General features: G+C 44.8%; 2 protein-coding genes across 2 annotated transcripts; one reads left to right on the forward strand and one right to left on the reverse strand.

Annotated features, from left to right (window-relative positions):
* Nucleotides 1–15520: 15520 nt before the first annotated feature.
* On the reverse strand, nucleotides 15521–18864 carry CLDN23 (claudin 23). Its single transcript, XM_075604292.1, has one exon. It carries the CDS (start codon nucleotides 18000–18002, stop codon nucleotides 17121–17123), a length of 882 nt encoding a protein of 293 aa, XP_075460407.1. The 5' UTR covers nucleotides 18003–18864; the 3' UTR covers nucleotides 15521–17120.
* On the forward strand, nucleotides 18080–47038 carry LOC142496291 (uncharacterized). Its single transcript, XM_075603015.1, has 11 exons — nucleotides 18080–18167; nucleotides 26028–26047; nucleotides 26387–26430; nucleotides 26902–27031; nucleotides 27388–27556; nucleotides 27848–27960; nucleotides 29291–29415; nucleotides 30379–30619; nucleotides 32162–32243; nucleotides 45478–45555; nucleotides 45921–47038. The coding sequence occupies exons 1-11, from the start codon at nucleotides 18080–18082 to the stop codon at nucleotides 47036–47038; spliced, it is 2208 nt and encodes a 735-aa protein (XP_075459130.1).
* The last annotated feature ends 25051 nt before the right edge of the window (nucleotides 47039–72089 follow it).

Genomic DNA, 72089 nt, shown 5'->3' on the forward strand with positions numbered 1-72089 from the left:
GTGGATGGAGCCGAGGTGTTCTAGAACCCTTTTTCTCAATTCCCGCTTTGTTTTCCCCACATATTTCAGGCCACAGGAGCAGTTGATTAAATAAATAACTCCTGTGGTTTTACAATTGATGAAGGTTTTAATGGGGTATGTTTTAGTGTTTTGGGTGTTACTAAAGGTGGATCCTTCTCTCATTGATTCACAGGCCTTGCACTGATAGCATTTGAAAAAACCTTTCATAGACAGCCATGTTTTCTGTTTTTTGTTCCTAGTGAAATGGCTATGCACCAAATGATCCCTTATGTTCCTGGATCTTCTCCACACAACTGACGGATGTGCTTTCAGAATTTTTTTCAAGTCTTCGTCGCTGGTAAGTATTGATCAATGTTTCTGCAATATTCTGTTAATATCAGACCATTGGCCATTGTATGTGCTGATGCCTCGTACTTCTTTGGTATTTTCGACTTTGTCTTTGTCTAAGAGAAGGTTTTCTCTCGGTGTGTTCAGGGCTCTGTGATAAGCCTTTTTTAATTGATTGTTGGAATATCCGCGGGCCATAAAGTTGCTCTTCATTTCTACTCCTCCTGCTTATAACGCCATACTTAATCCAACTGCACTTGAACCAAACTGCAATTCAGTTGCACAGCTCAGTGCATGCAGGTACAGGTTTTTTCGCATACAAATGGCATTATAGATATTTATACATATTGTAAGGCAAAATGTAGACATGTATAGTAAGTGCAACCCGCTGTGATCAAAAGACAATGGCAGAGCAGAGGGAGGCAGAGGGAACGCCAAGAGACCTTGTGCGGCTGTGCTCCAGATATTACTTAAACATTGTTTTGTCTTTGAGACCATGTGAGTGCATTCCTACCACTTTTAATAGTAAAAATTATTTTATATACACAAGTACACACTATGTTGGGTCCTTTACTTATACAGCTGAAGTGACCAGACCTGGGGGGCTCAAGAGATCACCTGAGACAGACTATTCAGATTCCACCAATTACCACTGTTGTGAAAACGCCTATAAAGAATGAGTAATTTGTAAGTACACATCTCATAGGATACAGAGACTGAATAATCACACTATTGTTTATACATATTGCCAGTCCAGACTTACTGTCGCCAGGTAGAGGGGCTGGGTCTCATATGCTAAGAAGCAAAGGTGCTACGTTCGTCCATGCCCTTAGCAGAATGAGAAGCCCCCTCTGCCAGGTGTCTGAAGTATTGGTAACTCTGGGATAGGTGGGAAAAGTTATTCCCACGGAGAGATTGGCTGCCCTGGTTAGGTATAGGGTTTTGAACCTTATAAAAAAAAAACCTGCAGCCCATCGGGAATCAGATTCACCTAAGATTCATCTTAAGATTCATCAAGCTTCATAAGTTTCATCAAGATTCCAAGTGCTATTACAGCAGCGGCAGATTTGAGAATGGACCAAGGCTTTCACGAGTAATTCCTGCTCCTGGGAAATTACTCCTAAAGACTTTATTTTGCAAGATTTCGTTCTGGAAACAAATTATTTCATTTGCCCCCGTCCCAGTTAGTGTATTTTGACTGTAATTGTGGAACCGTGTGTGTATGTCTTTTCTTGAAATAAATTACAATTTATTTTACCTCCTTGCTTTGCTCAATCATATGATCCCAGTATAAATGTGTTAATATATATACACAATAAATTAGAGGGGCAGCTGGCACTCCCATCAAAGTGAAATTGTATGGTGCCTGTCCTATAGAAATAAACAGAGAAAGCAGTCATCCCTAGCAAGGGAAGACAAAGGACAGCACTCAAGGATAAATGGCAACAAAAAAACCTGTATTCAGATTGTACAGCACAAACAAGACCAACGTTTCAGTCCTTATAGGACCTTCCTCAGGGTTGTGCTATAGGGTCCTATAAGGACCGAAACGTTGGTCTTGTTTATGCTGTACCATCTGAATACAGGTTTTTTTTTTTTGCCATTTATCCTTGAGTGCTGTCCTTTGTCTTCCCTTGCTGAGGATGTGTCTCTCTTTGTGTCTCTCTCTCTCTCTGTGTCTCTCTGTGTCTCTCTCTCTGTGTGTCTCTCTCTCTCTCTCTCTCTCTCTCTCTCTCTCTCTGTGTCAATCTCTCTCTCTCTCTCTGTGTCTCTCTCTGTGTGTGTGTGTGTCTCTCTCTCTCTGTGTGTGTGTCTCTCTCTCTCTGTCTCTCTCTCTCTGTGTGTCTCTCTCTCTCTCTGTGTGTCTCTCTCTCTCCACACACATTATTTATTTATTTATATATATATATATATATATATATATATATAGTGCTTGCCAAATCACACAATTTGTGTCCTTTTCAATACAAACAACTTGTGATCAACTTACCTGAGTGCTGTCCCTTGATGCCGTGCTTCAACCGGTATCGTATGGTCTAATATTGTGTTATGGGATAAGCACCAAACTTTGTTTACTTTCAAGTGGAGTGCCAGCTGTTTTTGGATTTTATATATATATAATAAAATGGTTGGTACCGGAACATATAGTGAATGAGGTGAACTGAATGCAAAAAAGTGCTAGTAGGCAAAATGCCTGAACTGTATCCAAAATGGAACAATGAGCGTAAGCACTATAAATCCAGAAAGCAATGAACCTATGCCTATGGTATAAGGCAATAGGGGCTAACTCTGGTGTGTGATGTCACTAGAACGCTATATATAATATATACACTCACATGGGGCACTAAAGTGTGTATAGGCACATAATCACTGTAAATCAGTCTCTTTTGTCCTCTAAAATAGTAAAAAATAAGATGATAAATCAGAATATAACACTATAAGTCAGAAACCTGCAAGTAAAGCAACTAGAGAAAATATCTAGATGCTGGATGATGTAACACATAAAATGACAGGCAAAAATAAATACTGGCATGGGGAAAATGTGCAAGACAATCAGCAGAAACCTAAATGGCTAAGATAAAAATAATGAATAACATATACAAAGCCACAAAGGTATGATGAAAGGACCCTGTGAGATGCTGAGATGCATGAATAAGTCCTGATACTAGTGAGGCACTACGAGCATATAGTAGGCAGGATAGGGAGGAGGTCCAAATAAAGCACAATGTGCAATGGATACAGACCGCCATCGTTCCAGACCCACAGTGGAGTAATAGCCAAACGCCAGCATCGGACGCCCCAGCATCAGTTAGGATGTAAAGTGGAAGTAGGCACAGGCATACTATATATATATATATATATATATATATATATATATATATATATATATATAATATCTATATATATATATATATATATATATATATATATATACAGTGCTCGACAAACCCGGTCGCCAACTCGCCAGCTGCGATCGGATATTGGCTCGTGGCCAGTAACCTTTCCCCTGCTGTGTAAAAAAAAAAAATCCCCTGCTCGAAAAAAAAAAAAAATCGGAAAAAAAAAATCGGAGCTGATTGGCTGTGACGCGGGATGGATTTGCCAGGACTTCAAACCGCCCTTTCTGCACGGGTAAGTAATATGTAGGGGGGGGGGGGGGCGGGGGGGCGGGGGGGAGTGTGTGCCTCCTCGTGCGTGTTTCCTCCTCCTCCATAGTATCCTCTTGTATAATTGTGTCAGCTCCTGCACTGATCCGGTCATGGAGGAGTTTGGACAGATGCTTGAGGTGGGGGGAATACACTTTAAATATTTATATATACACTGATACATCTTCCCCCCTCTCTCCGGTGCTCCCGCTGCCCGCGCGGGACGTAACATACTGTAGTAGTCAGGGTGTTTCTCTCTCCCCCCCCCCCCTCCCTCCGGTGTTAACGCTGCCCGCGCGGGTCTGAGGATGTTACAGTAGCCGGTGTCTCTCCCCACCCCCCTCCCTCCGGTGTTAACGCTGCCCGCGCGGGTCTGAGGATGTTACAGTAGCCGGTGTCTCTCCCCACCCCCCTCCCTCCGGTGCTAACGCTGCCCGCGCGGGTCTGAGGATGTTACAGTAGCCGGTGTCTCTCCCCACCCCCCTCCCTCCGGTGCTAACGCTGCCCGCGCGGGTCTGAGGATGTTACAGTAGCCGGTGTCTCTCCCCACCCCCCTCCCTCCGGTGCTACCGCTGCCCGCGCGGGTCTGAGGATGTTACAGTAGCCGGTGTCTCTCCCCACCCCCCTCCCTCCGGTGCTAACGCTGCCCGCGCGGGTCTGAGGATGTTACAGTAGCCGGTGTCTCTCCCCACCCCCCTCCCTCCGGTGCTAACGCTGCCCGCGCGGGTCTGAGGATGTTACAGTAGCCGGTGTCTCTCCCCACCCCCCTCCCTCCGGTGCTACCGCTGTCCCGCGCGGGGTCTGAGGATGTTACAGTAGCCGGTGTCTCTCCCCACCCCCCCTCCCTCCGGTGCTAACGCTGCCCGCGCGGGTCTGAGGATGTTACAGTAGCCGGTGTCTCTCCCCACCCCCCTCCCTCCGGTGCTAACGCTGCCCGCGCGGGTCTGAGGGATGTTACAGTAGCCGGTGTCTCTCTCCCCCCCCCCCTCCCCTCCCTCCGGTGCTAACGCTGCCCGCGCGGGTCTGAGGATATTGCAGTAGTCGGTGTTTCTCTCCCCTCGGTGCTCCCGCCCCGGGCGGCAGGAAGTAGCAGGGTGTTTCTCCTCTCTCCCCTCCGCCGCACGTCCCTTCCGGTGTGGGTGTGAGATTGTGTGTGTGTGTGTGTGTGTGTGTGTGTGTGTGTGTGTGTGTAGGAGAGAGAGAATGTGTGTGTGCAGGACACCAGAGGTAACCACCCAGTCAGTCAAGTCAGTCACCCCCCCACCCACCCAGTCAGTCACCCCCCCAGTCAGGTCACCCCCCCACCCACCCAGTCAGTCACGTCAGTCACCCCCCCACCCACCCAGTCAGTCAGTCAAGTCAGTCACCCACCCACCCAGTCACCCAGTCAGTCACCCCACCCCCCCACCCAGTCACCCAGTCAGTCACCGCACCCCCCCACCCAGTCACCCAGTCAGTCACCCCCCACCCAGTCAGTCACCCCACCCCCCCAGTCAGTCACGCCACCCCCCCACCCAGTCACCCAGTCAGTCACCCCCACCCCCCCACCCAGTCACCCAGTCAGTCACCCCACCCCCCCCACCCAGTCACCCAGTCAGTCACCCCCACCCCCCCACCCCAGTCACCCAGTCAGTCATCCCACCCCCACACAGTCACCCAGTCAGTTAAAGTCACCCAGTCAGTTATCCCACCCCCCCACCCAGTCACCCAGTCAGTTATCCCACCCCCCCACCCAGTCACCCAGTCAGTTATCCCACCCCCCCACCCAGTCACCCAGTCAGTTAATAGTCACCCAGTCAGTTATCCCACCCCCCCACCCAGTCACCAGTCAGTTATCCCACCCCCCCACCCAGTCACCCAGTCAGTTATCCCACCCCCCCACCCAGTCACCCAGTCAGTTATCCCATCCCCCCACCCAGTCAGTTAAAGTCACCCAGTCAGTTATCCCACCCCCCCACCCAGTCACCCAGTCAGTTAATAGTCACCCAGTCAGTTATCCCACCCCCCCCACCCTGTCACCCAGTCTGTTATCCACCCCCCACCCAGTCACCCAGTCAGTTATCCCACCCCCCCACCCAGTCACCCAGTCAGTTATCCCACCCCCCCACCCCAGTCACCCAGTCAGTTATCCCACCCCCCCACCCAGTCACCCAGTCAGTTATCCCACCCCCCCACCCAGTCACCCAGTCAGTTATCCCACCCCCCACCCAGTCAGTTATCCCACCCCCCACCCAGTCAGTTATCCCACCCCCCACCCAGTCAGTTATCCCACCCCCCACCCAGTCAGTTACACCCCCCCCCAGTCAATCAGTTACCCCCGTCTCTCTCCTCTCTGTCTCTTCCCCTCTCTGTCTCTGCCCCCCTTCTCTGTCTCTCCCCCCCTTCTCTGTCTCCCCCCCCTTCTCTGTCTCTCCCCCCCTTCTCTGTCTCTCCCCCCCTCTCTGTCTCTCCCCCCCCTCTGTCTCCCCCCCCCCTCTTTGTCTCCCCCCCTCTCTGTCTCTCCCCCTCTCTCTGTCTCTCCCCGTCTCTCTCCCCCCTCTCTCTGTCTCTCTCCCCTCTCTGTCTCTCTCCCCTCTCTGTCTCTCTCCCCTCTGTCTCTGTCTCTCTCCCCTCTCTGTCCTCTCTCGCCTCTCTGTCACTCTCCCCTCTCTGTCTCTGTCGCTCTCCCCTCTCTGTCTCTCTCCCCTCTGTCTCTGTCTCTCTCCCCTCTCTGTCTCTCTCCCCTCTCTGTCGCTCTCCCCTCTCTGTCTCTGTCGCTCTCCCCCTCTCTGTCTCCGTCGCTCTCCCCTCTCTGTCGCTCTCCCCTCTCTGTCGCTCTCTGTCTCTCTCTCACTCTCTGTCTCTCTCTCACTCTCTGTCTCTCACCCACACTCTCTCTGTCTCACACTCTGGACCTGGATATTTTATTTACCCTATATATCTTATACTACACCGAAATAACATACTGCTTTCTTCCAGATCTGACTCAAGCTTCACACGGGAGACATCGGAATCCCCCCTAACCCAGAAGACAGGTAGGGAACACATCCCCTCCAATGTATAACATTGCGGGAATGAGGGTACCTGGACATTGAGGGACTGCGGATCAGGTAAGATCCCAGGTGGGATTGCTGCTTTAAATATTGTGAAGCGGGGGCGTCCAGACAATGGTTAAGGGGTACAGGAAACTAGTCACACACACACACGTAACAAGGACTAATTGTAGTATAATGTAATACAATAAATAAACTTATGTCAAAAACGAATGTTCTTACTAGGAATTTACTCAATTTATTTTATTTATGTATTTTTTTAAAGCGGGGGCGGGACTAGGGGCGGGGTTGGGGGCGGGACTAGGGGCGGGATTGGGGGCGGGATTAGGTGGCGAGTAGATTTTTTGGTTCGGCGAGTAGATTTTTGGGTGATTTGTCAAGCACTGTATATATATATATATATATATATATATATATATATATATATATATACACAGACACACACACACAAATACAGTGCTTGACAAATCACCAAAAAATCTACTCACCACCTAGCCCCGCCCCCAGCCCCACCCCACTTTTTTTTGTAAAGAAAGAAATTGAACTAATAAGAATTAATACCAACATTCGTTTTTGAAATAAGTTTATTTATTGTATTACATTTATATTTTACTACAATTAGTCCTTGTTATGTGTGAGTGAGAGAGCGAGAGAGTGAGAGAGTCTGTAAATGTCGGATCTAGAAAAAAAAGCCAGATGTGAATGACTAGTTTACTGAACCCCTTAACCAGTGTCTGGATGCCCCCGCTTCACAATATCTAAAGCAGCAATCCCACCTGGGATCTTACCTGATCCGCAGTCTCTCAATGTCCAGGTACCCTCATTCCCGAAATGTTATATATTGGAGGGGAGGTGTTCCCTACCTGTCTTCTGGGTTAGGGAAGATTCCGATGTCTCCTGTGTGAAGCTTGAGAGTCAGATCTGGAAGAAAGCAGAATAGGTTATTTCGGTGTAGGTATAGGGCAGTTAAGATATATAGGGTAAATAAGATATCCAGATCCAGAGTGTGAGACAGAGAGAGTGTGTGACAGAGAGAGAGAGAGAGACAGAAACACACAGAGAGAGAGACACACACAGAGAGAGTGACAGAGAGGGTGACAGAGAGAGTGTGTGACAGAGAGACAGAGACAGAGACAGAGAGAGAGAGACAAATAGAGTGTGTGACAGAGAGAGAGACACACACACACACAGAGAGAGAGAGTTTGAGAGAGAGAGTGTGTGTAACAGGGAGAGAGAGTTTGACAGAGAGCGAATGTGACGGAGAGACAAGTTTGACAGAGAGGGGTGACTGGATTTGTCGAACACTGTGTGTGTGTGTGTGTGTGTGTGTGTGTGTGTGTGTGTGTGTGTGTGTGTGTGTGTGTGTGTGTGTGTATATATATATACTTAGTAAGTTATGCTGTGGAGGGTTTTTGTCACTTTTTTCCTCACCATAACTTAACTAAGTATGGTAAAACCCATACTTATTGCTTCATTTTTGCATAGCCAGTGTAACCAACCCCACACTGATGAGACCCATTAAGGTCAAAACGGCTGTCTGTGGGTGGGTTTACTGGCTATGCATCTTAACCCTGGCTGTGCTTAAAACTGTGACCATGCAGCAAGCTTAAGCCTATAGAGAACCATGTTTAAAATGGTTTTGAAGCAAAAAGTGGCACTGTGTGCTCAATTGCATGTCATTTCCCAGAATCCCTTGCTGCAGTGGAAGTGCTGTGTGCTGGGTGATAATGGTGAAAGGTGGGGTTGCAGACCTGTCTAAGACATGCAAATGAGCATACAGTAATATTTCCATTTGCTATATACTGTATTTGTATTTATTTAATTTTTTAATTATTATTATTATTAATTTAGATTTTAAAATTCTCATTATTTTCTACTTTACAGAAATAGGATGATTGAAATGATACATGATGGACACTCCTAAAAATGGCCACCATTGTAAATAGCTAAAACTCCTTATTAAAGTCTAACCTAATCAACACAATTTTTTTGAAATGCTGCAGTTTTCTTTCCTCAGGTGTGACCTTATCTCCTTTAGGAAATAATACATATTGTACGTTCTGTGATAGTTGTTGTTTTGATGTTCAACGGCTGTTTAAACCAAAATTTGGAGAAAAAGTACAGTGGTGGAAAAGCAGAGAGGTCAATCAACAATACAAAAGCAAAAGAAGATCTGAGGAACAGTGCTGATGTGTGCAATGAATGCACAGGGAATTCCCATACCCCTATTTATAAAATCTACAAAACAAAAAAATATATGCATGTATATCATACTTTTCTGAAGCTCACTTTACTTCCAAATTATAGTTACATTCTTATATGAAGCTTAGCGTACTTAAGTAATAATCCTCGAAAAACAGGGCATTACTGGCCAACAATGCCCTGGCTGGAAGAGTTGAAGGCTTGAGGCTAGGCCGTGGGACTTTAAGCCCTACAGGGCATTATTAGCCAGTAATGCCCTGTTCTGAAAGGATTATTACTATTATAGGCTAAATGTAGGCTTATTTCATAAAATAATAGACACTTTTGTATAGATATAGAGGTGAAGAGAGGTAAGGGGGGGGGAGAAGAGAGATGTGAGGCAGTGGGGGAGGGGGGAGAGAGAGAGGGGAGAGGGGGGATTGAGAGGGGAGGAAGGGAGTGGGGAAAGGGGCATAGAGAGGGGGAGAGAGGGAGGAGAGAGTGAGGGGAGGAGGAGAGAGAGATGAGGAGGGGGGAGACCCCGCCAGGGCTTTATTGGCCAGTAATGCCCTGTTCTGACGGGATTATTACTATTATAGGCTAAATGTAGGCTTTTTTCATAAAATAATAGACACTTTTGTATAGATATATCAATCAGAACTACGCTGACGCACCTGTGTAGGAAAAAGATGTAAAGTAGCAAATGAGAGGGGAGAGTGGTGAGGGGGGGGGAGAAGAGAGAGAGGTGAGGGGGAAGGAGAGAGAGAGAGGTGAGGGGGGAAGGAGTGAGAGAGGTGAGGGGGAGGAGAGAGAGAGGTGAGGGGAGGAGAGAGGGGAGGAGGAGAGTTGAGGGGGGGGAGAGAGTTGAGGGGGGGGAGAGAGCTGAGGGGGGGGAGTGGGTGATGTGGACGGGGAGAGGTGTATGGGGAGATGAGGGAGAGAAGTGGAGGAACAGTGATAAACTACAACTAAATAAAAAGGAAAAACAAATTACCTTAGCACAAGCTATAGAAGTGGGGAGAAATATTACTTTGTTGCAAGTAACAAAGTTACCAGTTTGGACACTGCAGCTTCTGACAGAACTAGCAGCTGTGAGAGAGGGAGAGACAGCATATGCTGCTGAGCTGAGAAGAGGAGCAGAGGTGCTGCCGGAGCTTAGGAAGGGTCGTGAAAGGCGGTGCAGCTGCCTTGGAAAAAACGTGGGACCAGAAATGCAAACAAATCTAGGTACAAAAATTTATTGGCACATAAAAAATCAGCAAAAAAAGCACTCTTATGCGTTTCGCGCGGACTCCCACGCTTTATCAAAGCCGGAGCTTAGAGCAGGAGAGGTACTTACTGTTAAGTTTTAAAATTAGCGTTTTTTCTCAGCGCACTATCCCTGCATCTCTGAAAGGTGAATTAGATTGTGAGCTCTTTGGGGCATGAAATTCTCTTCTACCATGTTACTTTTATGTCTGAAGCACTTATTCCCATGATCTGTTATTTATATGGATGTCACGTGTATTACTGCTGTGAAGCGCTATGTACATTAAATAAAGACATACATACATACATAGTCTAGTTGCCAAAAATTCCGGGCATTACTGAATGAATAATGCCTGGAATTCTAACCAATCAGAGAGCAGGGATTTCAATAATGCCCGGAATGTTACTGGTTTAGCCTATAATTACATGTAGCCCTGTTTCCCCTACCCTAAGTGAGATTGGGGTGGGTATGCCTTCTCCAGCTACTTCTAGGTGTTGGGCTGTGTACCTGTTGGTGAACAGGAGGGCCGAGTGCTCCGCAGTGGTGTGGGGAGAGCCAGAACAGGGGTGCAGGTTACCTTATTTCTCAGTGGTACAGCGCTTCCAGTCAACACAGGTCCTCTACAGGGACAGGGGATGGTCCATGCTGACATCTTGATCTTCATTCACAGCAGGCAGCAGACAGTAATGACAATGATGCTGGGTACAACTAGCTTTATTGCAGATAGGTGATATCAGACAGCAACACAGATGCATTCCTTTCCTCTCCTTGTTCCCATCTTCTGGTCAGAGCCTGACTCAGGCCTTTAGCCCCTTTTCAGGCCTGTTACCCCTCCCTCCCATCCCCTGGTGGGATGGAGGAAGAGACTCACTCCTAGAACTTGAACTCCTTCTCTTCCAGAACTAATTGAATTTAGGAGAATGTCAGGATTTATAACCTGAGATAGGGGTTGGAACCCTGTCCCATAACAGCACAGGTTCAATACTGATTGGTTCATCTAAAACCAGTGATCACCAATCAGTATCCATCTCTCAGGCTGACACTCTCTGTGGTTGATAGGCCTGTCCTTGGATACCAGCATTGTGTCAAAGGCTGTAATACACATACATAGCCTACAGAAGGAATTAACCTTTCCACTGCCTGCACCTAACAGGACTGACACTGGAAAGGCCCAGGAAAAAGAAGTAGCGGCCGGGAGGCTAGGCTATATACATATATATCCTAACCACAGACTTGTTTTAGATGGCATATTTTGTACAAGCAACTGGCCCTTCTTCAGATGTTTAAACCCCTACCCTAAGTCTGTGACCCGATAAACTTTTAGTTGCGCATACAAACAGACACACATCCTACAAATGCAATACATTCATTTTATAGGGTTTACGTTTTTGCTTTGGAGAAAGGGGGGGAAAAAAGACGATTTAATGCTTTTTATACCCACTCAATTGAAACGATACTCACACTTTGCTCATGAAAAACAGTAAAATAAGAATAAAAGGAAAACTTCAGATTTATACAACCACAACCTGATACAATTCTTAGCAAGAATTCTACACCTGTCACGAATGCCACACAGTGTGCACGTGACTTGTGTATGTGAAAATGGTGAAGACATCCAGCTGACTCACTTACCTCCCTGCAGGGCACTAAAAATTAGCACATTCTCTCCAGAAACCGTCACACTACACCTCAAATACGCTGCTGCGGCCACCGCCACCAAGAATAATTGGTCTTACCCTCAGGAATCCTTGTGGTCCATTTACTAGATAAAAGACATTATTAACATCAAAAGCCCAATGTAGCAAAATGTGTCTGAAAATGTGGTTAATCTCTTCAAAAAAGGTACTAGGTTCAATTCAAGTCTAAAGACAGCACTTATTAAATTGTAGCTTTAATATACCAAAAGTGTACAGTGCTTATTTATAGAAAAGGAATGTTACAAAAACATAAAATATGTAAATACAGACCGTTTCATAAAACATGACATAAAACAAAGCCTATTATGTTACAACATAGACTCCTCAAGAGGTGGTGAAATTGAAATATGAGAATTCGCATGTTTTTTGGTATAACACCCATCTCTGAATTGTGCCTTTGATACTCTAATGCATTGTTTTCATGCTCAAAACGGTCTCTGTGACCAGGACAAGCAAACCTTCCGTGGGTGTGTCTTATCTCACATTCAACAATCTTTCATGACATTTAAGGCTGGGAGAGAATGTTTTTTTAACTCAAACGAATCTGATATTATAAAATACCTTATAACTCTCTCCCTGCAACCCCTAGAAAAATGATACCCTCAACGTTGCATTCACAAGATTTTACTGAAGGCATAGATGCCACTTTTGCAAACGCAACTTCTACTAGTGTATGAGGAAACTAATACCTGTAGCATACATACATTTACCTTGCGTTATCTAATATAGGTGGCATATGATACATGAACACATAAAAAGATTGAGACTTGTGTCTGTACCTAAGGTGATTATTGTCTGTACACCTCTATTTGGTTCTGTTCCAGACCAAGTTTCTCCTCCTACTTTACTACATAGGAGTTCACACAATACAGCTACGCCTTATGACATTTTTATTAAACATATTATCCTGTTTGGCTCTACTATATGCACCGCATTGATGTGTGTTTAATGCCCATTATGGGTTGTATAGATGCTCCAAATCCTACCCATACCTCACTACAGGCGGTTTTAGACCTCACTGTAAATAGTAGTTCACTTTCTGTGATTTAAATGTTAATACAATATTATTATTTTCTTATCCCTATTGAGGATCCTTTGCTAGTGACAGAGTTCTGTTTTATGGTCAATTGTGATGCTCATATCAGGGGGTTTTGTATCCTGGAACCATCTGGTCCATCATTCCACTCCTCCGTACCTTGTATGAGTTTAATTATTAGGGATCTTCTGTGACCCATTCAGGGGATCATTATTGCCAAGAGGTAGAAATAGGTATTTTTAACATGAAAGATTCACTTTGTTGCTGTAGCTTTAACCCAACTGAATGGGTTAACGTTACCACCTCTTTGAAGTCAATTAGTATTCATAGTGTATATCCTGAGGAAGTGTAAATGTATAAGGCTCCTGTTAAACATGTTGCTGTGGGGACTTTTTAGTTACTAATGAGAGTCTATGAAGATGTTAATGGACAATACAATGTTAACGTATCTACATAACAATTGCTTCAACAGTCCTGAAAGCATGTTGCCAGTTACACATTTGCTTGTCTTTCTAGAGTTAAATTGCAATCTGTCTGTTAGACTGTTACTATTTAGCAGCATATATCGGATTTCTAATAAAATGAAGAAACAAACATAAAACACTTTGGCCCATATTCACAAAGCAGTCTTCTGCCACAAAACATACTGTATGTTGGTGCTGGATGAGACATTACAGGCTATTGTGTTGAATGGACTGTAAGGTTTCTTCCACGGCCAGGAGGTGTCTTACAGCATGAGACTGCTTTGTGGATAGTAGCCATTTATGTAACCGTTGCTTTATAGTATGGTAAATATTCAGTAGCCATTTTTAGTTAAGTATGAAGGCCTAACTCCAAAACACAAAATGGATATGTACTGCTTTCATACAATATATTTAAGGGAGCAGTGACTCCTAGAACCAAAGTCAACTAGGAACAGTGTCATATTTATTAGGTTAAAAGTAGCTAGTTGACACCTTTAAAAAAAAAAATTACAAAGACAAATAATCATAAATATAAGTATTTATAAATAATATAGTATTTAAAACACACAACATTTCCACGTTAAACAAATACATTGTAGTTTTTCATTAGCTAATGTTTTTTGGTAATACAATCCTGAAATCTACAGGTAAATTGTTGATTTTAATTTTGTTCTTTGTAAAGTAATTATGATTGAATCATTGGTCAATCAGATCAACATAATTAACGGATATGCATGAAAGCAGAGTGTGTGTGTGTGTATATATATATATATATATATATATATATATATATATATATATATATATATATATATATATATATATATATCCTGCACTCCAGTGGTGGAGTAGTAGCAGCTGGTGCTAAGGTCATAAAAATACACAGCATACAATACCTGAAAGGTAAAGAGACAAAAGCACTCAGCAGTTCAGTAATGAAAAAATGTATTAAAAGTACACAAATACTTGCACAAAAAGTGCAACGTTTCGATCTCTCTCCGGGATCGAAACGTTGGACTTTGTGTGCAAGTATTTGTGTACTTTAATACATTTTTTCATACCTGAACTGCTGAGTGCTTTTGTCTCTTTACCTTTCAGGTATTGTATGAGATTATATATATCACAAACACACACACACACACACACACACACACACACGTTGGTTACGGTCAGCATCTCAAATAAAAATGTAAGAGAATACAGTACATTTAGAAGAAGGTAAATTGTAAAGTATGTGGGACATCAGAATTGAAGTTCTGGATTGTATCAAAAGGACTTTAAATATTTTCTAAGAAATACCTTACTGTATATATCAGTCCATATTACTGCAACTTATTTACAAAAGCATGCCACATTAATGGGAGCAGGTGCTCCTAGGCCTAAAGTGTACTAATGGTAGTAACAGGTTTAAGGGTTCATATCGGGTGATTTTTTTTTAACCAAAAACAAGACACCTACAGTATACATATGTTTATAAACATTTTGAAAGTAAACATTGTGAGCAGCGACATTGTAGTTGTTTGTTTTCCTCTGCATTGTAGTTGTTTGTTTTCACCTTTTGTGTGATGTGTCCTTGTTCAACAGGAATTTGCACAGGCATATCCCACCACCCCTTATTTTGATTCTCAGGGGGCAGGCACTTGATTGACATTCAGGGGCCTCAAATACATACATTTTGTACAATTCTCAGTGTAATTGCCTCCTTAGAAAAATTTAATCACAACGGAAGTAACAATTTTACTTTTTGTATTCTTAAAAATTACATTGTTATTTTCTATATGTTCTGAAACTTAGACCCTAAATGTGAAGATAATTCTGAAGCTTCAGCAAATGCAGAGAAGTATGGAGAGATAAATGCTACGTATTGAGGAGACAGGAAAAACAATGCATGGGTTCGAAACAAAAAAGTCTGTGACATCATCACAAGGGTGAAGAAATTAAAATGGCAGTGGGCCGAATATATCACAAGAAGAAATAACCAGCGTTGGACAAAGATGACACTCGACTGGATTCCAAGGGAAATTAAAAAAAACTAAGACGATAAGATGTGAGGATGAAATCAGAATTTTTTGTGAAGAGAGGTTTATAACCACAGTACCTTGAAGATCATTGGGGAGGCCTTCATCCAGCAGTGGATTGAAAAGGGATGAATGATTTAGATATTTATATATCTATATAATTTATTTGTTCTCTCCCTAAAGTTTTCAATTAAAATATTTTATTTGGTTCTATGGAAAACATTTTTTTTCCTACAAGATATTTACATATTAAATTAAGAATATCTATGTATAAAAGAAGCAAATATATTTGCCAAAATTAGGTGCAGCTAGAAGATAATTGTTATGATTATAAGGATTAGGATACATGTTGTTTTTTTTATTTTTATTTGCAGTTTAATAATGCCTTACAGCAGTGAAGAGAAAGGAACAGAGAAATAAAGACTCAAAACTCTGTTACTGACAGCAACAAATTATAGGATTAATAATAACATGGTACAAATTAAGTAAGCTTTTTAGTACCCTCAACCTTAAAATTATATGTTTTAATTGCTATAAAGTGAATACTTAATGCAAATACAGTATTCATTTCTCTGCCATTTGTTACATGGTTTATAATAATGTAATATGTATTTAAGATAACATATAAGATATGATTAACACAAATCAATTTAGAACTGGTCTGAAATTCTTAAATAGCAAAACACACAAGCAGAACAGAATATACAATACATGCTGTACTATATTTGACAGGGTGTATGTAGCATAATACTTGCTCCCAGAAAATAATGCAGACGCAACTCCAAAAGTTGCAGGGACCAGTGAACAGCTCTAGTATAGAAAGGAGTTTATTGAACCTCCCTTTTTAAGAATCCCTACGCAATGTTGTCTATGGTTCAGAATTCCAGGAATGTAGAATACAAAAAAAATTACGCTAACTTCTACAAAGTCAATGCAATAAAAACTTTATTTTACCAGTGTATGATATTACAGTAAACAACGTCAAATAACATAATTTATAAAAAAAAAAAAAAAAAAAATTAATCCTTGTTGAAAAATGCATATCTTCACATTATACTCAGTATTAGTGTGTAGCAGAAACATATATACAGGAATGCTATTAGATTTTAGTCCCTCCTTTGGCAGAGAGTTCTGCAGTGCATTTCTTTCACCAAATGTGTTCTTGGCCACTCAAACAGAAAAGGACATACATGAAGATGACTGGGCTGCCACTGCCCCTATGCCTTCTCACCATCAGTGCTATAGCAGCCTGCAACACTTGTAACAGTGCAGCCCCCTACAGTACTGTACAGTCTAGTTATTCATATTGAAAATATGAGCAGGAACAGTTACAGAGACCCCTTTACACATGATTTGTGGGGTATTTTGGTCACTGGCCCTTACAGTGTGCTACTATACTCAGATATATTTGTGCTACAACATACCCTCCAATTGTACCTATTTGGGGGTACTATACACTACATGATTTGGCTCCTTGTGAGACAAGCTGTACCTACATATATTACATAGTTTTTTGTGTGTGGCAAGATGCACAGGTATGAGACTTCCATATGAATTGCTTGGAAGAACCTCTGTCTAGCATGAGTAGAAAAACAGTTCTACTTATTTAATACCCAAAAAACATTTGAGGGCCTGCTACTACACAAACATCAAATTTACATTTTTGAGGAAAAACAATGCTTCATTCTTCATAATGAGATAATCCTTCATAATGTGTACAATAAAAGACAATTGTGGAGATTCATATTTATAGCCTTATAGTATAAGATACCCTCAAGAAATAAAAATATATGTAGAAAAATAAAAATGCTCTATAAGCTCATTCATTATGCACCAAAAACTCAGGAGGATATGCTCCTTTATGTCCCATACAATCAAACCTCCTTTACTGTATGTGCAAATAAGCCAAGACATTTGCCCTCTCCAGTAGATGAGGCACATAAAGTAGTCTACAGCAGATCAGAGTCGCAGGGCAATGAGCTCAGCTGGCTGCCTGGTCTTCTAGGATGCTCTCCCTCGGTCACATCCATGGGGTTGGTGTAGGACCTTGGCGTCGGGTTAGCATTTCTGCCTCTGTAGTCATGCTGGTACTTGCTGTTCGCGACACTGTAGCTCACTCTTGCAGGATTAGGGTCCCCCTGGATGTGGTCAGCGCCGATGCTGTACACCTTGCTGGGGTGGGCTGTATCCTTGCTGCGGGACCCCTGCATGGCCGGGTTATTCTTACTGTAATACTTTGCAGGTCCAGACGTCTTGCTCCTGTTCCTCATGCACTCATTGCAGCTGTGGACGAAGCTGAGGGCCAGGGAGAAGCCCCCGATGATTTCCAGGCAGCTGCCCAGATAACCCAGCACCAGAGAGTAACCCACCTGGATGGTGGCGCCGCCTGCTACTGACATCTCAGGTGAGTACATCTGGTTGTTGTAGAAGGAGATGGCGATAAGGCTGAGCAGCCCTGAGATGAACAGCACCATTCCCCCAAACCCAGACACCAGGTAGTTGGGTGTGTCCTCCTGCCAGCAGCGGACCCCCAGGGATGCCACAACGATGCCCAGGGCGGTGACCACCAGGGAGCTGACCATCAAGCCCCTGGCAACCTGCACCACGTTGGTCTGGAAGTAGGTGGCGTTGGACATGCCACAGGTGCGGGTGTGGGTGGCCTCGGACTCCTGGCAAATGTCCCAGATGCCCTGATGATGCACCACGTCCCGGGCCTGCCCGTTCAGGGCACCCAGCAGGCGCCAATCTGGGGCTACCGTGGAGGTGAGGTTCAGGACAAGCCCGCAGGGAGCCAGCACCAGCCCGATGATCATCGCTACAGGGGTCCGCATGGCCACGGCAGGTCCTTATAGAGCAACAAGGAGGCTTGGGATCTCACTCAAGTTTGGGGGGTACAATGATCCAAGCAATGGAGATGGGATCCGAATTAATGCAATGCCATGAAGTGGTGAACTCCAGAGCAAATGTGATCCTGATCAAAGCAGTGACCTCCAATGGTCAGGGCCCAGCGCTAAGAAAGTGATGTGGATCCAAGCAGCGCTCAGGAAAGAAGAAATGTCCAGTAGTCGGCATGCAATCAAAATGCAATTAAGGGCTCAGAGTCAGGTCTAGTGCAAAGGTAATCTAGGTCAACGGTGGGAGGCAATGCTGAGGTATTGTACAGGTGTAATTCAGTTCCAAGGAACAGGTGTCGTGCAAATGTGATCCAGATTAAAGATATGCAGCAATCTGACTGTGCAAAAGAGATCACATGTAATGTGGCTTAAAGCAATCTCAAAATGTACCAGGTCGTTTTGCAGTTGTGTTCCGATTCAGTCCGATGCAGTGTGATCTGTCTCTACATACACCATTAAATAGCCCAAACGTGACTAAATTAAGTAAACACATCAGCAGCTCCCAGCTGCCAGGCACAGGTAGCACTCCTCCCAGAAATAAACCGCTCCAGGGCCAAAACAAGTTGATTTATCAGACCAGTCCTTGTGATAATTTCCTGCAGCTTCCTTTCCTTGCACTCAGAAGTCTTCTATGTAACTTTTTTCACTTCTGATCACTCTTTTGTTTTCTGCTACGACAGGAGTTTCGTCTTCAATAAGTGACAATTTCCCTTTAAAAGAAGCGAAACCACTCGAACTGGCTTGACAGAAACTGCATTGTGTGTGAAGCAGGAGGAAGAGGGAGGAGACTTCAGCACAACAATCCTAGAAATGTTGTTTGTAGGGGTGGTTGCAAGTTACCTACCACAATCAGGGTCACGTGACTCTGCTTCCACAACAACACATTTCAATGCAAAATAAGAGAATGTGCTGTACTAGGAATGTGTCTCATCAAAATAACACAATGTTCTTTATGATGCAGTGCACATATGTTAGGACAGGTCTCCACAGCAGCCACATTTACTTTTAAATGTCAAAGGGGAAATAACTAATTATTTACGTTTGTAGAAATTTAAGAGGGGGGAGGGGCAGATTTCACAAAACCTGTCATGAGTTCCATGAGTACTAGAGAGCTTTCTATAGTGGATGGCAGTGGATATTCACAGTTGAGTGCAAATAGCCGAGCTGTTATGAACAGGGGCTCAGTGCCGAGCAGCAGCGCGCCTCAGCGCCTAAGCGATGACCATGCCTGAGGCCTAAGGACTCGGGCATGGTGCCTCGGGCCGCGCTCCTGCTCTGCCTCGCCTCCAGAAGCTGGTGCTTTTTTGTGGCCTGACAGGTGAGGCAGTGAGCGCGCTTTGGGGGCGGGGCGAAGGTGTGGCGGGAGGCGGTTCTAGTCCCTCATCCCCATTGGATGTTTGCTGTCACGTGACCGCTCCTCCGCTCCCCTCAGCGCGTATATTTAAACTTGCCTGTCGCCTGCATTTACACACGCCTCCGCACGCATGCGTAAGCGGCTCCTAAGGCTGCGGTCCCAGTAACTACTACAGCGCACGCCTGTGCAATCAAACCCCGCCCACCCAGTCCCTACTGTGTTGCGCACCTTTCCCCAGGCAGGAAGGGGAGTTTAATAAAGGCATAGAAACCTGTTCATACCTGTTCATAGCCGCACGGCTATTCGCACTCAGTAGAAAATAAACTGGAAAAATTAAACATCCCTGCCAGGAATCGAACCCTGGTCCACTATGCGAATGGCCTGCTGCATATCCACTGAGCTATAAGACTTTCTGATTGTTATCTAGTGAATAAAGGCATAGAAACCTGTTCATAACAGTTCGGCTATTCGCACTCAGTTAAGTTCTACTGAGTGCGAATAGCCGTGCGGCTATTTGCACTCAACTCTGAATATCCACTGCCATAGTGGATGCCTCCAGTTTTTTCCAATTGGCAGCGACAGCACATCTTGCTGCGTTTAGCATATTATTAATAGAGATTTATTAATTCTCTGTCCTTTGACCCCTTCTCTGTTTAGCAATATAATACTCAGGTCTTTTGGGATTCTAATCGTGATGACCTGTCTTCTCCAATCAAAGTGAAGTTACATTTTCAAAATTACGCCATTTTTCTTTTTTTGTATGCCGGTGGTAAACACAAACAGCACACACAAAGTTAAAGTTAATTTCCAGACCGGGGGAAAGTACCACAGTGCTTCAGATGCTGCATCTGAAAAAATACCGGTGGATTGGGATGTGAGGTAGTGGAAGTGACGTTCACGCTGGAACGTCATTGCCATGCCTCCAAACATACATCGTACTTCATTGCCAAGTCCCCAAATCCCGCCCGCTGCATACCCTGCAAAGCCACAAAAAAGCTCAGGCTTCATCAAGAGGATTGCAGCGTGTGCGCCTCCGCTCCGTCTGGCTGACTATAGCCATAGCCTTAGGCTGCGGCCTGCTGCCGCTGAGCTCGCTCATGCTTGGAACGGTAACGTCACCAGCTCCCCAAGCATGAGCGATCGCTGTCCTGCAAATTTTTTAGAGCAGGAACGGAGGGGCGTGGCTATTATGGGAGGGGGCGTGGCTATTATGGGAGGGGCGTGGCTATTACAGGAGGGGCGTGTCATTGGCTGTATAGGGGATGTCTGTGTGTGTGTCTGTGTGTGTCTCGATGTGCGTGCGTGCGTGTGTGTGTGTGTCTGGATGGGCGTGCGTGTCTCTGTGTGTGTGTGTGTCTCTCTGTGTGTGTCTCTCTGTGTCTCTCTATCTCTGTATCTCTTTGTGTGTGTGTGTGTCTCTGTCTCCATTTTCTCTCTACCCCTTTCCCTCCCCTCTCTTCCCCCTTCCCTCCTCTCTCCCCCATCTCCCCCCCCCATTGCTCTCTATCCCCCCCCATTGCTCTCTATCCCCCCCATTGCTCTCTTTCTCCCCCACATTGCTCTCTCTCTCCCCCCATTGCTCTCTCTCTCTCCCCCCCATTGCTCTCTCGTGCCCCCTCTACGCCCTCTCACTCCCGCCCCCCCCCCTTCTCCCGGCTCCCCCTCTCTATCCCAACCCCCCTCTATCTCCACCCCTTCCCTCCTCTCTCCCCCCTTCCCCCCCCCCCGCTCTCTCCCCCCTTCCCTCCTCTCTCCCCCCCTTCCCTCCCCCCCTTCCCTCCTCTCCGCAACCTTCCATCCTCTCTACCCCTGCTCTCTCCCCCCTTACTTCCTCTCTACCGCCTGCTCTCTCCCCCCTTCCCTCCTCCTCTCTCCCCCCCACTCTCCCCCCACCGCTCTCTCACCCCCTTCCCTCCTCTATCTCCCCCTCCCTCTCTCTCTCCCCCCCATTGCTCTCTCTCCCGCCCATTGCTCTCTCTCTCCCCCCCATTGCTCTCTCTCTCCCCCCATTGTTCTCTCCCCCCCATTGCTCTCTCTCTCCCCCACATTGCTCTCTCCCCCCATTGCTCTCTCCCCCCCCCCATTGCTCTCTCTCGTGCCCCCTCTACGCCCTCTCCCGGCCCCCTTCTTTCTCCCGGCTCCCCCCTCTCTATCCCGACCTCCCCTCTCTCTCCCCCTTCCCTCCTCTCTCTCCCCTTCCCTCCCCCCGCTCTCTCCCCCGCCTCCCTCCTCTCTCCCCCCTTCCCTCCTCTCTCCCCCCTTCCTCCTCTCTCTCCCCCTTCCCTCCTCTCTCCCCCCTTCCTCCTCTCTCTCCCCCTTCCCTCCTCTCTCCCCCCCTCCCTCCTCTCCCCAACCTTCCATCCTCTCTCCCCCTGCTCTCCCCCGCTCTCTCCCCCCTTACCTCCTCTCTCTACCCCAGCTCTCTCCCCCCTTACCTCCTCTCTCTACCCCCCGCTATCTCCCCCTTCCCTTCTCTCTCCCCCTGCTCTCTCCCCCCTTACCTCCTCTCTCTACCCCCCGCTCTCTCCCCCCTTCCCTCCTCTCTCCCCCCGCTCTCTCCCCCCTTCTCTCATCTCTTCCCCTGCTCTCTCTCCCCTGCTCTCCCCCCACCGCTCTCTCACCCCCTTCCCTCCTCTCTCTCCCCCCTCCCTCTCTCTCCCCCCCCCATTGCTCTCTCCCCCCCCATTGCTCTCCCCCCCATTGCTCTCTCTTTCCCCCCATTGATCTCTCTCCCTCCCATTGCTCCCTCTCCCCCCCATTGCTCTCTCTCTCTCCCCCCATTGCTCTCTCTCCCTACCATTGCTCTCTCTCGTGCCCCCTCTACGCCCTCTCCCGGCCCCCTTCTTTCTCCCGGCTCCCCCCTCTCTATCCCGACCTCCCCTCTCTCTCCCCCTTCCCTCCTCTCTCCCCCCTTCCCTCCCCCCGCTCTCTCCCCCGCCTCCCTCCTCTCTCCCCCCTTCCCTCCTCTCTCCCCCCTTCCTCCTCTCTCTCCCCCTTCCCTCCTCTCTCCCCCCTTCCTCCTCTCTCTCCCCCTTCCCTCCTCTCTCCCCCCTCCCTCCTCTCCCCAACCTTCCATCCTCTCTCCCCCTGCTCTCCCCCCGCTCTCTCCCCCCTTACCTCCTCTCTCTACCCCAGCTCTCTCCCCCCTTACCTCCTCTCTCTACCCCCCGCTCTCTCCCCCTTCCCTTCTCTCTCCCCCTGCTCTCTCCCCGCTTACCTCCTCTCTCTACCCCCTGCTCTCTCCCCCCTTCCCTCCTCTCTCCCCCCGCTCTCTCCCCCCTTCTCTCATCTCTTCCCCTGCTCTCTCTCCCCTGCTCTCCCCCCACCGCTCTCTCACCCCCTTCCCTCCTCTCTCTCCCCCCTCCCTCTCTCTCTCCCCCCCCCATTGCTCTCTCCCCCCCCATTGCTCTCCCCCCCATTGCTCTCTCTTTCCCCCCATTGATCTCTCTCCCTCCCATTGCTCCCTGTCCCCCCCATTGCTCTCTCTCTCTCCCCCCATTGCTCTCTCTCCCTACCATTGCTCTCTCTCTCTTCCCCCATTGCTCTCTCTCTTCCCCCCATTGCTCTCTCTCTTCCCCCCATTGCTCTATCTTCCCCCCATTGCTCTCTCTCTCTCCCCCCCATTGCTCTCTCTCTCCCCCCCCCCCCCATTGCTCTCTCTCTCTTCCCCCCATTGCTCTTTCCCCCCATTGCTCTCTCTCCCCGCACCCATTTCTCTCTCTCTCCCCTCCATTGCTCTCTCTCCCCGCACCCATTGCTCTCTCTCCCCCCCCATTGCTCTCTCTCTCTTCCCCCCATTGCTCTCTCTCTTCCCCCCCATTGCTCTCTCTTCCCCCCATTGCTCTCTCTCTTCCTCCCATTGCTCTCTCTCTCCCCCCCATTGCTCTCTCTCTCCCCCCCATTGCTCTCTCTCTCTCTCTTCCCCCCATTGCTCTCTCTCTTCCCACCATTGCTCTCTCCCCCCCATTGCTCTCTCTCCCCGCACCCATTGCTCTCTCCCCCCCAATTGCTCTCTCTCTCCCCCCCATTGCTCTCTCTCTCTTCCCCCCATTGCTCTCTCTCGTGTCTCCCCTGCAACTTCTCTCTCCCGGCACCCCCTCTCTCTCCCGGCTCCCCCCCCCCTCTCCCGACCCCCCTCTCTTTCTCCCCCCCTCCCTCTTCTCCCTCCCCTCCCTCTTCTCCCCCCCCGCTCTCCCCCCCGCTCTCTCCCCCACTCTCTCCCACCCTTCCCTCCTCTCTCCCCCCTTTCCTCCTCTCTCCCCCCCTTCACCTGCACCGATAGTGGGGTGTTTGTAAAGACCTTTAGGGCGATATATCTTCCTGAGCCATGGAGCCTTATTTGTATCTATATCTTTGCAATAATTATTTTCAATTTCCACCCAGAGTTTATTTTTTAGTACAGTGAACCTATTCAAAAAGGGCATTCACTTGTGTAGCGAGATAATATTTGTTGATATTTGGCAGACCAAGTCCACCTTTTGATTTATGCCTTTGCAATGTTTTAGTATTGGTCCTTGGTTTTTTAAATTCCCAAATAAATGTATTAATTTTACTTTGAAGCGTAGCAATATACTGCTTGGAAACTTTCACAGGATAGCCTGGACCAGATACATAAGTCTCTGCAGTATATTCATTTTAATACAATTAACTCTACCTATCCACGAGATAATACTCTTATTCCATCTTGATAAGTTGTTTTCTATTATTTTTGCTAATGAGGTATAATTGGCATGGAACAAATCCTCTACTTTTGGCGTTATATTTGTACCCAAATATTTTATACTTCTATTCTTCCACTCGAAAGGGAATTTTTTTTTAACTTGGGCCTCCTACTCTGCTGGAAGACTTATATTAAGAGCCTCTATTTTTGTTAAGTTGATTTTAAAATGAGATGCTAAATTAAATCTATAAAGAACACTCAGTATATTTGGCAATGAAACCAGTGGATTAGTTAATATCAGAAGAATATCATCCACATATAATGCAATCTTATGTTCTTTCTCACCTATTTTAACTCCCGCAATGACTGGATGATTCCTTATTGATTCTGCTAATGGCTCCATTATTAGGGCGCAAATCAATGGGGACAATGGGCATCCCTGTCTCGTACCATTAAGTATTTTAAATGAGTTCGAGACCTGTCCATTTACCTTGACCTTTGCCGATGGGTTGCTAAATAATGTCTTTATGTACTGTCTAAATCTACCCCATGTTCCTATATGCTCCAGCATTTTAAACATAAAATTCCATTGCACTCTATCGAATGCCTTTTCTGCATCTATAGACAATTTCATGGCTGGAGTCTGTGTTTTATTAATCTGGTTCAGTATGTTTATAATTCGCCTAGTGTTATCGTTGGCTTCCCTTTTTGGTATAAATCCGGTTTGATCCCTCTTTACCAGTTCCGGTAAATATTCATTAAGTCTGTTCGCTAATATTTTGGCGAGAATTTTGACATCTACATTTACAAGCGATACTGGACGATAACTTGCACAATTTAACTTGTCCTTGCCTGGTTTAGGGATAACCATTATATGAGCTTCTGATATATACTGGGACAGGTTTCCTGTATCTCTCAAAGTGTTAAACATACACTGAATGTATACTATAATAGAGTTAGCAAAGGTTTTATAGTATGTATGTGGTAGTACATCAGGAGCTGGACTTTTTCCATTGGGTAGATCTTTTATCACTTTTTCTATCTCATCCCATGTTATAACTGCGTCATGTTTAGCTCTCGCCTCGGGTGTGATTGTTTTAGTTTAAATATCCTTCATAAATGTTTTTATATCCTCCTCTATATGTTCCCTTTTCCTATCTTGCATGGCTTCTATATTATATAATTTCTAATAAAATAGTCTTGACTCTTCTTTAATAACTTTTGGATCCTGTGACACTACTCCATCCTGTTTCCCAATTTTACTAATAATATAATGGCTCTGTTTCTGCTTTAACTGGTTGGCTAATAGCCTATCCATCTTATTACCTTTCTCATAGTACTTATGTTTAAGCCAAGTCAGCGACTTTTCTATTTTTTGGGTTACTAACAAATTAGTAATAATAATAGATAATAATCTATCCTAGAATAGCTATCATGTGGGTGTGAGTAATACGTGTAATCCTTCCCTGACAGATTTAAAACTCTACAGGCATCAGCCAATGCCTGCTGGTTCAATATTTTGTTTATAACTTTTGTCTGTTTTTTGCTCACTTTTGTATATCCTTTGGAGGTATCTACTGTAACACCAGATTTAGGGCCATGTTAAAGTCACCACCCAGATACAGAGCTCATTCAATAAATACATTAATTATTGATAGTACTTTCTCTAAAAGTCTGCCTGCCTGACGTTGGGGACATATATGTTTGTAGTGACCTTCATCCCCATTATCTTCCCTTTGATCATAATGTATCTACCTTGAATATCTTTCTTCGTTGTGATATCCTGCAGCATAATATTTTTGCTAAGCAGAATTCCCACTCCATTTTTCTTATCTTTTGATGAGCTTTAGAAATTTTGTACAATGTGTTTGTTGATCATTCTCGGTTTTTTATCTCTTTTAAAATGTGTCTCCTGCATAAACATTTCATAATTTTTTATCTCTTCAAGGGCCCATCTCCTTTTCACCGGTGAGTTAAGTCCCTTTACATTCAAAGTGCCTATCCTATATGTAATGTTTGTTGTGGTGTTTGGGTTCGTAGTTGATAGATAGCAACCAACCTTAGTTTGTTTCTTACTCCAAGCTCTACCTTCTTTAGTGTCACCTTTACCTCGGACATCACCTGCCAATTAAGACTTTGGATTCTTTCTCTCTGCAACGTTTGACTTGTTATAGAAAAAAAACAATCACAAATACATAGAAACACACACATACAAAATTAACCAGAAATTGGGATTAGTTGCTTGATCCTCCAAACTTTAGAGACCTCCTGACCTACTCTCTCAAAATGGGTATCTCTGTTACTCAGATCGCTAGCAGACAGAGCTTTTGCGTTCACACTAGTCCTGGGAGGTGGGTGGAGGGAATATTTATAATAATTACGCTTCTTCACTCAGTGATCTCTGTTTCATCCTGTGGTTTCCTCCTGTCTCTGTTCTGTTGGCCGCTACTATTGTTGGTATTTCTGTTCTTTTTACTTGCCACGTCCACCCATTGTTGCCCTCTCCACTCTGGGTGCGGCCGGAGTGTTCCTGGAGTTGCGGAGGCCTGCATTTTTTTACTTGCTTTGGGTCCTGGAATATTGAGTCTTTCCAAAAAGTTATTGTTATTTTCTCCGTATCTGAGAAGAGCAACTTTCTGTGAAGACTCAGGAGATTCCTTCCCCTCCTTGTCCCTCTCTCCCATCTCCTGTTGCCCCTTCTATTCCTTCCCCCGTGCTAAAATTGCTTATATACACGCTCTGCTCACCGGAGACGCTCTTGCCAGGGCCTCTCCCCTATGGGAGCGTAAATGCGAAATAACGCAATATTATCCTTTATTCAGACGTGATTTTCAACTTGTGTTTGATAACCCCGCACGGCGCGAGACAGCCGCCTTCTCCTTGTTTCATATTTCTGAGGGCAGAAGATCAGCTGCCAAATACGCCATCTTGTTTCGTACGCTGGCCGCCGAAGTACAATGGAATGATGAGGCCCTCACCGCTGCGTACTGGCACGGACTCTCAGATACGTTGAAGGACAATCTGGCTACTCATGCCCGGCCTACGTCCCTGGAGGAACTCATCACCCTGAGCGTACGCATGGATCAGCGTACGCAGGAGCGACGTCACGAGAGACACTGTTCCCATTGTTCTCCCTCTGTTGTTTCTCACAGGTCGCCCACTACTCCTCTCCTGGCCCTGGAGGCTCCGGAACCTATGCAGGTCGGCAGTCAGCAACTCCAGGCAACTGAGAGAGCACGGCGGCGTCAGAACAGGCTGTGTTTCTATTGTGCTTCCTCGGAACATCGTCTCCAAAATTGTCCCTTAAGGCCGGGAAAGGGGCACACCCAGTAAAGGTAGAGGGGCTTCTACTTGGTACAGTCTCTCCTAACACCTCTCCTTCCGAAGCTCTCCCAAAGAAGTTCATGCTACCGGCCACGTTGGAGGGTCCCAACCTTGTCGTAAAGGTGGAAGCATTCATCGATTCCGGATCGGCCGGTAATTTCCTGGACCAGCAGTTCGCATTGGAGAATCAAATTCCCATGGTCAGAAGAAAGAGCCCTATTGGCCTTGAGGCCATCGACGGACGACCGCTCCAGCCGGCCTTCATCATTTGGGAGTCTATTCCTCTTACCTTGACCCTGGCCGATGGTCACAAGGAGGTAATTGTCTTTGACGTTTTTCAATCCCCTTCCGTACAAATTATCTTAGGATTGCCTTGGCTTCAACTCCACAATTCGCGCATTGATTGGTCCAGTACTCTGCCTATCCAGTGGCCCTCGTCCACAGATGCTGTGCCAGTGGTTCCTCCCGTGGTTGTGCTTGCCGGCCTGGATTGCGTACCTGCCGATCAGTCGTCCCTGCCTGCTGTGTACCATGAGTACTTGGACGTGTTCAACAAGGTACAAGCAGAGGTTCTTCCTCCTCACCGTCCGTACGATTGCCCTGTCGACCTAATCCCTGGGACTGTCCTGTCGAAGTCTAAGTCTTATCCACTCTCCATCCCGGAGACCGAGGCCATGACTACTTATATTCAGGAAAATCTGGAAAAGGGATTTATCCGCAACTCTACCTCTCCTGCCGGGGCTGGCTTCTTCTTTGTGAAGAAGAAGGATGGATCACTGAGGCCATGCATCGACTTCCGCGGACTCAATAAGATCACGGTAAAAAAACGGTATCCTCTTCCGCTCATTTCTGAACTGTTCGACCGTCTCCAAGGGGCCTCTATCTTCTCAAAACTCGACATAAGGGGTGCCTATAATCTCATTCGTATAAGGGAAGTAGACGAGTGGAAAACAGCGTTTAACACACGTTCTGGACATTATGAATATCTTGTTATGCCCTTTGGGCTGTGTAACGCCCCGGCTGTGTTTCAAGAATTTATGAACGACATCTTCCGTGATGTATTGGGAACTTTTGTCATTGTCTATCTAGACGACATTCTTATTTTTTCTAAAAATCTGGAGGAACACATTCAACATACCAAACTGGTGCTCTCCAGGCTTCGTTCTAATCGTCTTTACGCCAAGATGGAGAAGTGTCTGTTTCACCAGGCTTCCACGGCCTTCCTAGGCTATATCATCTCCAGCCAAGGTTTTTCCATGGACCCTGAGAAGCTGAAGGTGGTTCTCGACTAGCCACTCCCTAATTCACTCAAGGCTGTGCAACGTTTTCTTGGCTTTGCCAATTATTACAGGAAGTTTATCAAAAAAAATTCTTATATTGCTCTTCCTATCACGGCCTTCACCAAAAAGGGCGCCGATGTCTCATCCTGGTCACCTGAGGCCATTTCAGCCTTTGAGATTCCCAAGAAGGCGTTCGTGTCTGCTCCCATTCTTTGTCATCCGGATACCTCCCTCCCCTTTACTTTGGAGGTTGACGCCTCAGACGTAGGAGCTGGCGCAGTTCTTCCCCAGAGGACTTCTCCCCAAGAGAAACTCCATCCTTGTGGTTTTTTTTCACGGAAATTCTCAGCAGCAGAAAGGAATTATGATGTCGGTAATCGCGAACTTTTGGCCATCAAATTTGCTCTCCAAGAATGGAGACACCTTTTGGAAGGTTCCAAGGAACCAATCGCTATTCTCACTGACCACAAAAAATTGTTATATATTGAGGGGCTCGTCGCCTAGGCTCCCGCCAAGCTCGCTGGTCACTCTTCTTTTCCCGCTTCAACTACACCATCTCGTATATTCCTGGGACAAAAATGTTAAAGCGGATGCCCTTTCTCGTCAGTTTGCCTCTGAGACTGAAGCTAAAGAAATCTCGGAACCTATTCTCCCGGCCAAGTGCATAATTTCTGCTAACAACTTCGATGTGTTGGATGAGATCAACAAGGCACAAGCGCATATTCCCAGCAGGTTCAGGGTACCAGAAGGACGTCTCTACGCTACTCCATGTTTTCGGCATAAAGTGTTACTTTGGGGTCATTCCTCTAGAGCAGTTGGTCATCCAGGCTTCAAAAGGACGGCAGATCTCATTAAACGGACTTTTTGGTGGCCTAAGATGAATCAAGACATTCTCGAATTTAACTCCGCCTGTCCTGTATGTGCCCAGAGTAAAACCCTCCATCATAAACCTTCTGGACTTCTTCTACCACTTCCCATCCCTGAACAACCCTGGAAACACATTTCGATGGACTTTATTGTTGAGCTGCCTGTTTCCAAAGGGATGAACACTATTTTGGTCGTGGTTGACAGGTTTTCGAAGCAGGCACACTTTGTTCCCCTCAAGGGTCTTCCCAACTCTGCCACCTTGGCAGACGTCTTCTCCAAAGAGATCTTCAGGTTGCATGGCGTCCCCATTTCTATTGTCTCGGATCGGGGGTCTCAGTTCATCTCAAAATTCTGGCGGGCCTTCTCCCAAAGATTGGGTATCTCTCTCTTGTTTTCCTCTGGATACCATCCACAAACCAACGGTCAAACTGAAAGGATGAACCAAACTCTTGAACAGTATCTAAGATGCTTCATTTCGGACTCACAAGATAACTGGGTGGATCTTTTACCATGGGCCGAATTTGCCATAAATTCCTTGAGGAACGAGTCTACTCAGGAGTCTCCTTTCTTTATCAACTGTGGCTTCCACCCCAGTAGTCTCCCTCTCTCACCTTCTCCTTCTGGTGTTCCTGCAGCCGACTCTCATATCACCAACTTACAAGAATCCTGGAAAAAAATCCTCATGTCTTTAAAATCTGCGGTTGCCAAACAAAAAACCAAGGCAGATCGCCACCGTCAAAGGGGTCCTTCCTTCAAACCTGGTGATCTGGTGTGGCTTTCTTCCAAAAATATTAGGCTCAAAACTCCTTCACCCAAATTGTCCCCTAGATTCTTGGAACCATTCAAAATCCTAGAGAAGGTGAATCCTGTAGCCTATCGTCTCGGTCTTCCTCCCACAATGAAGATTCCGTCCGTGTTCCATGTTTCCCTCCTTAAAGAATTCGTTCCCAGTCCCCATTTCCTGGACCCCTCTCGGAGACCCAATCCAGTGTCCACCCTGGGTCAACAGGAGTACGAAATACAGTCTCTCATCGACTCTCGTCTGTCTAAAAATAGACTGCAGTTTTTGGTACACTGGAAGGGCTACGGTCCTGAGGAACGTTCCTGGGTACCGGCACATCACAGCCACGCCCCAAGGCTACTTTCTCTTTTTCATCAGAAATTTCCCCTCAAGCCGTGGTTGGATCACTCGGAGATTGATCCTCAAGGGGGGATACTGTGACGACTCAGGAGATTCCTTCCCCTCCTTGTCCCTCTCTCCCATCTCCTGTTGCCCCTTCTGTTCCTTCCCACTCCTCTCCTTTGCCTTCCACCTCTCTCCCCTTGCCACAGCGCGTTCCCCGCAGGTCTCGCATACCCACGCGGTCCCTCAGTCCCTCCTATGATCTTCCACGCTCCCTCTCTCCCGCGGTGCCCGCATTACCTTCCCCCGTGGTGGCATCCATCCCGCCTCCTCCCTCCGTGGTGCCCGCGACCGGTGCGTGCGCTTCCTCAGCCCACGATGGGCACGCGCACATGCTCCTCTGCTGGTCTCCCTGATCCACCTGCTCCCTCCTCCCTACCTCTGCATGCCGTCTCACGGTCGCAGGTCACGCGCGCGTTCCCCTTCTCGGGGATTCGGGCTCCTCCTGCGTCCTTCCCTTGCTCCGTGCGGTCCCTCTCTGTGTTGCAACCTGTGCGCGCGGATCCCCAGCTTATATGCTCTTCTTATCCTGTTCCCCATGTCTCCGCCTCCCAAGCCCTCCAGGCCATTCCTCTGACTGCCCCTTCTGTCTCCTCCTCTTCTCTCCCTGTCTTATCCCTGTCGTCTCCCATTTCTCTCTCTACTCATCCCCTCTCTCCTATTGGTATGCCCTCCTTTATAACCCGTGTCTGTCCACTTCTTCCTCGCTCTGCATAGTTCCTGTTTCCCTGTGTGTACCTGACCTATGCTGTGCTCCCTCTGTGTTCCTGTTGTTTCCTGCTCCTGTGTTATCTTGGATTTCCCTGGCTTTGACCCCTGCTTGTCCTGGACTACTCTGCTCTCTGGTATCCCTTGAACCCTGCTACGCATACTACTTCGCTTACTTTTGGCTTACTAGGACCTGGCTTATACTCTGACGATTCTAACCTCTGGACTCCTGGACATTGGCACACGGGCACGACTACTCTTACGGACATCCCCAAGCATTGCAAGTATAACTAACAACTCTTCCAACAGGCCCAGCAACGCCATACCACACTCCGGGCTTGCTCCCACTGCTGTGGGTGTGTGGTATCATTCCATTCCCACCTCAGTACTGGGGTCTAGCCAGGTCTGCGGGCATACAGGCGTGACACTTTCCCTTGAGGTATGACAATCAGTTTGGTAGGGAATCCCCATTTGTATCTCATGTTGGCTCTTTGAAGGTGCACGGTAATTTCCTTCATTTCTCTACGGTGCTGCAGGGTTAACGTGGAGAGGTCATTATACAGCTGGATCTTGGCCCCCTCATACTCTAGATTATGAATGCTTTTGGCCTTCTGCATAATTACCTCCTTATTCATAAAGTCTTGCATTTTTATGACAGTGTCTCTTGCGGGATCTGATGGTCTGGGTCTAAGAGCTCTGTGTGCCCTGTCCATCTTCCAGATCCGTTCCTGCGATTCATCAGTCACATGGGAGAATAACTTTTGCAGGTATGGGACCAACTCTTGGGATTCTACAGTTTCAGGTATACCCTGATTCTTATGTTAGAGTTTCTCCCTCTATTATCCAGATCTTCTATATACAGGAGCATATTTTGTACAGTCTTTCCCTGTTCCTGCACTTTATGGGTTAAATACTCCTGTTCTGTTGAGCCTCTACCAGCTTCTTTTTCCAGCTCATCTACTCTGTCTCCTAGAGTAGTAATATCTTTTTTAATCTCAGACAGTTAGGTTTTAAACATTAGCATTATGTCTGTTAACAGCTTTTGTATGCCTTCTTTAGTTGCTAAATTTGTCAGGTCTGCTTTTGTAGCATATTCTACCTGGCCTTCAGCCATTATGAATTATTTTCCCTGCCCAGGCGAGCCTTGCGCAGAGCAGGTTGGTGCTTGCGAGCCCGCTGTGCCCATGTGCTTTGGCCCTGTCTCCGGCCGTCGGAACATCTGGAGTGTACTTTCAGCTGCTGCAGATATTTTTTTTGTAGTGGTTATTGTCTACAGTTCTATTGCTGCCTTGCACTTCTATTATGTTTTAGGGCACTTTTGGTTAATGCAGCTAGTGTATGGCTATATAGTTATTTTGTTTGCTCATATAGTGGCTCCCGTGTGGTCAAAGTACCTCATCTAGGCAGTTGGCACGTCCATTTCCTGCCACATCTCCCCTATGCTCCCTCACTCACTCACGCATGCTGAGGGCAGCCATCTTGGATCCTGGGAGGGCCAATTTTTTTTAAAGAGGTTTTCCTAATTCGGTAGGGAAATTAGGGGGTTGGTGATAGTGAGAAGAAAATGATCTGCAAATAGGCTAATTGTGTAATCTACGGATCCTACTGTAATTCCAGAAATGTCAGCGCTATTTCTGATGCTCATTTCAAGAGGTTCCATTGCCAAAGCAAAGAGCATACGGGAGAGTGAACATCTCTGTCTCGTCCCACTGGATAAGGAGAAAGGATCAGAAAGAAAACCCACCACGTTAATTTTGGCTGTAGGGTTTATATATACACCGCTGATACTGCTTTAATGAAAGTATCACCCAGACAAAAGGCCTTCAAGACCAAGAACATGTATGTCCAATTTAACAGGTCAAAGCTTTTTCAGCATCTTGTGAAAAAAGAAATGATGGAATGTTATGATAACACGCATAATATATAAAATCAATGTTCCTTCTAGTATTATCTGATGCTTGTCTGCCGTAGTTGGTATGAATCCTCTTTGGACTGGGTGAATTAGTTGAGGGAGAATCGTAGTTAGATGGTTAGCCAAATTTTGGGGTAATTTTACATGTGGGAATTGTGTCATATGTAAATATATGTAAAGAATTCAACATTTCTAGCTTCATTAATTGTCGATCTAGCTTTGTCGTTTATGTCATCAACTGCTCATATTTACAATATATTGGGAAAACTAGAAAAGCCCTAAAAACCCGCATGGGCGAACATGTTAATGGTATTAAGAATGCCACCTGTCATACTAATCAGGGTAGAAAACTACATGTGCTAGTACAACACTTTGTTAATAAGCATGCAGGGAATCCTCATGGATTACACTTTAGGGGTCTGGAATTTATTTTGAAAGACCCTAGATGTGGCAATCGTCACATTACATTACAACAAAGGGATCGATTTTGGATTTGTACTTTTCAGAGGTAAAACCCCCTGGGTTTGAATGAAATGGCCGAGCTAGGTCCCTTTCTCAAATAATATGTGCGTTTTTTATATCCAGTATTGCTGTTGTTGTTTTCTAATTCTTGATGCTGTTTTGTTTGTTGTTTTTTAATTGTTAGGTTTTTTTAAATTATATGTTTGATGTATTCATATTTTTGGAACCAGTGTTAATAATTTCACTTGTTGAATTGTTAATTTGTTACCTTGCACTAGGTGTTAACACTTTGGTAGCCTTTATATGGCTGCCTGATTGGCTTTATGAGTCTGCCCCCTGACGAAGCGTATGACATGAAACGCGTAGAGGCTCTCATCTTCCCACTGCGACGTCAACACAGGTGTCTTCATTTGGCTGCCGATCAGCTGTCCTGCTAGGAGCTGGTGTCTCACTCAGCTTCTGTGCTCCCTGCGGGACTTTTCATGTGACGAGGTCGGAACACTACCAGCCAGGCAGTGCGTATTGTTGTGATGTTTACAACGGGTGTGCCGATGTATCTTTTACTTGATTTGAGTTTTTAATATTTTGCTACTTCTCTAGATAAACTACTTTTATACTTACCAGTCCCTTCGTTGTGCTCCTTCTTGTTTTCGTTAGTACATAATTTTGTATCTGCATTGATTAAAGAAATCTGACAAAAATTGGTCTTAACCTCTTTTGGAATTGTGACAATAGTGGCCTGAATGGATTCTGATAAGAAAGTCACTTGTTAGTAATTCTCTGAAAGTTTTATAATATTTATTATTAAACCCATCTGGTCCCGGGGATTTAGATAACTTAAATTCCTTAATAGCGGAGGTGACCAGAAGAGAGGCCATTCCTTAAAGCTGTAGTTTAAGTTGCCATTTAAAAACAAATACATTTCCATTCAATATGTGCATAAATACAATCTGCACACAGACAAGTGATTAGCTAAGTTACCGATCGATCCGTTCTCCTGTAATCGATGGCTGAAGATTCAGCTTGGAGGTTATTTATATCACTGTATAAAGATTACCCAAGATGCAAAGTTCTGTGTGGAAGATCATGTGACCAGGCAGGCACTAGATACAATTGGTGCACTGCTAGAGAGAGGGCAATAGGGGTGCGCCAGAGCCTATCTCAGAAGAAGGGGATGTGACTTTGTAAATGGTTGCTATAGAAACAAAAATGCTTGTTACATTAGAATACATTAAAAATTTTACAAGTATTTTTTCATAGTACATCAAAAAATACACATATAGAATATTTTTTGAACTGCAGCTTTAAATACAGATGCTACTAGAAAAGTTTGAAAGACGAAATCCAATTGGCGAAGAAAGGCAGGAGCAGTTAAGATAATAGTACAGGTTGAATAAAACCTTAATTGTATACAAAACGCCTGGCAGATAAAATGTGTGAGCTTGAAATAATAGCTACAAGAGAGCATTATGATATCATAGGCATTACTGAAACATGGTGAGATCAAACCCATGACTGGACAGTTAATTTAGAGGGTTTTTTTCCGAAGGACCGAGCAAATAGACGAGGTGGAGTATGTTTATATGTTAAACCGGATCTAAAACCTATTATAAGGGAAGATGTTTATGAAGGGAATGATAAAATGTAGAGACATTGTGGATAGAAATCAGCAGTGGACATAAAAGTATAAAGAAAACGTTTGTAGGGATTTGCTATAAACAACCAAAAATATCTGTAAGATTTAGGAAGCCAAAATACTTTTGCAAATGGAGAAGGCATCAAAACTAGGTCATGTTTGCATAATGGGTGATTTTAATTATCCAGATTAAGGGCCTCATGCAGAGAGCATCGAATTTTCAAATTGGCGAATTTCATAAAAAGTAGCTTTTTTGGAGAGTTTTATTCTCCATATGCAGAAATGTTCGAATTCTGCTATGTTTAACATGGATGCGTGTGGCGAGTTTAAATGGGAAAGATGCGCGATTCAGAAATGTGTAAACAAAAAATCGCGCATTTTTTTTCCCCTTTACTCTAGGCGGCGAGCGCCATCTTCTTGCCAACTTTTCCTGGCGCAGCAAAAATGAGAAAATCGCGCCATTTTCTTGGCGCGAACAGCCGCTACATGCCGTTCGTACCTCTCTGCATTCGGAGAATTTTAAAACTGGCGAGATGAAGGTTCTCGCCAGCCGCGCGGCGAGATTTTGAAATAGGAAAAAAAAAATGGCGCGTTTTCCGTAACTCGCCATTTTCTGCAGTTTTCTGCGTGAAATTCTACAAAAAATGGCGAGATTTGAAATAACGATGCTCTCTGCATGAGGCCCATAGACTGACAATGAGATTAGCATTACAACAAAAGGAAACAAGTTTTGGGGGTGCTTAAAGACAATTATATTACCCAAATTATTGAGGAACCAACCAGGAGTGGGGCAATACTGGATTTAATAATATCAAACAGTGTAGAAGTAATAACAAATATTCAAGTGCGGGAACATTTGAGTAACAGTGATCATAACATGGTCTCTTTTGAAATAAATTATCAAAACCACATTACTTTGGTTAAACAAAGATGTTAAATTTTAGAAAGGCAGATTTGAATAAACTGAGGACTAATGTACAAAGAATAAATTGGGATTATGTTTTTGCAGGGAAAATGTGGAAGATAAATGGTCAGTCTTCAAAACATTGTTAGATAAGCACACTTATCAGTGTATTCCCTTGGGTAATAAGTATAAAAGAAAAAGTCAAAACCAATGTGGCTAAGTAAACAGGTAGGGGGGAAATGGAAAAGTAGAGACAGGCATTTAGATTCTTAAAGTCAGAAGGGACAGAGGCATCATATCAGAATTATAAGGAATGTAACAAAAGTTGCAAAAGGGCAATCAAATTGGCTAAAATTGGATAATGAAAAAAGGATTGCAATAGAAAGTAAGATCAACCCTAAAACGTCCTTTAAGTACCTTAATAACAAAAAAATTAGCAAAGAAAATATAGGACCCTTTCAGTAGTAGATGGGCTGGCAAATTAAATAGGGATAAATTAGGAGAATCCTTGATGGAGATAAATTGAAGTCTTGCAGTAGCTGCAAAGTCAAACAAGATCTTATCTTGCATTAAACGGCAATGGATGGAAGGGAAGTAAACATAATTATGCCCCTTTATAAAGCATTAGTAAGACAAAACCTTGAATATGGAGTACAATTTTGGGCACCACTTTCAATACCAATATCCAAATGGCAACAGAATTACAGCCATCTGGCTACCCCTCAAGGAACCAGGGTTTACACCCCACAGTTAAAATATGAAAAACAACAATAGTTTATTATATAATCTAGACAACAACGCAAATGATATTATATACAGTGTAAATATGAATAGTATAAATAAAAACTATAAAATCCCCATGTGTGAGGCGGCCCAAATCTCAGGCTGATAGCGCTACAGTAACCTATATACATCTGATAATACAGAGGGCCTGCCGCTACTTAGTCTCCTCTGGGTCAGTCAGTCTGTAAAGTATCCAATGAGGGACAGTAGATCGGAAGTCAAAGTCCTTAATGGTATAGTGATGCACATATGTTAAGACCAAAGTGGTCATATGATTCTATAGATAGCATCTGGTAGGCAGTGTCTATAATGGATATCCACTGAACCTAGGATTGACTAGTGCCAGGTATAGAAGGTTGGAAAATACGCACAAAAATTGGATATACACACAAATAGTGATATGCCCTGGAGTATAGTAGGACACATAGTACCCGGTGGGTACATACGAGAGATAATATATTATAATATATACATGTGGTATTCCCTATAGGGTAATAAGCCACTCATAAGTGTGTTAAGAAATGTATATTTTCTAATGTACCACCTCTATATGTATACTCTATGCAACAGACAAATATATGAATATCAGTATGGATATAGGCCTGAATCATATAAGTAACTAATATGTCTGTAAACCAAACTGTATGCAAAAAGTAGATAGGCATCGCGATACAAACATATGTTAGAAGTGACTTTGTGGTTGGGCGGTCTCACTCTTCAACGTCTACATAATGACATCATCAACACCTGACGCACGATTTGTGTCTCATCAGCACGCTTCTTCAGGGGGTAGTATAATGAAAGAGTAACAGCCACTAGTAATGATACATATTGTAACCACAGTATCTAATTACATACAAGGTAGCAGCAGTGGAGGACCCTGTGCCATGTGTGCAGAGATAGACCAGCTATGTTGGCTGAGACACAGAGATTCCTTGCTGTTACAGTACTCTTTAATTATACTATAATTAGTGATTGTTACTTTAGGCATTTTTGGATTTTTCACCTCCTGGTTTAATTTACCATATATATGAATCCTAGCCTATATTGCCTGCAGCTTTATACCGATACATTGACCTACAGCTCATTATTCCCTTAGTGTTGTTATGCTATACACCTAATAAGACTTCAGTACTGAGCTCTATATTATACTCAGCTTGATTCATTCATTATTCTGTGCCGGACTATTTACTGATTGAGCGTTATAGCACCACCTTACCCTACCATTACTTTTAATTACTGTTTTGAATTGTATACAGTGATATATGTTTTAACTATATTTAGTAAACGCTATGTTTTATTTTGTGGTATGCAACAAGTGAATTCTTTGTGAAGAGCATACCTCTTATGCTCGTCACATTCTTTTCCTGCTCTGCCAGAGGAGCCTGCAATGCATTCCAATGTTTACTTTCAAGCATTATTGTTAAATATTTGTGGTGGTAACTTTTTAGAAATATGAATGTCATTCCTCCAGTATGATTCAAAGGGGAAATGAGTCTGCACTTTTACAACAGGACAGTGTGAGGCAATACGTTTCACTTCAATAAAAAAGCAAGGTGTGGTGAAAATATGTGCATGTAATTGTGCAATAATTCATAACACAACCCATAAATGCCTCTTCCTCCAGTTATGTATTATGAACTTTAACTTGTTGAATGTTGCAATTGCTAGACATAATTTGAATTACTGCACGTTTACTTTGATTTTCCCATCAGGCCTGCTTTGAAAAGATATCTCCTCTATTACTACAAACTGAAGTGCTTCGGTGAAAAGTTAAAACACTGTAAAAATTTGATTGTATTAATATTGTACAGGGCGATTCATTATATAAAACAAGATACTTGAACAGCCTTTTTTTTTAATAGTTTTGTCATTTGTAATAATTCACTCAGGGGCTCTGCATTGCTGAATATATGCTGTTGTATACCCCAGACAAGAATACTTGCTAATGGAAAGCCGAGTTTTCCTATTGAATCACCCCCGTTGCTATATTGTGGTTTTACATGTGTATATATAGCTGCTGGGGAAGAAGTAGGGAAAATCCTTGCAAGCCTAATCCGTCTACTTCTAATCACTTAAACAATTTGTTTTCCGGCTGCAACAGACCCTGGAATTGACCCAACCTAGAGAACACACAGGATTTGGCAGTGGATGCAACACAATAGTACCACAAGATTGGCATAAAGAAGATGTGGTGCCTATATTTAAAAAGGGAGCTACAGTAGATCACAACCGGGTAATTACAGACCTGTAAGCCTGACTTCAATAATGGGAAAGCTACTTGAAGGTTTAATACAGGATAATATTCAGGAATACCTTATGGAAAACAACATTATTAGTCAGCATGAATTTATGAAGGATAGATCTTGCCAAACTAACCTTATTTGTTTCTTTGAGGACATAAGTAGGAATTTAGACCAGGGTAATGCAGTTGATGTGGTCTACTTAGATTTTCCAAAGGCTTTTGATACGGTTCCACACCAGAGGCTAGTGTACAAAATAAAGCAAATTGGGCTCAGTAAAAATATATGCATCTCGATTAAAAACTGGTTGAAGGATAGACAACAGAGGGTTGTCATAAATGGAGCTTTTTCATGTTGGGCTAATCTTGTGAGTGGAGTACCTCAGGGATTGGTACTGGGACCCCTGCTTTTTAACTTGTTTATTAATGACCTTGAGGTTGGCATAGAGCATTGATTCACAACCTTTTTTGTTTGGAGGAACCTTGAAGTATTTAAAAAAATCTCGTGGAACCCCTATCTGGCTGATACATATTAGGTTCAATTCACACCTCACGAGCCCCCTCTATTTCCCACCCTCTACCCATGTATTTCTCTCCCTTTCATCTCACTCACTCTCCCCTCCTCCCGCCTCACATGTATTTCTCTCCTCTCAGTCTCACTCACTCTCCCCCCTCTCGCCTCGCATGTATTTCTCCCCTGCATCTCACTTACTCCCTCTTTTCCTCACTCACTTCCCCCCCCCTCCTCTCCTCTCCTCTCACTCCATCAATTGCCCCACTGTCACTCAATCCCCCTCACAAAATACATACCAAAAAAGACCCACGCCCCAAAACATTTTAAAAAGACCCCCGCCGACCCAATACATTTTAAAAGCCCCCCACCACCCCCAATACATTTAAAAAAGATCCCTACCACCCGAATACATATTAAAAAGATCCCCACCCCCCAATACATATTTTAAAAATCAGGCCGCACGGGTAAAATCATCATCATCATCATATCTCTCCCAGAACCCATTATCATTCTCATATATCTCCCCCAGCACCCCCCATCATCCTCATATATCTCCCACAGCACCCCTCTGTCCAGGTCCCCCCCCCCCCATATGCCTACCTCAGATGGGGGAGACGCTGTTATCCTGTGGTTGGCGTAGGCGGCGGGCAACAGAATGACAGAGCAGGCACAGCACGCACACGCTCGCTCTAGCAGCAGGCACCAGAAGTGCCGAGTCACACTGCTAGAGTGCACTCCTACCCTCCTATCCTGAGAGCGGGTTCTGTGGGGAGGAGGGGAGAGCCAGGAAAGCCATTGCTGGCCACACAGGGAATGAAGGTGGCCTTCATGCGGCCCACGGTCCGTAGGCGGAACCCCTGACACTGCACCGCAGAACACTGGTTGGGAATCTCTGGCATAGAGAGAAAAGTCTCCATCTTTTCTGATAATACTAAATTGTGTACAGAAGTAGAATCAGAACAGGATGTAATTTCTCTCCAGAAGGACTTAGAGAGACTGGAAACGTGGGCAGGTAAATGGCAGATGATTTTTAATACAGAGAAATGTAAGGTTATGCATTTGGGAAGCAAGAATAAACAGATGACGTACAAATTAAATTTGGATATATTAGGGGAATCCTTGATGGAGAAGGATTTAGGAGTGCTTGTAAACAGCAGGCTTAGCAATAGTGCCCAAAAGTCATGCAGTAGCTGCAAAGGCAAACAAGATCTTATCTTGTATCAAACAGGCAATGGATGGAATGGAAGTAAACATAGTTATAACCCTTTACAAAGCATTACTAAGACCACACCTTGAATATGGAGTACAATTCTGGGCACCACTCCTTAGAAAATACATTATGGAACTAGAAAGAGTGCAGAAAAGAGCCATCAAATTAATAAAGGAGATGGACAGTCTAATTTATGAGGAGAGGCTAGCTAAATTAGATTTATTTACATTAAAAAAGAGCTGTCATGGAGGGGGATATGATAACTATATAGAAATATATTTGGGGACAGTACAAGGAGCTTTCAAAAGAACTATTCATCCCAAGGGCAGTATAAAGGACTCGGGTCATCCCTTTAGATTGTAGGAAAGGAGATTTCACCAGCAACAAAGGAAATAGTTTTTTACAGTAAGGCAGTTCAAATGTGAAATTCATCACCCATGCAGACTGTAATGACAGATACAATAGATTTTCTCAAAAAAAGGTTGGACATCTTTTTAGAAAATGAAGGTATACAGGGATATACCAACTAAGTAAACATGAAGAATGTTGATCCAGGGAGTAATCTGATTGACAATTCTTGGAGTCAGGAAAGATTTTTTTTCCCCTTATGAGATATAATTGGATGATATTTCACTGGGGTTTTTGTTTGCGTTCCTCTGGATCAATATACTGTAAGTATGGATGTAGGATAAAGTATCTGTCATCTAAATTTAGAATAGGTTGAACTTGATGGATGGATGTCTTTTTTCAACCTCATCTACTATGTAACTATGTAATAGAACAGTAAAGCACCTGTGTGCCCTCGATCCAATTGGAATGGCCCGCATGATGATACAGCTGCTCCGGGGGGCAGGAGCTCCACCAATTTCCTCCTCCGGCCGAAGGGACCTCTTTGTACTGCGGAGCTCATCTCTCCTCACCTGCGTGGCCTTCTCACGCTATCACGCTATGCCCAGGGGGGCAGTAGGATAGTGGATCACCCAAAAACTTGTGCCCATTTATTGGCACACCTGAAAAAAAGGTTGGCCATCCCAGCAATAGAGCAAATCCAAGTTGTACAAGAAGTCATTTTCAGAGGTACCATGCATTTTTGGATTCATAGATTGTGAAAAAGCATTTGATACTGTCTACAACTCAGCCATTAATGCATTAAAGTATTGATGAATCAGACTTTAATATAAGAAACATTTCAGAAAATACCACATCAACCATTATATTACATGCTGATTCAAACAAAATAAAAACCAGCAAGGAAGTGTGACAGGAAGACATTATGGGCCTCATGCAGTAAGCGTCGATTAAGTGAAATCGGCAAGCTTACCGATTAGTCATGTTAATGGCGATTTTTCCTCTCCGTATGCAGTAAGTGCCGAATACATTCAAAATCAACCCGTAAACAAATCCGCCCACTCTCACAATGATTAGCCGATCACACACAGGTGTATCGGCGTGCGTGGCGGGGTGCTGATAGGTTGCCCAATCACAAATCTTGCTGAATCAGGCGAAACAAGCATGTATTGGATTGCGCGCCATATTTAAAGGCAACGTGTACTGCTAATCATTCTCTGTGTTGTTGGGAGTGAGAGAGAGAGAGAGACGCACAGAGCTGGCTGATTGAACATTTGCATATTGACGGAGAGACTTGTTGTGTATTGGGTGAGCTTTGTCCATTGTTGTTTTGTTTACATCTTTGTCTTGTTTTATATGTGGAAGTGTTTCGTGTGATTGGCTGTACATTAGTTGTCTGTTTTTTGTGAGTGCTGGAAGTATGCCCGCAAAGCGTGGGAAGAGTGATGCTGGTGGGAGTGGGAGTGCTACTCGTGCGAGTACGCGTCGGAGTGAACGTACTGTTCAGGGGAGTGATGTTGCTGGTGCACCGAGTGGTGTTGCTGGGAGTGGGAGTGGTGTTGCTGGGAGTGGGAGTGTTGTTGCTGGGAGTGGGAGTGCTGTTGCTGTGAGTGGGAGTGCTGTTGCTGGGAGTGGGAGTGCTGTTGCTGGGAGTGGGAGTGCTGTTGCTGGGAGTGGGAGTGCTGGTGCTAGGAGTGGGAGTGCTGGTGCTAGGAGTGGGAGTGCTGGTGCTAGGAGTGGGAGTGCTGGTGCTGTGAGTGCTGCTGGTGGCGCAGTTGCTGATGGGGTGTCTGGTGGTGGCGTGCTTGCTGGTGGGCAGCTTTTGGAGGCTCTTCCATTGGAAGAAGGAGAGTCCAGTCAGCACCAGCCAAGCTCTGACCCTAAACCTGCTCGGAAGAAACGTGTGGAGAAGCCACGTAATCCTCGCTTCTGGAGCACTATGACAGTATATATGGACATTTACATTTGTAAATTTGTAAGTGTACCTTTACATTTATTATTCAAATACATGTGATCCTAGGTCATCTGAGTTTTGTTCATATGCAAATATGGGTTCAGAATATCTTTCTATGTTAATTAGTCTGGAAACACAGCTTTTTATCATGCCTTACAAGGACAACTAAACACAGGCGGTCAATTTGCCATAACTGCATACAATATGAATGCAACCTTGCTTACATGTATAGGTTTAGTAGTGAATGCTCATGTGCTTCACATATTACACATAAAACAGCATGTTTGCTATCTCTTGGAACAGCTAGCAGTGTAGGAAACTGGTGCTTCTATTATTATTCATTTACCTCATATATTTTATATGTTTTTCAAGGGCGGACAAGTTCAGCAAGCAGAAAAGAAATGTGGGACACAATAGTCATTGGTGTCAATGCGTGTGGGAATCATGTGAGGGACAAGCGGAATTGTCACAAGAGATTTGATGATATTAGGTCCAAATTGAAAAAGAAAATACAACACCAACGCGTGCATGCTACTGGCACTGGAGGTGGGCCCACACCACAACGTCTCATATTAAGTCCATTGGAGGAGCTGCTTCGGGCAAAATTACTTCCCGTCGTCGTGGAAGGCTTACCTGGTGACCGTGATATAGGAATTTACCCCTCACAATTTCCACCAGGTGAGAAATATTACTGTACTAGGCGTGTCGTTGCTTACAGTTATTTTGCATAGTTACACTGCTTTTTATACTGTCTTCACAATATAAGCATACCTGCATCTATATATGTATATGTCTGATTCTGTATATATATATCTCAAAATAGACATATATGTTGTAGTCCTACTAAAAGCAGTAACTAATATAGCACGTGCCATTGCGTGCTCATTTACATGTGAATTCCCAAAATGCATTGCTGCAGTGGAAGCAATTGATGGTGGGCGAAGATGGGGAACAACAGGGTAGTACACATGTGTAACACATGTTAATGAGAAATTATTACTAGCTACAGGTACAGAACAGAAATATGTATAATATTATTGTGTATTTTATTTATTTTACTCCGACAAACATGACATTACTGCCTATTTTAAGCATGCATCAAATATATTGCATGCAACGGCCTACAAACATCACTTGCACTAACACATCTATAGTTGTTTATGAAAAGGTCCATTTTTGCTTTAAGTCATATACAGACAGCATAATGAGGCACACGTATCATATTTTATGTCATTGTTTTCATAACTTAAAAACTGCACACGACTATTTAGCTCATCTACCATTGTGTTAAAGCAGCTGCAATTAATATCTCATCACAGCATACACTTCAACAGAGGGGGTGGGGTTCAGCACACACACTAATTACAGCCTCATTTTAGGGTCAACTTAGTTCACACCATTTTCACCTGTTTCAAGTAATTGAAAGGTGTGGCTGATTAGGCTTTTTGGGGAAGTGAATACCGTTCTTACAACCTGACTAGCACAACTGAAGTTAATCACACTCATTTGAAAGCTTCACTTTAGCTACTAAATGCCCCAACAACTCATTACTTATCAAAGCGTACGTCACACATTAGTTCACTCATATCTATAGTTGAACTACTATCAACGACACATTATCACACACTGCATGTGTTGTCTTGTTGAGTCACAGCCACATTCAGGTGTGCCACATCTTATATTAATGTACCACACATATCCTCTACCAAAAACAACACTTTTTGCAATATGACCACCTTCATGATAACCATTGTGAATGGTCATCTCATGATAGTTATGTACATTATGATACTGATATCACTACACAACATATGATTTTTATGTACAAATTTTATCTATTTATCCTCACGCATTACTGCAGGAACATAGTATGTTTTATGTTAGGGAACTCAAAAGTTCTAAGTACACAGGCATGCACATTGTTATTACAACTATTTATGTTCACTTTCACACACACATTTTGGGTTAAGGAAATGATGCTGTTAGGTACTCATAAATACAGAACATACAATAACTGTTTGTTCAATATTTACACATGTAAATGTAAAACTTATGTTATTGTTATATATAGTTGCCCCTGAAGGACATGTGTCACCTGAGACTGAACAAGTGTCTTCACCTGGGTCAGCCAGCTCAACACACCTAGAAGGTGAGTGTATCAGTTGGTGGCCATATAATATGTGCTCTTCTATATGTTATGTTGTCATGTTCATTATTTGTTTTGCACATCTTCTTTAAATAGGATTACTTAGTGTCAGTGAAAATGAAGTGTAAGGCAACTTGTATTGTGTTAGTGATGTTAACTATCATGTAGGAGTTGTGAGTTTACAGCAAGTTTTCATTCACTCATATTTCATACTGAGTCCAAACATTATTCTTAAGTCAAGGTAGTTTTTAATGTGAGGTTATAAAACGTATGGAAACATGTTAGTTGTTACTTATGACACAGTACAATTACATAGTAAGACAGCAGGGATTAACATGCCATTTAATAATGTGTACATTTATTTGTAGAACATGATGAAGAGGATTTTGATGATGATGATGATGATGATGATGATGATGATGATGCCGCCGCCGCCGCCATAGACACACAAATACAAGCAAGTGACCATGAAGAGGTTCCAATTGAAACTGTTTTACCGCCAAAACGTCCAGCAAATACCACATATGATGCAATTGTAGCTTCTGAGGGAAAAATTGTGGAAGCAGAAAATCGTCGCCATTCTGACCTGATGACAGTGCTGGAAAGGATGATTGCACTGCAGGAAGAAACAGTTTCACAATTGGCACATCTCCACAGAGTCTTCATTGAAGTGCCTAAACAGTTGCAAAAAATCAACACCTCATTCGAAGCATTAGTTGTTCAGCAAACACAAGCTAATTACTGGAGAATGACTAATGTACCACAATTCAACAGCTCACAGGCAGGATCTGTTCATGCAGGTCAGTTTTCACCACATGCTTCTGATATTCATTCACCAGGCCCAAATGTTACCGGTCAAGTAGCAGACATTGCTGTGCAGGTTCCTGACGACATCCTACCGCTGCCATCTGTACAAATTCAGCAGCTGACACCTACAAAGGAGGCCACAAAAAGAAAACACAAGCAGTTACTACTGACCAGTTTTTGGTCAAAAACAACAAAAGACACACATGAAACAGACCAACCATCACTTGTGCAGTGTCTACCAACTTGCTCACATGTGTCAGTGGGCACAAGCCCTGTCCGTGAACAGTCACTACCCAAAAGCCCTGTAGGTGAGTCACTGCCCAAAAGCCCTGTAGGTGAATCGCTGCCCAAAAGCCCTGTAGGTGAATCGCTGCCCAAAAGCCCTGTAGGTGAATCGCTGCCCAAAAGCCCTGTAGGTGAGTCACTGGCCACAAGCCCTGTAGGTGAACAGTCACTACCCAAAAGCCCTGTAGGTGAGTCACTGCCCAAAAGCCCTGTAGGTGAATCACTGCCCAAAAGCCCTGTAGGTGAGTCACTGGCCACAAGCCCTGCCCGTGAAGTGCCAGAGGCCACTCAAAGTGGCTCTGTTGTGCCTAAAGTTGGTGGCAAAAGCAAAAGGAAAATTCAAGAGACAACAAGCAGGCCTGTTACTCGCTCGCAAAAGGAACAAAAAAAATAAATGTTATAATTCAGAAAATATGTCTTTGGCCTTGTTTTGTTGACTTCAGATTATCTAATTACTATTGTATGTATGCTGAAGACTGTGTTGTTTCCAAACTTTCAAGTATGTTCTTGTACACGTGAAGTTTTGGAAATGTTAACACTCCTAATTAATGAATAGTGTTATAAATATTTATGTTTTAATCGTCTGTTCAGTAATGGTCCACCAGGAGCCAGTTGCTAAGTTTAGAGAAGCTGCCATTGACTTTGCAGCAAAACATTGCATTTGGGTGTGTTAATTGATGTAATCATTGCATGTGCATATTATTTTCATGCAATTATAAAAGCACCTATTTAACTGCAAACATCTTTCTTGTACGTGTACAGCAGGATTTTGTGTTAAATATTACTTACCTTTGGTGGCCATTGTAATGTTGTCCTTTAATCATTTATGTGTTCTTGTTTCAAGAACATCTCTGAATTGATACTAATATATATGTAGTATGTATTGATATATGCACACACACACACAGACACACACTGTGTGTGTGTGTGTATATATATAGTACTATCTAAACTGGTATAGATGTATTTACAAAAAACATACACTTCATGCTTCCTTGTGAAAACACACTATTTTAATAATACAGGCCTAATGTTTGACAACTATACTAAGTGTGAGCCTCTAACATTATTGGGTGCAAACAAATGTTTATGACTTAATTCACTCATGTTTATCACCATTTAAATAGGTTTCATACAAGGCCTACTTACTGCCATCAATATGTTGTGTACTCCTGCAATATAAAAAAAAAAAAGATACATTTTATATATATATATATATATATATATATATATATATATATATATATATATACATATACATATATACACACACACACACACACACACTATACATATAGTACAATATACACTTTATATATATATATATATATTTTTATGAGAGAGATATATTTATATATATATATAGATACACACGTATTTAAACTCATGCAGACAGGTAGTTAACCAGACTTTCAAATACACACAGAAAAGTATGTGGGAAAAAAACATTTCATTTTGCAGGTGTGTGTATTTACTGATATGGCTGTCTAAGCACTATTTTCACACAGTGCTCTTTGTTATTTTTCTAGAAAACTCAATGTTACTGAAATAAGTGTAGGAATGTTTTCACAAACGAGATAAAATAATGATACATGTTTTTCCCACATTCGCCTATCACTAACCACAACACTTAAACCAATTAAAAGGACACATCCAATTGGCGTTTGAAATAAGGAGTAAAAGTAGTTACTTTTGTTGACCTTGAAAACGAAACACAGGATTTTGTTAGCCATTGAGCAGAATCATTTTGATGAGCAAAGAAGACAGAACTGCACACATCTTTTGTGCTACTCTGACATGGCTGATGAATTCGTTAACAATATGAATCCCCTTTTAGGGTATAAGTACATGGTTTCAGAAGCAATTTTAAACAGTCGCGGTCAAAAAGCAAGCACACGCCAAATCTATGATTTGATTCGAGCAAAATATCCTTATTACCAAGACCGTAGGCATGCGCGGAATTTTAATTCCTCAATAAGATTCACTTTATCAACTAATGACTTTTTTGAACGTGTGCAGGATAAGCTAGAACACACCTATGGTTTCTGGAAGATTGCAAAGGAAAAGCATTTTACCCTGAAAGAGGGCACATATATTGTTGTGAAAGGCATATTTATTCCTAATGCCAATAGCAATGGATCCGCTACTACTGTTCCGTGTGAATCGATACCTGCTGCAATATCTGCACCCTCCATTCCTGAAACCCACATTGTACAACAACAAAAGTACTATGATTATGTACCAAGCCTTTCAGCTGAAAATGCATTGGAATGGGAACCAGAAGAAATGAACCTACCTCCCGACCAATTGTTTGAAGAAAGCAGTGGCGATTCCTATGAGCGCTTCATGGAGGAGATGTGTGTCATACTGGATTCAGCGGGTGGGTCAAGCGTGGATGAAAATGCCTTGCATTTCTGGAGCGACCAGTTGCAGCCAGACGAAGAGTTAATTCTAGAAGAATGGTAAATATAACAACCGTTATGCGTTGACTGTGCGTTTAAATGTTTTTTTTTTTTTTTTTTTTTTTTAACCACCATTTTCCCTTTCAATGCGTGGATACAGCGTAACATTGCAGACTGCATAACATGTAGCGATCACAAAGAAATTGTTGCCGAATACAATATAGTATAACCTGAAAGAGTAGTACACATTGCTGACGGAATAAATATACGTACTTTCCTATCCCTTTAACCATATTAGCAACATTTTAACATAACTCTAACACATACCTGTTTTGTTATCATGCAACATTTAAAAGCGGGTCCACCACGTATGACGTGGGACCCTTGTCATGGCCCAAGGCGTCCTTAAAAAGGATTACGGATGTAAGTCCCGCCCCCAAGCGACGTGCGCGCCTCAAAGCCTATTGGCTGTCATGTTTTGTTATAGTAACGGTAACTGCAGTGTGTCATGTGTGCGGCTCAGTGTTTGTAGCCGTAAAGTGGGCGTTAGCCGAATGTTAATTGAGTGGGAGGAGAGTTAGCGTGCGTTTCACGCTGGTTTAACATGACGTCACACGTATTGCATTTGCGCATTGTGTTATCGGCCGTCCTTTCTGTCCAAACACGTCTGTTTAAAAAGAATACAGATGTACTCGTTTAGAACGAATGTAGTTTCGTATTCATTGTATTTGAAATAAAGATTTTATGTTTAATGGTATTTTCAAGATGTATTGAACGCACAACGTACGCTTTGTTTTGCGCATGCGCTAACAGTTAGTGCAGCCAAGCGTGAAGTGCGTGCGCACACTAAGATGTGCGCGCACATTTTTCAGTATACAGGCAACGTTCACATCATATACATAGTTATGCCTGCTACAAATTTAAAGAAACATTACATACTGATGTACACTTGTAGTTCTAACATATAAGTGAGTGACGTGTGTATGTACACAATCATATAGAGCTGTGTAATGCGTTGTCACGGATACATATATAGTAAGGTGCCATATTTGACCATCATGTGTTTGCTGTATTTCAGAGATGTCGGGGAAGATACAATCGGATCAATGTATGATTTCAGAAGAGTCTACCTTTATATGAGATGATTGTGAGGAGGAGCCACCGACTACTATACTACATATGGAACTAATTTTATATTGCTTGCAGCGCTTATTAACAAACAATTAAAAATGTGATACCCTTATGCCTATATTGCATAAGCACTTAATTAACATAATGATGTTGCAAAATAGTGCCTCATGAATTTTTATTGAGTGTTCTTTAATGACTACTATCATTTTATGGCATGGTGTGTTTTATATATAACAACCATTCCCACTCTGCTAACACATTTGTGAATTCTATTGTGTAATGGAACGTATGACTGTCGAAACTATGTAACAATAATAATAATAATAATAATTATAATATGAGCATGTTCATGTATAGCGCTGCTAGTTGTACACAGCGCTTTACAGACACATTTTTCAGGCTGAGGTCCCTGGCCCGTGGAACTTACAATTTATTTTTTGCCGCCTGAGGCACAGGGAGATAAAGTGACTTGCCCAAGGTCACAAGGAGCCGACACCGGGAATTGAACCAGACTCCCCTGCTTCAAAATCTCAGTGCCAGTGTGTGTCTTTACTCACTGAGCCACTCCTTCTCCCAATGTAAAGGACACTTACAACCAACTAGCCATTTCTTGTTAAAAATCTCTTGTTACATGGGTATGTTGATAAAATGGTTTGGGACTGTAGCAAATAATGTTATTGGCCAGATGTTGTGGTCCCCTACAATGCATGATGTTCTGATTATGACATCAACATCATGTAATGAAGTACGTTTCTGTGTATATTTCATTAACCTAACTAACTATAGTTTACTGTGTTTATTAAACGTTCTAAAAATACATAGTATAGTCAATATGATGATATAAGCTACCATAATAAAGCTGGTGTTATCATTTGTCGGTGTTATACATGGATCCTACACAAATTGATACAGACACAAACAGTTGTGTTACAAAGTGTGTCTATGCTAATGTGCACGTGATTGACGTTACAATTGTGAGAATACTTGATAATTAACATCATGATAATGATGAAGTGACGTGATTTATATTCCAAAAATATTACCAACATTGTCATATTGGTAAATTATAAATGCTAAATGACAGTAACATTAGCGACAAATTTGTCTTCTCTGTTAACAGTTTAACACTTGGTACATGTAGGACACATCCACACACGTGTGACTTATACATACACATGTCACAAATTTAAATTAATGTTGACTATTAATTCCTAGCATTACAAAACACCAACATTGCTAAATATAAGATGTAGTACGCATTGTTGTGATTACAGGCATTCATGCATGGAGTGTTATGATCAGTCAATTTCATCCGCGATGAATGATCTCCCGTAAGTAAACAAATAAGTACAGTTATCCCCTTTTCTCCAAACACCTCTATATTACATTAATGGAATTTATAAGGAAACATACATAAAATGTGTTGAAATGGGAGTAATCATTTTCTAATACAATGCACATGAAAGCTCAAGAGTAGCTAAATGCATATACATGATACAGAAAGTACATATATGTAACATTTGTGTTTAAACCAATATGTTGGGTTTTTACTACAAATAATTATAGGAAGATTGATGTAGGCACATCTTATGAGAGATGTCAGCAAATATACATACCATGATCAGTCATACTGGAGATATACCTATAATGCAAAGGAACAATATATAAATTTCAAACATTGACATGCCATCTTCAGTACCGTAAACAACACAGCAAAGTGTGTATTTGGTGTTAAATGTGCAACACCATGTATATTTCATGACATTCAAAATGTAAATCAGCCTGGTGTACACATCATATGGATGTACATGTTACACTGCACCAATAACATTGTATGTAAGCATACTAGAAGCATGAATGAGTATGGGCATAATATGTGTATTTTGTTAGCATAAGGAACTACACAATGCTAAAATATTAGTGCTTTGTTACCCCAGTTGTATTCACATACACACAACTAAAGTAAAATTGAAGAGGGATTATATAACCTGTGCAACAATAACATACCGGTGCCACATCCCTTTGTGCACACAGCAGAGAGAAGAAAGGTGTGCAACCATATTCATCTGTGTCCTACCAGAAGGGTATATAAAAAAACATTATTGTTAAGATAACATAATGTAACTATCAAAGTATAACTTGGAACATATATGTTTTTACTTACAAGAAAAAAATGAATTGATGAGATTCTGGCGTGTCTGGCCACCACTGGCTGTTTGTTCATTTTCAGCAGCTACATGGGTGGGATGCTCGTCTACCAAAGGCTCAGCTAGGTCTGATTGTACATTGTGCCTGAGTGCAACATTGTGCAAAATGCAACAGGCAAGGATAATATCAGACACTTTTTGAGGCTTGTATAGAAGAGCCCCACCAGTTCTGTCCAGACACCTAAATCTGGTCTTGAGTAGGCCAAATGTCCTCTCTATAACAGATCTTGTAGATATATGGGCTGCATTGTACCTCTCCTCTGCTTCAGTTTGAGGGTTTAGCACTGGAGTCAAGAGCCACGGCCTAATTCCGTATCCTGAGTCACCTATAATGAATGGAGCACACATAAGCTGACATTAGTGATCAAATTGTACAATGCCAACATTCCTAAATAAAAGTGTGTTTTGAGTTAGAACATGTAAATGTGTACTCACCCAGCAGCCAACCATGTTCAAAATGTCCCTCTTCGAACGCATGGAAGACTGAAGAGTTCCTCAGGATAGAGGAATCGTGACTGGAACCAGGGAATTTGGGTACCACATGCATTATCCTCATCGTCGCATCACATACCACCTGTACATTGAGTGAATGGTAGTGCTTACGATTGCGGTACACATGCTCACTCTGACTAGGTGCAATCAAAGCAACATGTGTGCAATCGATTGCACCCAGCACACATGGTATCCCTGCTATATTATAAAAGCCAGTCCTGACTTCCAGCCACTCTGTCGCCTCTGTAGGAAAATGAATATAATTCCTAGCGCGTCTATTGAGTGCATAGAGAAACTGGGTCAAGGCCCGCGAGAATGTAGATTGCGAGACCCCGCCCACTATGCCCACAGTTGTCTGGTATGACGCGGAAGCAAGATAATGTAATGAGCACAGCATTTTAACAAGCCCAGGGACTGCACGACCTCTGGCTGTGAAAAAATCTAAATCTCCCCTTACTCCTGATAAAGAGCTAAGATTGCTGCTGAACTCAAACGATAGCGACTTACAATCTCCTCCTCACTCATCCCATCTTACAGGGTTCTCTCCCTGTACAGACGCGGACGAGGCACAACTTGTTTCCTCTGTCTTCTCCTCTGATCTCCTGTCCCTCTCCCTGTCTCTGTCGTATCCGCGTGACTGTCCCTGTCACTGTCCCTCGGTGTGTCCCTCCCTTGCCCTATATGATTGTCTTCATCATCAAGCATGTCATAGAAAAGAATGTTCCTCCGTCTCCTAAACAATCTCAACATTTTGAAATGAGTAGCTGTGAATGATCAGGTAATGGGCGTCCTTTAAATAGGTATGTGATGATGTCAGGTGACATAGTAAAATGCAAGGTGTTACATTAACATAATAAAGTACTTCTGTGGCAAGCTGTGTGCAGTTCTTGTTATAAGTATTTGTTGTGTGTATTCTGCAGGGAATGATGATATTTGGCAATGATGTGACGTGAACCTTTGTAGAAACATTGCTTGCAAATAAATAGTTGCATGTGCAATGCATGTAACACTTGTGAACGCAACAGTCAGTCATGTAATTAGGCAAAAAGGCTGAGATTGACGTGGGAAAAGTTTTGTGTAACATGTGTAATTAGGCATGTTATTGTGACATGTTGACAACAATGAATAGTCGTGTGCATATGCATGCATTTGTGTAATGAGGATAGTTGGTATAGAATGAGTTAACAAGGTGTCCCAATGCTGAATTACTGTACATGTGTGTATAAGTTAGGTTGAAGTGCTTGTAATGCTACGGTTACAATGTAAACATGCAATGTGATTGAGCGTCCAATAAGTGACGTCATGAAAATAGGGAGGACCCAAAAGTATATGTAAACATGAGAATACAGATGTACATGAACGTTTAAAGATGCGTGACACATTACTAGCATTGTGTAATGTAAAGGAAGATGAATATACTGTGTATGTGTGACATGTGTGACATGTGTAACATCATGTAAATAATTGTCGCTCAGTTCATTAAAATGTGTGATATGATGTGAGGTTCTCCTTTAAGAGTTGAGTATAGTATTTTCCCTTGGCACATCATCACATGATGAGTAATGTGACCCGCAAATGCTGCAAACATGTAAAAGTATAATGTTATGCAAATAATACACGTCAGCTGTGACACAATGCAGGGAATGCCCCCACACTGTAATGCAAATGACGTTTGTATTGTGAGCAATGAAACGTAAACAGTACTATACTGTTATACGTCCCCGCTCCATTGACTCCATTGATGTACAGAAGTTTTTTTTTTCTAAGTGCCGTTGCGGCAGCCTTAGCGATCGTTCTCCCCTCCAAACTGCCAACTTTAGTTGGCGGGAGAAATTGGCCATAACATCTCAATTTCGTAGTGCCGATCAGGCCCGATAAGCTGTTTTTTTTTGTTGAATCCAGCCGATTTAAAAAAGTGGCGATCAGTGGCGAAAACAGGCTTATCGGCAGCCGACTGGCCATAACAAAATAATCGGCTCCGAAACATGGCGATATCAAGCACTTATCGGCGCTTACTGAATCTCAAACCCAATTTTGGCTATAAAATGGCGATAATTCCCTTATCAACGCTTACTGCATGAGGCCCTATGTCACCAAAGCTTTTCCTAATAACACTTGAAGAATTGTTCAACATTAAATTGGGAAGAATAAGAAATCAAAATCAATGGTGAATACTTAAGTCTCCTATGATTTGCTGACAACATTGTTATTTTTGCCACAAGACGACAACGCAAGTGACAAGATGGACCTCCATATGAACTCCATCAAGACCACAGTGATTTTCAACACGTGTCAACTCAACAAAGATCAAAATAAATGTAAAAGACTAAAAGTCGAAAACTATGTTTGCCTTGGCCAGCAAGTATGAATTGATGTGAACCTTTGGAATTAAATCTATAAGAGAAAAAAGTTGGGAGGAGGAACCTTAAACTGTGCCATACGAGGAAAGTGTTAAGTGAGTTTATCCTACCTGTGCTCATGTATGAATGTGAAACTTGGACCCTAAATGTTAAGGTAATTCAAAAGTTTAAAGGAGCAATCCATGGAATATCCTACTGTACGTATGTTTTTAAAAACAAAATAAACCCATTGTGTAGTATTAGGTAATACTTACTATACTTTTTATTTTTTATTCAACTCTTAGTGCCATTTTTAATGTATTGTAATATATTGAGCATTGTGACAGGGTGAATGAACGTCACCAGCCATATGCCTGGAAAACTTATGTTTAGGCTTGCAGTGCAGCAGTGACAAGGTTAAGTTGAGAAGGGCTGCTTAATTAGTCTGACCCCAGCTGCATAATCAAGGTGTTAAAACCCCAGGCTGTACACACATGCAGGAGAGCTGGTGAGGAGACAGGACTGAAAGTGCTGAAGAGATTACTGCTGTAAGGTCTGTGGTGCAAAGTACATGTGTGATGAACTGTCTGTCTCCTGCATACTAAAGAGAAGCTATTTTATTTTGTCTGCTGAAGAAGAAGCTATTTTCTTTTGTTTGCTGACGAGAAGCTATTTTCTTTTGTTTGCTGATGAGAAGCTATTTGTTTTTGGTGTGCTGTATGTTTTAAGGCTCAAATAAATAAGCCTTATCCAAAGAACCTGCGTGTGTGGTTGCATGTACCCTGAAACATATGGTGTCAAGAAGAGTTTCTGTGCGAGCAGACCAGACAGCAGGGACAGTTAATGCAGGAGCAGGCCCGGCTACAAGCAGAGAGAGATGAAAGACTATTGCAGCAGCAAACCCAGCTCCTAACCAAACAGCAGGCAGCACAGGAGGAGCGGATGGCCAAGCTGCTGACCCAATTCCAGGGGTCTGCCAGTCCAGAACTTGCAAACAAAGCCCTGGTACTCCTGAGGAAAATGGCTCCGAACGAGGATCCAGAGGCTTTTTTACTGACATTTGAAAGGGTTGCCGAAGCTCAGGGCTGGGCTGCAGATTGCTGGGCCACTGCTTTGGCCCCACTCCTCATAGGAGAAGCCCAGGCCTCATATAAGGGCCTCCCTGCAGATCAGTTCAATGGACTACCGACAAGTAAAAGCCGCCCTACTGGATCGCTTAGGTCTGACCCCAGAGACCTACCGGCAGCAGTTCTGGAACATGAAGTACACCGCTAAGATGAGACCCCGGGTCCTCGCTCAGCGGTTATTGGACTTTTGTAAGCGCTGGATACAACTCGAGGAGTGCACTAAGGAGGCAATTCTTGAGCAGGTGGTTTTGGAACAATTCCTTCAGATAATACCCCCTTCCGCACACTCATGGGTAAAACGTCACGCTGCTGAAACCCTAGCTTTGGCGGTCCGACTCGTGGAGAACTTCCTTGGGGCTGAGGAGCAGGCGAGTGTCCTGGACCCGACGGATCCGACTCCACCGGCACTTGCGGACGCCTAAAGAGGGAGGTCGGATCAACGGGGAACCTACGCTCCGTCCACGCGCTACCGCCAAGTCCAACGGAAGGAGCAGTCGTTCCAGCAAGGGCGAAGTCCAAATGCTGGTCCCCACCGAGACCCTCATCTACTTCCTGATGTCGGCTCGTCGCAAAATGAGAGGAGCTTCCGAGGACGTCGCCAACAGGACCCACCAGATGCCTAATCACCAGTATCCGGTCCAGCAGAGCGCTATCCACGGCCCCTTCCTACAAGGGAACCCTCTGCATGTTCCGCCAGCGGAGAACAAGGCCACCGGCATGTGGACTGTCCACGGATGGATTGTTCATTCGGCAGGACCGCCGCCTCAGCCTACACAGGAGAAAACTACAAGCCCTGGCTACTTCCAGCCCAGGTTGGAGGAAAAACCGTCCAGGCCCTTGTAGATTCAGGCTCTGGGAAAACTCTGGTCTTCCAGGGACTGTTACCACCTAACGTGTGTTCTTTTGACTCTCCATGGAGCATAGAATGTATACACAGCGATGTAAGACGGTATCCGATGCCAAAATTCAGCTACAGGTAAAGGGTAAGGAGGCCTACCTCGAAGTAGGAGTCGCACCTTGGCTCCCTGCCCCCGTTGTGCTCGGCTGGGACTGGCCTTTCTTTTCGGACCTAATGGCCCCAGTCTCTCACGAGGAGCCTTATTCTGTGGCTCAGGAGAACCCTGGCAAAGTGTTCCCCTTCTCGGCAGACCTTTTCCCCAGCCGACACCGGGTTCCAAAGACTCGGAAGCAAAGACGCTCCGACAAACAGGACTGGTTGCAGAAATCTGGGTCTCAAGGTGACCATTCTAGTAGCCAGAGGGCACAAGTGATGACTGGGGATGGCCAGAGGGAGGGGGATATGGGCCCTGTTGATTTACCAGACCTATACCTCCCTGACTTTCGCCAGAGGCAAAGGGAAGACCCAGTCCTTGCTAGACAGTATGACAAGGTGGTAAAAATTGATGAGCAGATTTTAAATGCTCAGGGGGTGATAGTATTCCCCCATTTTGAATTATCAAATGATATCCTGTATAGAGTGAGTAGCCAGACACAAACAGGGGAGGTCACCAGGAAGATATTGGTTCCCAAGGCGTTTGTTAAATCTGTGTTCACTCTAGCCCATACTGTCCCTTGGGGTGGTCACCTGGGCAGGGATAAAACATTGAACCATATTTTGTCCTGATTCTTTGGCCAGGGATGCATAGTGATATTGCTAAGTTATGTGTGGCATGTCTGGAGTGCCAGCTAACTAGTCCGAAGGGACAAAAACCAGCCCCTTTGGTTCCTCTACCCTTGGTGTCAGTTTGTCAGGAATCGGCGTTCTCCTCGCTTCCCACACAGAGCACTCCCTCTCCGCAGGGAGCCCCTGGACACACAAAACAATCCTGCCTTACCGGCCTCCACGGCTCCTCGCCCCTGCCGCCGTCGCGGGATCACTCCCCTCGGCGATTCCTCTGCTCAGCGCCGGGCGCGCCCACGTCCTCCTGCACACAAACCTACACGCACGCCAGCCTCAGACGTTATGTGCATGCATTCCCAGCTTACAGAGCACACTCCTAACAGAGCACTTTTAACCACTGCTCCTGCAGTGAGGCGTCGCCCCCAAGCATCACACAGTTCCATGCAAATCAAGGATTACACTCAGCTGGGCTGTAACACCTCCCTCCTATCAGGGAGGACTCCTTGCAGTCCTCCAGGCCTGCCCCCTTTTCCCATTGGCCTGCCCAGCTTCATTATGCCTGTGCTTCCCATCACTCATCGCTCGACATAGTTCTGTATGGAAGCATTTGACTACTCTCTCAGTGACTCCTCAGGTATTGACGCGGATTGGACGACTACCACCTCTGGCTCTCGACTTCGGCTCTACTTGGACTTCGTGACTTCTGGCATCCCTGTAACACGGCTTATACCTTCGACCATCCGCAAATCTCCAATCCCTGATCTTGGCAACGGCAATAACCACTCCTCCTCTACTACCGGTACAAGTAAGTATTGTCTTCCATACTATACCTGGCCTGGCAACACGAACACCACACTCCGGATGCACTCCCTTTGCTGCGGGCGCGTGTATCCCTACGTCCCACCTCAGCACAGGGGACGGGTCAGGTCTGCGGGCAGCACCGGTGTAACATTATGTCGAGCGCACATCTCCTTAGAGACAGCTCCCTTGCTTCTGTCCTCACATCTGCACAAGGAGATCTTAGTTCTCGATGCCATCCACGCTCCTGGGATACCCATCACCCTTGGTCTTCCTTGGCTGCAGCTTAACAATCCTCTCATTGACTGGACTTCCTCTGCTCCCATTTCCTGGAGGCCGAGGTCAGGCGAGACTCATCAACTGCTGGCCAATACCTCTGTTCCCGAAGTTATTCTACATTCCGTTTACCATCAATTCCGGGACGTTTTCAATAAGGTACAGTCAGACCTCTTGCCGCCACACAGGACTTACGATTGTCCGATCGATCTAGTTCCAGGTTACTCCCTACCCACGTCCAAGACCTACCCCTTGTCGTTACCAGAATCTCACGCTATGGATGAATATATCCAGGAGAATCTCAAGAAAGGCTTTATTCATCACTCCAATTCCCCACCAGGGGCTGGGTTTTTCTTCGTCAAGAAAAAGGACGGGTCGTTGAGGCCTTGCATCGACTACAGGGGTTTAAACCACATCACAATTAAAAATCGTTACCCCCTTCCCCTTATTACCGAACTGTTCGATAAATTACAGGGGGCCAAGATTTTTTCCAAGTTGGATCTACGTGGTGCCTATAACCTGGTGCGCATCAGGAAGGGGGATGAATGGAAGACGGCCTTCAGCACGCGTAGTGGACACTACGAATATCTGGTAATGCCTTTCGGCTTATGTAATGCTCCCGCTGTCTTCCAGGATTTCATCAACGACGTCTTTCGTAAGGTACTCAATATTTTTCTTATTGTATACTTGGATGATATCCTGATTTTTTCCAAAGATCTCCAGGACCATATACGCCACACCTCCTACGTCCTTTCCCGTCTCCGTGAACACCATTTGTACGCCAAACTGGAGAAGTGCACCTTTCATCAGACCTCTACTCCGTTCCTGTGGTATATCATTTCCGATGAGGGGTTTATGATGGACTCCGGTAAACTTCAAGCAGTCACTGAATGGCCAAGACCCAACTCTCTCAAGGCCATACAACGTTTTTTAGGGTTCGCTAATTACTATCGTAAGTTTATACGGTGTTTTTCCACCATTGTGGCACCCCTCACTGCGCTCACCAAAAAAGGAGCTGATCCTTCTGCTTGGTCATCCGAGGCCATCTCCGCCTTCGAGACACTCGAGGAAGCCTTTATATCCGCACCTATTCTCCGTCATCCCAACATCGAACTTCCCTTCGTCCTGGAGATCGACGCTTCTGATTGCGGCGCTGGTGCCGTTCTTTCCCAGAGACCCACGCCCCAAGATAAGTTACATCCCTGTGCATATTTTTCCAAGAAATTCTCGTTTGCCGAGAGGAACTATGACGTGGGTAACAGGGAACTTCTGGCCATGAAGATGGCTCTTCAAGAGTGGAGACACCTGCTGGAGGGGTCAAAAGAGCCGTTTACTATTCTCACGGACCACAAGAACCTTGTTTACATAGAGAACGCTCGACGCCTTGGTCCACGACAGGCTCGTTGGGCTCTTTTTTTTTCTCGATTCGATTTTCACCTGTCCTATATTCCCGGGACCAAGAACGTAAAGGCAGACGCACTCTCCCGTATACATTCTTCTGAAGAGAGGCCAGAGGAATCGTTGGAGACTATCCTTCCACATGAGAGGATTCTCGCCACATCTACTTTCAAGAATCTTGACAAGATTTTGCACTCCCAAAGACGCATTCCCAAGGACTTGGTCGTTCCCGACAACAAACTCTTTGTACCATCCAAATTTGTTCCAGAGGTCCTGTCTTGGGGTCACTCCTCTAAATCTGCAGGTCATCCAGGTTTTAAGAAGACTACTGATCTCATTCGTTGGAATTTCTGGTGGCCAAGGATGTCTCAAGATATTCTGGAGTTTACCCGCGCATGCCCCACGTGCGCTCAAAGCAAGACTCTCCGTCAAAAGCCTCAGGGTTTTCTGTTACCCCTTCCAGTTCCTGACGCCCCTGGTCCCACATTTCTATGGACTTCATCGTGGAGTTGCCCAGGTCCAGAGGAATGAACACTATCTTGGTGGTCGTGGACAGGTTCTCGAAGATGTCCAATTTCATTCCACTTAAAGGATTACCCACCTCCCCCGCCCTTGCTGATATCTTTACGGAGCAGATTTTCCGGATTCATGGAATCCCTTCGTCCATTGTTTCTGACAGAGGTTCTCAGTTCGTATCCAAATTTTGGAGAGCTTTCACGAAGAGATTGGGCATCTCTTCTTCCTTCTCTTCCGCCTATCATCCTCAGTCCAATGGACAAACGGAGAGAATCAATCAATCCCTGGAGAAGTACCTGAGATGTTTTATATCCGATTTCCAGGATGATTGGGCTCAACTCCTCTCTTGGGCAGAGTATGCCGTCAATTCTGCAAAAAACGAGTCCACCCGGGAGTCACCCTTCTTTATAAATTATGGGTTCCACCCTCCCTGTCTTCCCATCCCCAACATTCCTTCTGGAGTACCAGCCGTAGATGAACGCATTTCTTCCCTCCAAACCGCATGGTCCAGGATTCAGTCTACCCTTCTCAACTCCTCCCGCAGATCGAAATTACAGGCCGATCGTCGTCGTCGTTCGGCGCCCAGTTACAAACCAGGGGATTTGGTATGGCTCTCCCCTAGGAATATCCACCTCAAGGTACCATCTCCTAAACTGGCACCTAAGTTACTGGGACCCTTCCCTATTTGTGAACAAATCAATCCTGTGGCATTCCGGCTCCAACTACCACCCAGTATGAAGATTCCCAATGTCTTTCATGTGTCCCTCTTAAAACCATTTATCTCCAGTCACTTCTTTCAGGATCAGACTCGTAAACCGGATCCCATTACTGTACAAAATATCGAGGAATACGAAGTTCACTCTCTTTTGGATTTTCGCCTATCCAGGGGTCAGCTCCAGTTCTTGGTGCAGTGGAAGGGCTTTGGCCCTGAAGGGAGATCCTGGGTACCTTCAAAGGACATTCATGCCTCGGCCCTTCTTAAGTCCTTCAGGAGAAAGTTTCCAGAGAAACCATTCTTGGACCGTCCTGAGGCCGTTCCTGAAGAGGGGGGTACTGTCAGGAATCGGCGTTCTCCTCGCTTCCCACACAGAGCACTCCCTCTCCGCAGGGAGCCCCTGGACACACAAAACAATCCTGCCTTACCGGCCTCCACGGCTCCTCGCCCCTGCCGCTGTCGCGGGATCACTCCCCTCGGCGATTCCTCTGCTCAGCGCCGGGCGCGCCCACGTCCTCCTGCACGCACACCTACACGCACGCCAGCCTCAGACGTTATGTGCATGCATTCCCAGCTTACAGAGCACACGCCTAACAGAGCACTTTTAACCACTGCTCCTGCAGTGAGGCGTCGCCCCCAAGCATCACACAGTTCCATGCAAATCAAGGATTATACTCAGCTGGGCTGTAACACCTCCCTCCTATCAGGGAGGACTCCTTGCAGTCCTCCAGGCCTGCCCCCTTTTCCCATTGGCCTGCCCAGCTTCATTATGCCTGTGCTTCCCATCACTCGTCGCTCGACATAGTTCTGTATGGAAGCATTTGACTACTCTCTCAGTGACTCCTCAGGTATTGACGCGGATTGGACGACTACCCCCTCTGGCTCTCGACTTCGGCTCTACTTGGACTTCGTGACTTCTGGCATCCCTGTAACATGGCTTACACCTTCGACCATCCACAACTCTCCAATCCCTGATCTTGGCAACGGCAATAACTACTCCTCCTCTACTACCGGTACCGGCAAGTATTGTCTTCCTTACTATACCTGGCCTGGCAACACTAACACCACACTCCGGACGCGCTCCCTTTGCTGCGGGTGCGTGTATTCCTACGTCCCACCTCAGCACAGGGGACGGGTCTGGTCTGCGGGCAGCACCGGCGTAACACAGTTCCCTTTGAGAGGATTGGGGTAGACTTGGTAGGACCTCTAGAACCTTCTGCGAAAGGACACAGGTTTATTCTTGTAATAGTTCACTATGCAACAAGGTATCCTGAGGCTTTCCCCCTGAGAACAGCAACGGCGAAGCAAGAAGCCAACAAGTTGTTGGAGCTGTTCTCACGGGTTGGACTTCCCCAGGTTATGTTGACAGACCAAGGTACAAATTTCATGGCTAAACTGATGTAGGATGTCTTAAAATTACTAGAGGTCAAGTCGGTTCGGACATCGATCTACCATCCACAGACTGACGGATTGGTGGAAAGATTTAACCGAACTCTAAAGGGATGCTGAGGAAATTTGTAGATTCAGAGAAGAGAGCCTGGGACGAACTTCTCACCTTTTCTGCGGTTTGCCATGCGGGAAGTTACCCAGGCCTCCACGGGATTCCCTCCATTTGAACTGCTGTATGGCCGCCAACCCCGGGGTATCCTAGACCTCCTAAAGGAGTCCTGGGAGGAACAGCGGTCCCCTTCTATGAATACCCTGCAATATGTACTAGACCCTAGGAAGTGCCTAGATGTGGTCGCCATTTTGCTAGGGAGAATCTTAGATCAGCCCAGGACAGCCAGGAGAGACATTACAATCAGAATGCTCGCATGAGAGTGTTTCACCCGGGAGACCAGGTGATGTTGTTGTTACCCAGTTGTGAGAGAAAACTCCTAGCCAAATGGCAGGGCCCATTCGAAGTACTCCGCCACACGAGTGATGTGGATTACGAGATCGCTCAACCAGGGTCCAGGAAGGGTAAACAAATTTACCATGTTAACTTGCTGAAACCCTGGAAGATGCAGCGGTCTCTATTCATCCACCCGGTCGAGGAGGAAATGGATTTGGGTCCTCAGCCCCCACGGGAGAAAATTGTGGGTGACGATAAAATCCCAATGGGTAGACAGTTGTCCTCTGAACAAAAACGGGACTTGTTAGAAATAATTACACAATTCCATGATGTTTTTTCTGATTTGCCAGGGCAAACTAATTTAATTTCACATGTGATCGAGACAGCACCTGGGGTAAAAGTACGTTCCCGTCCTTATAGGTTGCCTGAGTCGTAGGGCCCTGGTAGAGAAGGAGGTACAAGAAATGTTACACTTAGGAGTGATTGAGGAATCATGCAGTGAGTGGTGTAGTCCACTAGTTATGGTCCCTAAACCCGATGGGAAGGTAAGATTTTGTGTGGACCTCCGAAAGGTCAATGCGGTATCCAAGTTTGACGCATATCCGATGCCAAGGGTGGAAGAGTTAATTGACGCCCTTGGTAACGCGGAATATATATCCACGCTGGACTTAACAAAAGGATACTGGCAAATACCCTTAGAGGAAAAGTCCAAGTGCAAAACAGCCTTTGCCACTCCCATGGGTTTATACCAGTTTGTGACAATGCCATTTGGACTGCATGGAACCCCAGCCACATTTCAAAGACTCATGGATAAGGTGCTGAGACCCATAGGGCTTATGCCGCAGCCTACCTAGATGACATTGTCATTTATAGTAAACACTGGCGGGCCCATCTAAATAGGCTTAAAGCGGTCCTCAAATCTCTAAGAGAGGCAGGGCTCACAGCCAACCCTAAGACATGTGCCTTAGGTAAGGCGGAAACCAAATACTTAGGGTATGCAGTGGGAGGTGGAAAAGTAAGGCCACTAGCCGACAAGGTAGTTCTGACCCCCCAAACAAAAACGCAGGTACGCTCTCTGCTGGGTTTAGCAGGGTACTACCGGCGGTTCATCCCCAACTACTCGGAAGTTGCAGCCCCATTAACGGACCTCACAAAAAAATGTGCCCCTACACAAGTGTATGGTCAAGGGAGTGTCAGAGAGCCTTCGAGGACATAAAAAGGTGTCTATCAGAGGGTCCCATCCTTAGAAGCCCAGACTTCAACAGACCTTTTGTAGTACAAACCGATGCATCAGAGATAGGGCTAGGGGCAGTGTTGTCACGACAGTTTGAGGGAGTGGAACATCCGATCCTTTTTCTGAGTAGGAAATTGTTCCCGAGGGAAAAAAACTACTCAGTGATTGAGAAGGAGTGCCTCGCAGTAAAGTGGGCAATCGAGGCTTTGAGGCATTACCTGGCAGGAATCCATTTTACTCTAGTGATGGACCATGCTCCATTAAAGTGGTTAAATAGCATGAAGGACTCCAATGCTAGATTGACCAGGTGGTATATGGCCCTCCAACCCTTCTCATTTGAGATTCAGCACAGGCCTGGAAAAGAAAATGCGAATGCTGACTTCTTTTCTAGAGAAGGGGTGGAGGATCGGGCTTCAGCCACATACTAACAGGGGAGGAATGAACGTCACCAGCCATATGCCTGGAAAACCTATGTTTAGGCTTGCAGTGCAGCAGTGACGAGGTTAAGTTGAGAAGGGCTGCTTAATTAGTCTGACCCCAGCTGCATAATCAAGGTGTTAAACCCCAAGGCTGTACACACATGCAGGAGAGCTGGTGAGGAGACAGGACTGAAAGTGCTGAAGAGATTACTGCTGTAAGGTCTGTGGTGCAAAGTACATGTGTGATGAACCTTCTGTCTCCTGCATACTAAAGAGAAGCTATTTTATTTTGTCTGCTGAAGAAGAAGCTATTTTCTTTTGTTTGCTGACGAGAAGCTATTTGTTTTTGGTGTACTGTATGTTTTAAGGCTCAAATAAATAAACCTTATCCAAAGAACCCGTGTGTGTGGTTGCATGTACCCTGCAACAAGCATCCTTTGATTTCTATAGCAGGTTTAGCATACCTCCCCAGCAGTCCAAGATCTTTGCAACACTTTCCTGTTTCTGATAATTTATTACCAATATTTCCAGCAGTTTGAGCTGCAAACTGTAACAATAGTTAATGTTACCATAGTAATATAAGAATGCATTGTAGCTGCTGTGTTACAGTGACTGAAGGATTGATTGAAATTGAATCCTCTCTTCTTCCGGCGGTGTTACAATGAATGAAGCCAAAAAAGGGTTTTTACTTTAAAACAGTGCATACTGGAATGTGATCTTTGAATTAAGCCTTTCCCTCCCCCCTGTGCAGTATGCGTTTTATGACTTGAGGTGTTAAATGGTCCCTGAATGTAAGTGATGTAAGAGTGTGTGTGTGTAAATATACATTTGTAAAGTGCCCACAGAGTATACATTTGGGTGCGGTACAATGTGGTATCTTCCATATTTTGATGAAGAGGTATCTGTACCGTATCAGCCGAGCTTAATAATCAAAAATGAATAGACAATACCATTCTGTGGCCAATGAAATGCTTTTATTTGTGTGTACTGTATGTATGTATATATATACATAGAGTTAGGTCCGGAAATAATTGGACACTGACACAATTTTCATAATTTTGGCTCTGTATGCCACCACAATGGATTTGAAATCAAACAACCGAGATACAATTGAAGTGCAGACTTTCAGCTTTAATTCAAGGGGTTGAACAAAAATATCGTAAGGAACGTTTAGGAATTGCAACCATTTTCATACACAGTTCCCTTATTTCAGGGGCTCAAATGTAATTGGACAAATTAACACAATCATAAATAAAATATTTATTTTTAATACTTTGTCGAGAATCCTTTGCAGGCACTGACTGCTTGAAGTCTGGAAAGCATGGACATCACCAAATGCTGGGTTTCCTCCTTTGTGATGCTTTGCCAGGCTTTTACTGCAGCTGTCTTCAGTTGTTGTTAGTTCGTGGGTCTTTCTGCCTTAAGTTTTGTCTTCAGCAAGTGAAATGCATGCTCGATCGGGTTGAGATCAGGTGATTGACTCGGCCATTGCAGAATATTCTACTTCTTTGCCTTAAAAAAACTCCTGGGTTGCTTTCGCAGTATGTTTTGGGTCATTGTCCATCTGTAAAGTGAAGCGCCGTCCAATCAACTTCACTGAATCTGAGCAGACAATATATCCCTATACACTTCAGAATTCATCTGGCTGCTTCTGTCTTCTGTCACATCATCAATAAACAATAGTAACTCAGTGCCATTGTAAGCCATTCATGCCCATGCCATCACATTGCCTCCACCGTGTTTTACAGATGATGTGGTATGCTTCGGATCATGAGCCGTTCCAAGCCTTCTCCATACTTTTTTCTTCCCATCATTCTGGTACAGATTGATCTTAGTTTCATCTGTCCAAAGAATACTGTTCCAGAACTGGGCTGGCTTTTTTTAGATATTGTTTGGCAAAGTCTAATCTGGCCTTTCTATTCTTGAGGCTTATGAATGGTTTGCACCTTGTGGTGAACCCTCTGTATTTGCTCTCGTGAAGTCTTCTCTTTATGGTAGACTTGGATAATGATATGCCTACCTCCTGGAGAGTGTTTTTCACTTGGCTGGATGTTGTGAAGGGGTTTTTCATTACCATGGAAAGGATCCTACGATCATCCACCACTGTTGTCTTTCGTGGCCATCCAGGCCTTTTTGTGTTGCAGAGCTCACCAGTGCGTTCTTTTTTTCTCAGAATATACCAAACTGTTGATTTGGCCACTCCTAATGTTCCTGCTACAGTATCTCTCTGATGGATTTTTTTTTTTTTGTAGCCTAAGGATGCCCTGTTTCACTTGCATTGAGTGCTCCTTTGACTGCATGTTGTGGGTTCACAGCAACAGCTTCCAAATGCAAATGCCACACCTGGAATCAACTCCAGACCTTTTACCTGCTTAATTGATGATGAAATAATGAAGGAATAGCCCACACCTGTCCCTGAAACAGCTTTTGAGCCAATTGTCCAATTACTTTTGGTCCCTTGAAAAAGAGGGGGCTACATATTAAAGAGATGTAATTCCTAAACCATTCCTCCAATTTGGATGTGAATACCCTCACATTAAAGCTGATAGACTGCACTTTAAGCCCATATTCATTATTTAAATGTAGCTTGAATTTATTTTGGTACACAGCCGAAATAACAAAACTTGTATCAGTGTCCAATTATTTCCGGACCTAACTGTGTGTATATATATATATATATATATATATATATATATATATATATGTATATATATATATATACATATATATATATATATATATATATATATATATAATCCCTTGAGAATGTCAGCTGAAGCTGACGAAACGCCGTCGGGTGACATCATCACACGCACGTGACCACGCTGCCACGAGGTGCTGTGTAGTGTGATGAGGGACTCTTTGCTTGTGCTGTCGTAATTAGCTGTTAGAGAGCTATTGATTTAACACAGAGACTGGATTAAAGCTGAGCACATTGGAGCTGTGTGGAAATTGGAGACAGTGTCATTTGACACCAACAAACACTGACTTTTCCTACAAACAGATTACCAGATGATTTCAAGCCTCAGCAGTGGTATTGTACCTCCTAAAAGCAAAGAAACCCTCATGTGATTTTTACCTCTTGTTTTCTTGTAAGTGCGCATTACCATTTTTAACCTTATAATAAATTCTTATTTTTAGTAATGCACTAGGGTTGTGCGCTGTTCTCTTTTTTTCTTGCAGATTTCCTTTGGGGAGTGATTCTCCCAGATATAGCTGCCTCCCTTTTGCTTTTTGCCATCATCTGATTCCCTACATTTGGATTCATCATTAACTCTGTGTATTCAGGATTGGACTTGTAACTATATATATACACAGTGTTCGACAAATAATTATAACCACACGCCCGTGGCGAGTGGATTTAGGCCACTGGCGAGCCGTGCTGTGGCTCTATGAATTCCCCTGCTCGCGCCAATTTTTAAAAAAAAAATAAGTAATTTCCCTCCCTGATTGGCCTGACGCGAGGAAGAGGGCCGGCAGGCAGCTCTGGGTCAGCCCCTCCCGACCCCTGCACCCGATCCCCGCTTGCTGCCCGGGTGGGATGTAGGCTGGGGGGGGGTCCCGTGGCTGCTGCCCAGGGCTGGAGGACAAGGTAGGTGCTTCCCCTCCGTCCCAAGCTCCTTTGGCACCCGCGCGGGCAGGGTAATAGGAGCGGGGAAAAAGGGAAGCAGCCTGGGTGGGAGGTAGAGGGGGGGTGCGCGTGCGCATGTACGCGCTGGAGGGGGGGTTCTGGCAAAGTTCCCCGTTCAGCCACGTTTCCCATCGGGGAGGTGTGTGGCAGTGCGGCTGTTCCCTGCTGGCCCCCGATCCCCCTGCTGGCCCCCAATCCCCCCTGCAACTAATGTAGACCTCCTGCCTGGCTGCCCGACCCCACCAGATGGCTGCACGACCCCCCCCAGCATGGCTGCCCAACCTCCCGTCTGTCTGCCCGGCTGCCCGACACCCCTCCTGGCTGCAGCCTGGGCGCACACGCGGCTTCCAAAGTTCCCCGGTCACGTTTCCCATCGGGGAGGTTAGTGTGGCCGTGCGCCTGTACAGCTGTCCCCCCACTGGCCCCCGATCCCCCCACTGGCCCCCGATCCTCCCGCAACTCCTGCCCGACACCCCGCAACTCCTGCCCGACCCCCCCCCCCACCTGGCTGCCTGATCCCCTGGCATGTGGAGCAGCATGTGGAGGACAAGCAGGCCCTGGAGGAACAGGTGGGCCCCCTCCCTTCCAATGAATACCCACCCAGTCACCCACCCAGTGAGTGTGTGTCTGAGGTTGTGTCTGAGTGGGTGTGTCTGTGTGTGTGTCTGAGTGTGTGTGTCTGTGAGTGTCTGTGAGTGTGTGTGTCTGTGAGTGTTTGTGTGGGTGTGTGTGAGTGTTTGTGTGAGTGTTTGTGTGGGTGTGTGTGAGTGTTTGTGTGAGTGTGTGTGTGATTATGTTTGTTTGTGTGGGTGTGTGTGAGTGAGTGAGTCTGTGTGTGTGTGAGTTTGTGTGTGTTTGTGTATGTGTGTGTGTGTGTGTGTGTGTGTGTGAGTGAGTGAGTCTTTGAGTGTTTGTGTGTTTGTGTGTGAGTGTGAGTGTCTGTGAGTGTGTGTGTGTGTGTGTGTGTGTGAGTGTTTGTGTGAGTGTGTGTGTGTGTTTGTTTTTGTGGGTGTGTGTTTGTTTGTGTGGGTGTGTGAGTGAGTGAGTGAGTGAGTGAGTCTGTGTGTGTGAGTTTGTGTGTGTTTGTGGGTGGGTGTGTTTGTGTGTGTGAGTGAGTCTGTGAGTGTTTGTGTGTGTTTGTGTGTGAGTGTGTCTGTGAGTGTTTGTGTGTGTGTGTGAGTGTTTGTGTAAGTGTGTGTGTTTGTGTGAGTGCGTGTGTGTGTGTTTGTTTGTGTGTGTGAGTGAGTGAGTGAGTGAGTCTGTGTGTGTGAGTTTGTGTGTGTTTGTGTGAGTGTGTGTGTGTGTGTGTGTGTGTGTGTGTGTGTGTGTGTGTGTGTGTATTTGAGTGTTTGTGTCTGTGTGAGTATGTCACCCTCTCTCCCTGTCACCCTCACCCTCACCCTCTCTCTGTCGCCCTCTCCCTGTCGCCCTCTCCCTGTGTCGCCCTCTCCCTGTGTCGCCCTCTCCCTGTGTCGCCCCCTCTCCCTCTCTCTGTCGCACTCTCCCTCTCTCTCTGTCGCACTCTCCCTCTCTCTCTCTCTGTCGCATTCTCCCTTTCCCTCTCTCTCTCTCTCTCTCTCTCTCTCTCGCACTCTCCCTCTCTCTCTCTGTCGCACTCTCCCCCTCTCTCTCTCTATCTCTCTGTCGCACTCTCCCCCTCTCTCTCTCTCTGTCACACTCTCCCCCTCTCTCTCTCTCTGTCGCACTCTCCCTCTCTCTCTGTCGCACTCTCCCCCTCTCTCTCTCTCTGTCTCACTCTCCCCCTCTCTCTCTCTGTTGCACTCTCCCTCTCTCTCTCTGTCGCACTCTCCCTCTCTCTCTCTCTCTCTGTCACACTCTCTCTCTCTGTGTCTCTCTCTCTGTGTCTCTCTCACCCACACTCTCTCTGTGTCTCTCTCACCCACACACTCTCTCTCTCTGTCGCACTCTCTCTCTCTGTCGCACTCTCTCTCTGTCGCACTCTCTCTCTCTCTGTCGCACTCTCTCTCTCTGTCGCACTCTCTCTCTCTGTCGCACTCTCCCCTCTCTCTCTCTCTGTCGCACTCTCCCCTCTCTCTCTCTCTGTCGCACTCTCCCTCTCTCTGTTGCACTCTCCCTCTCTCTGTCGCACTCTCCCTTTCTCTGTCGCACTCTCCTTCTCTCTCTCTGTCGCACTCTCCCTCTCTCTCTCTCTGTCGCACTCTCCCTCTCTCTCTCTCTCGGTCGCACTCTTCCCCTCTCTCTCTCTCTGTTGCACTCTCTCTCTCTGTGTCTCTCTCTCTGTGTCTCTCTCACCCACACTCTCTCTGTGTGTCTCTCTCACCCACACACTCTCTCTCTCTGTCGCACTCTCTCTCTCTCTGTCGCATTCTCTCTCTCTGTCGCACTCTCTCTCGCTGTCGCACTCCTCTCTCTGTCGCACTCCTCTCTCTGTCGCACTCCTCTCTCTGTCGCACTCCTCTCTCTGTTGCACTCCTCTCTCTGTTGCACTCTCTCTCTCTGTCGCACTCTCTCTCTCTCTGTCGCACTCTCTCTCTGTCGCACTCTCTCTCTCTCTCTGTCGCACTCTCTCTCTCTCTGTCGCACTCTCTCTCTCTCTGTCGCACTCTCTTTCTCTGTCGCACTCTCTCTCTCTCTGTCGCACTCTCTCTGTCGCACTCTCGCACTCTCCCTCTCTCGCACTCTCCCTCTCTCTCTCTCTGTCGCACTCTCCCTTTCTCTCTTTCTCTGTCGCACTCTCCCTCTCTCTCTGTCGCACTCTCTCTCTCTGTGTCTCTCTCTCTGTGTCTCTCTCACCCACACTCTCTCTCTCGCCCACACTCTCTCTCGCCCACACTCTCTCTGTCGCCCACACTCTCTCTCTCTCTCTCTCTCTCTCTCTCGCCCACACTCTCTCTCTCTCTCTCACCCACACTCTCTCTCTCACCCACACTCTCTCTCTCTCTCTCTCACCCACACTCTCTGTCTCTCTCTCTCTCTCTCTCTCCCACACTCTGGATCTCTTATTTACCCTACATATCTTAACTGCCCTATACCTACACCGAAATAACCTATACTGCTTTCTTCCAGATTTAACTCTCGAGCTTCACACGGAAGACATCGGAATCCCCCCTAAACCAGAAGACAGGTAGGGAACACATCCCATCCAATGTATAACATTGCGGGAATGAGGGTACCTGGACATTGAGGTACTGCGGATCAGGTAAGATCCCAGGTGGGATTGCTGCTTTAGATATTGTGAAGCGGGGGCGTCCAGGCACTAGTGATGGGGTTCAGGAAACTAGTCATTCACATCTGGCTTTTTTTTTCGAAATCCGACATTCACA

Source organism: Ascaphus truei, chromosome 1, assembly GCF_040206685.1.
Source record: "Ascaphus truei isolate aAscTru1 chromosome 1, aAscTru1.hap1, whole genome shotgun sequence".
Lineage (NCBI taxonomy): Eukaryota > Metazoa > Chordata > Amphibia > Anura > Ascaphidae > Ascaphus > Ascaphus truei.

Excerpts from the sequence above, each read along its gene's own strand:
- CLDN23 (XM_075604292.1), bottom strand. The coding sequence starts at position 18,002 with ATGCGGACCCCTGTAGCGATGATCATCGGGCTGGTGCTGGCTCCCTGC.
- LOC142496291 (XM_075603015.1), top strand. The coding sequence starts at position 18,080 with ATGGAGATGGGATCCGAATTAATGCAATGCCATGAAGTGGTGAACTCC. Across the intron at positions 27,032-27,387 it reads TTCGTACGCTGGCCGCCGAA|GCCGGGAAAGGGGCACACCC; the intron begins GTACAATGGAAT and ends TTGTCCCTTAAG. Across the intron at positions 32,244-45,477 it reads TTGGGATTCTACAGTTTCAG|TTGCCCCTGAAGGACATGTG; the intron begins GTATACCCTGAT and ends TGTTATATATAG.